This window comes from Papaver somniferum, chromosome 8 (assembly GCF_003573695.1).
Source record: "Papaver somniferum cultivar HN1 chromosome 8, ASM357369v1, whole genome shotgun sequence".
NCBI lineage: Eukaryota > Viridiplantae > Streptophyta > Magnoliopsida > Ranunculales > Papaveraceae > Papaver > Papaver somniferum.
The window spans coordinates 52,205,776-52,277,864 of NC_039365.1; the positions used below are offsets into that span (position 1 = coordinate 52,205,776).

Here is a 72,089-nt window from a genome sequence, read left to right on the forward strand (position 1 = left end):
TCCAAAATTTATGCTGAAATGTTGATGATTCATGTTTGTGATGTATTTTAGACACTCTACTGATTATTTTTTTTGATGAAAATCAGATATTATTTGGATCAATCTTGATTGTTGATACAAAAACTGTGATTTTTTTTTTGGTTTATTTGTGTCAACTGCTGTTGTTGATCCAAATTTTATGCTGAAATGTTGATGATTCATGTTTGTGATGTACTTTAGACACTCTACTGATTATGTATTTTATGATGAAATGTAGCTTTTAGTTTAGGTTTCTCACCTTGTACATTGAATTTAACTTTCACGAGGGGGCGTAGCCCCCGAGTGAGGTGCGACGTAATACAATATGTAGCTTAGGGTAGTTTAGACTTCTTTTCTTATTGGTTTGCATTGAAATTCATGCTTTAACTACCTCTTATTGGATCAACTATTGTATTTTACACAGATTTATTGGATCAACTGTGATTGTTTACTCAAAAACATCACTGAAATGGATAAACTTCTATTGTTTATCCAATTTTCATTTGGATCAAATTCTATTGTTTATCCCCTAAATTGATAAAATTCTACTGTTAATCCAATTTTTATTTGGATCAAGTGTAATTGTTTACACAGATTTATTCTAAACACCACTATATGTTATATTTTTTGTAGGCCAAAGATGGTTGTTGCAGAGTTCAAATTTTGAACAAGGTGGAAGGCCTAAAGGTGCTAGGTATCGGGGTAGTCGTGAAAAGGTACGCAAGAAGAGGAAGTGTGGCCAATGTGGGATGCTCACCTTTCACAACCGGTGCACATGACGCAGAGCTCCTTTGGCTCCTCGTGCACTAACGTTTCGCAAGAAGTCTCATTCCAGGATGATTAAGTTCTTGAAGAGGATGTTGTTATGAAGTTGTTTTGGTGTTTTCATATTCTGAACCACTTGTTTTAGGTTTCTGACTAGTTGGTTGTTTCTTTTTCTTTTTTATGCATTTTTGGTTTGGACTTGTTAATTTTTTTAATGACATAGATTCTTATTTGTTGTTATGAATTTTATTCTTGTGTTTCTTTAGTATATGTCAGTATGCAGGTTCCAGTTTTATTGATTTTTACAGGAAACATACTTGTATAAATTGTATCAACTGCACTTGTTTATCCTTTATTTGTGGATCAACAATGGTTTGTTTATCCAACTGAAATGGATCAACAATGGTTGTTTATCCAACTGAAATGGATCAAAAATGTTTGTTGACACACAAAACCAAAAAAGAATTGGCATGGTTCTATCTGTATTTGCTAGTAAACTCCTCAAGCTTTACATACCTGTAACATTCAATCATAATCAGACCAACTTGCTAGTAATAAATGAATCAACAATGATTATTTATCCAACTGAAATGGATCAAAAATGGTTGTTGACACACAAACCCCAAAAAGAATTGGCATGGTTCTATCTGTATTTGCTAGTAAACTCCTCAAGCTTTACATACCTGTAACATTCATTCATAATCAGAGAAATAATACATTCATAATGTTTCATAATAACATATTCATTCATAATCAGACCTACAATAATGTTTCATGATAACATATTAATTCATAATCAGACCTCCAATTAGATTTACTTACTAATATAGTTATTTAAAAACTACAGTTTCATTTTCTTTACAGACCATGAAAGACTATGAAAGAAAGCTCACTCTAACGGTTCAACTGAGTCTTGCAATTGCAATATTTCTGTAACAGAGTCAGTAGCAGAATCAGGAAGTTAGATAATATCAGCAGCTGAAGCAGGATTCTTCCATGCACCCAATTCTGGAAAGATTCTTGCTGCAACCTTCACTCTCTTCTTTGTTGATCTTCATTTTTACTCTTGTTCTTCCTCTTTCTTGTTGCCTCTTTTTCAATTATCTTCTTGTTCTTCGCATTTCGTTTTAGTTCTTTAGCTTGCTTAATCTCTTGCGAGACATTTTGATCTTCATTCTTCTTACTTATCCTTGGTGGTCTCCTAAACATTGTGTCTTCTCAACCTGAGTTCAACAATTAGTATAGTTAGCATTCATATTTTCATATTAGAAAACCACATACCTAGCAAATATTTCAATTCTATGTATCAACTATTGTTGTTGATCCACTAAAATGGATAAACTTCTATTGTTTATCCTATTTTTATTTGGATCAACTGCTGTTGTTTATCCCCTAAATTGGATAAACTTCTACTGTTGATCCATTTTATTTGTATCAACTACTGCTGTTGATACAAAAATCCTTTAGAAACACATATTCACCCATTAATAATATAACAAATATGCATACAATGGGTCAACTTCTAATGTTTATCCAATTTTTATTTGGATCAACTGCTATTGTTTATCCCCTAAACTGGATCAACTGTTATTGTTTATCCAATTTTTTTTTGGATCAAGTACGGTTGTTGATACAAAAATATCTAAAACTCCTTCAGAAACACATTTTCACCCATCAATACCCATCAACAGTAGATCGAATTTGCATCTGAGCAAAACAATACTAAAAGTTTGAAGAGAAATATCAATTTTCAACATAACTAGTATATATAACCTACACAGATTTGACGAGATATCATTTCCTTCCAAAAATATCCCAAGAACACTAACCAAAACTCAAAAATAACTAAACAAAGACCAAAATCAAACCTAATCAGTAAATTGCAGTGTAAAAATCTACCAAATACAAACATATAAGCATTACATTAACAAAATCAAGACTAAAACATACATGCATAAATTAGATCTGACATCAAAATTAGGTTTTCCCTGTTCGATTTTCGCAATCTTCAAATCGTTCAATTAGGTTTTTGATGATGAAACGAAATCGAAACTCGTTTTTGTGATGAAACTCGATTAGGTTTTGTGATGAAACCTAATTTATATGGTTGATGTTCAGTTTCTTTTTCAGTTTGTGAGATCGTGGTTGTTATCATAGAGAGAAGAAACGAAGTTATATGGTTGATTTTCAGTTTCAACGGCAACGGCTAGTGGATTAAATCTCTGGAACGTCTACTTCAGATTCGGTTTTCTTCATTAAATCTGTCTGATCTTGAAAATTGCAGCGACTTAAACGAGAGAGAGAGAAACTGGGTAGTGAGAGAAACCGTCAACAGAAATGAGATTTAATGTGTCCGATCAGTGTGTGACGTGAAATATATAGTGGGGACAGTTTAGTAATCTAAAAATTCCGAATTTTAATTCCTGAAATTAGTAGGGATATATTTATTTTGGGAAAGGATATATTTGTTGGGTTTGAAAACCAACGACATATATATAATGTACCCTTCTCGGAATCCTCAATTTACTCCAATAGTGTCATGTACGAGTAAATGATCGGGTGAGGACCCTGACAGTGTGATAGAGTGTGATTCCGTCAGCACGGAAAGATGAAGCATCGCTGGTTTGCTCGGTGGAAAGTCCAGTTTTCGTCGAGTTAGGATTTATGGACCCGAGCCCAAAAAAGGAAACCCATGTTTTATTAGGTTTTGGAAATAAAATTGATATAAAAGGGAAGAAACCCTAAAATTATTTTATTTTTGATCAACCAACCACTTCCCTCCCTTCACCATTCTCGCGCGAGTAGCAGCAGGGAAGGAAGATTTTTGTCGAACTTCAGTCGCCACCGACCGTCACCAGCCACCGTCGGCCAAATTCCGGTCGGCGCCGACCAGGTAAGTCCGGATTATTTATTTTTTACGTTTGGTGTTTTCATGAGTTGTTGAAAACAAAATTCCATTGGTGCATGTATCCGTAGGTTTTATGAAATTTTGTTGCTTTTGAAAATACGTATGCACGTTCGTTCAATAGTTTAAGAAACGAGTAAAAATCCCTAATATGAAAGGGACACATATATTATTGAATACACATGGTCTAGTTGCAGTAGAGAAAATTTTGTTTATGAGGGTTCATGAAAACCCAAATTTATTTTGAAAGCATGAACTTTCACAAATACTTTTAGGAACATAGGTTTGCTGGTAGTAGAAGCAGTAAATAACAATCTTTAGAGTTAAAGGAATTTTGAAAAGTCATGTAGTTCATGAAAAAATTTATGTGTGAACTTTCAAAACTTTGTTTGGAACATGTAGACTTTTAAAAAACTAGTAAAGACCCTCGTTTTATAGACGAATGCTCGTTTGAGCAAAAGTTTATATATATATATATATATATATATGATTTACGTGAGTTATTACTCGCGATTTTTTTTTAAATTATGTGACATGTTCACGTTTTTATTTAAAAAGAAAAATCAAACTTTGATTTATGGGAAATTGTTGAAAGCAAAAAATATTTGGGGAGTTCGTTAACTCATAATATATGCATGAGTTTGGTGATTTTATAGTGTACACGGAAAAATCAGCGAATGTTCATATGGAAGGTTATATGGATCATTCATGGTTTCATGTAAAGTCAGGTGTTTGACTTTAAATTTTGCTCGTCCTTGCAGGTTTCAAGAAACGAGAAAGTTTTCAAAGTTTACGTTGTTATAACTAAGTTCGTGAAATCGTAAATAGGTAAGAGTTGAGGATTACCATTTTCGTTATGAAATCAATATTAGGATAACTGTAATCCCGTGCTTCTGATTTGGTTCCAGACGATGGTAACTTCCAGCAGCAGCAGTGATTATGATTATTATTACTCTTCAAGCTCTTCTGAAGAGGATTCCAAAGCTTCTGCAGTCAAATCGCGAGCTAAGACGAACCATGCTGAGAGAACGAAGCCTAGCACGCCTCTTAATGACCGGAGACTCACTTATGTTGAGATCATGAAGAGAAAAACCAAGGATGACAAGTTGGAAGATCATCGACGAAGAAGGGACCGAGTCCGGCGCAGAGTGCTAGCAGCTGAGGAGAAACTTCGATCTCGACACGATGGTGTTCCCTCTGATTCTGATGCTTCGGGAGATGAACCCGTGTGGGTGCCGCAGGATCGCAAGATTAAGCCAGACCGGCATACCAGAGAGATCGAGAGGCTGGCCAAAGCTGACCTTGCAGCTGAGCGTAAAGAAGAAGAATACCATGAATCATTATACAGTGATCCTGATATTCATCCAGACTTCGTCAATGGCCCTGATAGTGATTCCGACGAAGAACTCGAAGAGGATTCCGCGAAAGACGATGACGATAAATCTGATAATTCTGACAAATATAATGACTCCGATGAATCTGATGATTAGTATTACTCATGAACCTCTCTAAGATTATTTGTTTTGGTCGAAGTAGATATTTTCTGGTTATTTGAGAAGTTTTTCCGTAGGGAACGTTTCTTTAGAGATTATTTTTTGAACCATAATCCCTTGTCGTATCGTTTTCCAAATCTTCTTCATATCTCTGGCTGATAGACCAATGTCCACGTAGACAATAATCATCCACGAAGTGCAACTATATGAAATGTCTAGAGAAATACGCGGTCTTCCAAACAATCAATTCATAGTCGTAATATTGACTACACCTGAACGGTCAGTCCCCAGTATTGTTACGCTTCTCCCATTCGTCATGACTCTGATTCGGGATTTAGGGTTTCAGTAGAAACCGCAACAAACTTGTTTGCCCGTTATGGGATAAGTATCCACGTTTCGAGTTGTAATGTCTGGGGTTTCTTATATAAACAGTCCATCATCTCTTTCCTTTGTATACTATCAGAAGAAATTTTGATCACGATCATACCTCTCATCACCATGTCTGGAAGCAGTGTTTCTTCAAGAAGTGAATCTCGCGTAGAACATGTTGCGGCAGTATCCATTTCGGTGAGTTACATATTTTCTCTTATCTCCGTTCAATCAGGGTGATTGGTCAAAAGAAAATAATTTGTCACAGGATAATCAGAAGAATCAGTATCCTTCTTGTAGTTTGAGACCCAAACGGACTGTTAAAGCTCCCGCCCGATACAGGTCTACTCATGCTGAAGCCGGAGCATCCGTAAGTAATTCCATAATTTCTCAACTGGAGTTTTACCATGCTCGATGTTCGATAAAATTAAATACTCCTTCACTTCATCGTAGGTTGATGTTCGTGTTGTTGTCGATGCTAGAAAAAGGAAGAATGGGAAATCCGTGGTCGTGGTCGACGATAGCAGCAACCGTGTTGACGAAGACTTTACTGATTACATGGAGGCTGGGGTTAGAGTTCATGCTCCCGAGTATCCAACAGGTGGATTCCCATTTGAGGTTCCCATGATTAACAATTTCCCGAATAATGAAGTGGTTGGTGGATTCGTCATTCTCAAGTGTCACGCTCCCCCGCCAAAATTTGGAGAAGGTACGGGCATATTGTTACGACCGAAGTATGGAAGGGATTTCTACCAACCCTGCTGACTACAGTTGCAGGTTTGTTACCGATCATTGAAGAGATGAACCGGATGCATCTGCGATATGTCAATAATTATGAACTGCACAAATGGGACGAGATGATTTGAAACTGTGAAACCGTGCAGTTCAATATAGGTTGGCTTCGTCATAGGCTCGAGATGATCAGAATTCACAAGGCGACGGCTGCTGCTGATGCAATTTCTGCGACCACTGCCATATTGGATGAGGAAAAGACACTTGCCTTGGAGTCAGCAAGAGTTCAGAAGGCAGTTCAGGACTTGAAAATGAAAACCAAAAATTTCCGGAAGAAGCTTGACAGGGTTTTCTGGAGAGATTATCCTATGTTGGATGGTTTTCTCTGAGTGAGCATTTGAGAGAGAATTTTTTTTTTATGTAGGTTTAAGATTTTGTTTTGAATAAAGTATATGATTGAAAGATTATTGTGAGATTCATAAAATGCTTGGAATTTTGAATGAATGAGCATACCGTATACTCTTTTTGGAGAAAACGGAAATTACATTTAGAAATTTAACACTTTGTGGATCGTTCAAGCATAATACGCCTTGAGCCACTTGCCATTGATGATGTTTCCTTTGACTCCTCCATTAACAACTAAGATTTTGTAATATCCGCTAGATACTGCCTTAATAACTACATAAGGCCCTTCTCATTTAGGACAGAACTTCGGGGCGGACATGTCTTGCTGGATATGTTTTGCTGTTTTCAGAACCAAATCTCCTACTTGAAATGTTCGAGGTCTTACCATTTTGTTGTTTGCCTTGGAAATTCTCTGTTTGTAGGTTTCCACATATTTTTATACCTTGGTCCTTATCAATTCAAGCATGTCTAACTCAGCAATCCTCGAGTTAGATACTTCGGCTTCATCCCATTGCACTCCACTGGCCCCCGCGATTCTTGCAGAGGGAATCTTGATCTCAGCTGGGAGGATAGCATCAGCGCCATAGACAAGAGAATACGGTGAAGTCCCAATTGAAATCCTTGGTGTGGTACGGTAGGCACATAAAGCCATGGGTAATTCCTCATGCCACGTTCGTGGATTGTCATGAACTGTTCTACTAAGAATCCAGATCAAGGTTTTGTTGGTACTCTCCGCTTGACCGTTTCCTTGGGGATAGTATGGTGTGGAGAAAATCTGTTTGATTCCATATTCCTCGATCAATTCTGCAACATGTTTGTTTGGTAAGGGAGTTCCATTATCTGTGATAATGTGTTTAGGAACACGAATCTGCATATGATATATTCTTTGATGAAAGATGTAATTTTGACTCCAGTGGTGCATCGGAGAAGAATAGCTTCAACCCACTTGGTGAAATACTCAGTTGGTATAATGATATATTCATGTTGCTTCAAAGATGCTGGATTGATTTTCCCGATAATATCCAGTCCCCAGTTGTAGAAGGGCCATGGAATTCTCACAGAATTTAATGGGAGACAAGGAGTGTGAATGAGGTTACCGTGAACTTGGCATTGATGACATCTCCGAACATAGGCAGCTGCATCATTTTCCTTGGTTGGTCAATAATATTTCTCATGAATTTGGAGAAATAATTTCTTCTTTCCTTGGTGTTCACCTTCGTGCATCTTTTTCAAGATTGTAAGAATTTCGTGTTCAGCCAAGCATCTCAGGAGGTTCCCACCAAAGCTTTTGCGATACAAAATCTCTTCCAGGTAGACAAAACGTTTGGCTCTCTGAATGAGTTTGATTGCTCCCTTGTTCTCTGATGGAAGATCGTTGTCGCGAAGATACTTTATGTAAGGTTCTCTCCAGTCCCCAGTATGATGGATTGTTAGAATATCCAAATGATGGAGCAGTGTTTGAAAATTAGGACAGGATCCTTGCAGCATCCTCGACTGAGCTTCCATAGAGGGCCAATAATAACCAAGCCTTTGAAGCCTTCTGTAGAGTGTGACCACTAGGGTTTGCCCACATACTTCCTCATGTATGTGTTTGAGTTGTTCACTGGCTTCTTCATCTCCAAGGCATCGTGACAGGGATCCATCAGGATTGCGATAATATAATGCTCCGTGCAGCAGGAAAAAGTTTTTCAACTCTTTGAAACTAATTTTCCCCACCGTAAGAGAATTGCTCAATTCATGAATGATAGGCGCCCGCTAGTCGTTCGATTGAGCATCTTCGACTTGAGTAAGCCAGGTAGATGATACAGAGCGCCTTTGTACAGTGATGGATTTCTATGACCCATCAAATTGCAGTTTGGATGCTAGAGTTGATAGACAATTAGCATGTCTATTGTTGGTACGGCCGGTATGGACAATTGTTGCATCATAAAAATGAGTTAATAGTCGTTGCGCCTCGGTCCTGAATGGAGCAAGTGTTATTTCTTTGAAAGAGTATACGCCATTCATTTGATTGACCAGTAACTTTGAGTATCCTCTGATTTTTCAGTGCTTTGCTCCGGCCTTCTTGGCTGAAGATAACCCTAGGAAAATAACTTCATATTCTGTTGAATTGTTGGTGCCGTGAAAATCTTGCTTGAATGAATGTGAGAAGACTTCATCGGATGAAGATACTAGCACAATTCCCGCTCCACCAGTATCATTGCTCGGAGTGGCAGATCCATCAAAATATAGTAGCCATGTTTCTTCTTGAATGACTGAAATTTCCGGAAACTCGTCGGGCACTTCTTCATGCAACATTGTGATGTCTTCTCCAGGGAAAGCAGCAAATAAGTCTGCGACTGCTTGTCCTTTGATTGCTTTTGGAGGGACACACGCTATGTCAAATTCTGACATTTGAAGTAGCCATTTTGCTGGTCTCCCGATCAATGCAGGTTCCGACAGTAAGAATTTTATGGGATCAGCTTTGGCCACCAGCACGACCCTGTTTGATAGTAGATAATGTCTGAATCTCTGAATCGCTTGAACCAATGCTAGACACGCCCTTTCATCCTTTGGGTATCGAAGTTGAGCATCCCTCATTGTGCGACTGAAGTAGTAGATTGGACGTTCGATGCCTTTTTCATCCTCTTGGGCGAGGAGTGCTCCAATAACAACATCGCTGGAGGATGTGTAAAGTATTCGCGGTCGTCCTTGCACTGGAGATTTCATGAGAGCAGGTGATAGTAATATTTGCTGTATTTTCTGAAATGCTTCTTGTTGAACAGCTGTCCATGCAAAATTTGCTCCTTTCTTCAACATAGGAGTGAATGAAGCAATGAGTTGAGCAAGTCCAGGAATGAAACGCCGGATATAGTTGACTTTTCCCATGAAACTCTAGAGCCCTTTTACAGTTCGTGGAGGAGGCATGGTAGTAATGGCTTTTGTTTTGTCTGGATCGACCTTGATTCCTTCTGCAGTGACTAAGAATCTAAGAAACTTTCCAGAAGAAACACCAAAAGCACATTTCAGAGGATTCATACTCTCTGCATCTTTCAAAGACTTGTCTTAGAATATCTAGGTGGGACGCCCTAGTCTTCAATTTCACCACCACATCGTCAACATAGTCTTCCACTTGCTTGTGCATCATGTCATGAAATATTGCAGTCATGGCTCGCTGATAAGTGGCTCCTGCATTCTTCAAGCCAAAAGGCATCACTGTGTAGTGGAAGTTTCCAATGGGAGTTCGGAATGCAGTCTTGTTAGCATCAAGTTCTTACATCTTGATTTGGTTATATCCACTGTAACCGTCCATGAACGAGAACATGTCATGACCACTGGTTGTATCGACGAGCATATCGATGTTTGGCAATGGAAAGTCATCCTTCAGGAAGCACTTGTTCAAGTTTCTGAAATCCACACAGCATCGGATCTGGCCATTTTTCTTCTTAAACGGGACAATGTTCGCCAGCCACGTTGGATGTTGAATGGGTCTGATGAATCCTGCAACTAGTAGTTTCTGGATCTCCACCTTGATTTGTTCCTCGACTTCGTATCTGAATTTCCTGGGCGGTTGTTTGACAGGTTTGGAACCAGGAGTGATGTGTAGATGGTAAGTGACTAATTTATCGTCCAGGTCAGGCATCTCTTCGTACGTTCAGGCGAAGATATCTTGGTACTCTTTCAACAGACCTATTAATCCTTCTCATTCCTCAGGTGAGAGAGCAGAACTGATTAAAATTGGCCTTGGTTTCTCGTCTGTTCCGATGTTGATAGTCTCAAGATCGTCAGTTGTGGAATTTGTGCCATCTTGCAGCTGTCGTGGTACATCTTGAATTTCCTCATCGGGTGATTGCTCACTCTGGCAGGATTCTTCAGGGCGGGGAGACTTTTCATCGACCTCCCCTGTTAATTGCTAATCCTTACGACGGAGATAAATGACTCTCTCTTCTGCATCATAATCATTAATAAAGTTGGTCTTTTTATGAGTTGTGCCTTGACTCTGACAATGCTTGAGTGGTGTGGTAGACATCTTGACGAATTTAGCATATGTTGATGATGATTTGTCAGCTTTCTCAATAGACTTACAACTTGGGAGTGGAGTACTGCAGATCTTGCTTGGAGGTTCAGGGATACTCTTTGGAGGTTCCAGGAACTCAGCATCATAAACTGGAGCATAAGGAGACACCGAAGCTGGGATGCGGACAATTTTGTTGTTGAACAAATCTTTCATACACTGGTGAACAACCTTATTGTCATGAATCCATGGTCTTCCGAGTATCATGTGATGGTCAGGGTCTTTATCGATCACATGAAACTTGACAGTAGATTGAATTGGCCCTACTTTCAGATCCGTATACACATACCTGTATGTGTGACTCTGGCTTCCTTCAAAACCCTTCATCAATATGGGATGATGAACGATCTTGCTTTGTGGAACTTTGGCCTCCTTGGGAGTCTTCATAGTGATAAGATTCGTGGAAGCACCTGTGTCGATGAGAACTCTCCTGAATTCGGATTCTTTAATGGAAGCAGTTACGAACAAGGCTCAGTTATGTCCTTCCTCCTCCATTCGGTCTTCCTCAGTGAAGGTGATGTTGTTGATCGAAAGTTCATATACCATGGACACTTTTTCAGCCACAGGAGATGATGAAGCTATTCGCGCGTCAGAGGTTATTTTGTTGAGTGCGAAAAACGTGTCCATGCGCTTATCTCTGGAGAAATGCAGGAGTTCACATAGATTCTCGATCAAATGGGTGACCTCTTGTTCCAACGAATTTTCATATGTGGTGAAGTTGTTAGCTCGAGGATGATCATTGGTCGAGGGATTATCCATCAGCGTCGGAGTTTCTTGAGCAGGAGCTCCACTTAAGTTTGACGTCAGTCTGATGAGGAAATTCAATATGTTGTTCAGCGTCTCTTTCATCAGGTTCATGTTCCTTGTATGAATCTCTTGTACTCGTGCCAGTTCAATCAAGGTCAGGATTTCCGCGTCGGCTGTTCCATTGGAAGGAGTGTCGGAAGGAGGAACATTTCCATTCGAAATATTCTGACTAGAATTCGAAGTAGTCGAGTTAGACCTAAGACCAACCATTTTTGTGAAAATGTGAGATTGCAACCGAGAGATTAATATCCCACTGTGGTCGCCAATCTGTGGATGGGGAAAAACGGTTTGCTGGTTTTTTAGAAAGTGAGGAAATCACAGTGTGAATGGAGATTCCTCGAACCGACCAAACTTCTCTCACTCACACAGATGCACTGCAAAGGAAGTTCTTAGATTCAAGAGATCAATCTGTAGGAATCCGGCCTAAACCAAGTCAATGGCCGTTCCAGAGTCAATTCGGTTGCAAAGAGGGAGACGGGTTGATCTGTATGAGAGAAGCTGAGAATATATCGGGATCAAGGATTGTGGATGTGTTGAAGGTTTCTACAATAATGGTGAACTGCTGAAGTTGAGTTCTGTGAGTAAGTTTTTATCGAGTCACTGACACATGGTGATTGATCGAGTCTGTGTTATCCTCGATTTGGACTTATTTATATTGCAAGAATGATGAACACCCTGATCCCTGTAAGTGCGACGGTTTCTTGAGTGAAAGAGTGGGAAAGTGGGAGATCGTGGTGAAACCAGTTCCAAGTCGTGCGGAGACTTGGTTGATCACTCACCCACTACTTTGCTAACTCCTCCAATCGTTGACACGACTTACTCATATTTATCGTTGTGGATGAATCTACTTGTTGTAGGCCGCCAGACCAAAACCCTAATTGATATCCCCCAATTTGACGTGATTGATGGCTCACGAATGGTGTAGTCTGTATGACAGACGTGTATTTAATTAGTCACGTTGACTGATTTAGACAATGAGTCTAGGTTTTGTTGAATTGAGCATGAATGACGAATTTCTCAGTGGAACATTCGAATAACTGAGCAAGTATTGCTCGACGAATGACTGAATATTGATGGTTGGATCAATATTCGAGCAATTGAGCAAGTATTGCGAATTACTGAATATTGATATTTAGGAAATTGAGCAGCAAGTATTGCTCAATTCGACGAATTACTGAATGTTGATAGTAATATTCGAGCAGTTGAGAAAGTATTGCTCAATTCGACGAATTACTGATAAATTATTGAATATTGATAGTGGATCAAAATTCGAGCAGCTGAGCAAGTATTGCTCATTTTAGCAAATTACTGATAATTTACTGAATTTTGGTGGATTGAGCAGGTATTGCTCAATTCGGAAAATTATTTATGGATGTCGTGACCCAATAAAAATATTAATTAAAATATTGGTAGACTACCAAATATTATATAATTAATCCAGATCATGATTTCTGAATCAACATAAATTCATTGGTGTTTGAATCCTGCTCAGAATGATGATTCGTGGAGCGTTCGTTTGAAACCCTAATTTTTGATCAATTGCTCATTAATTGACGAATTGCTGAAAATAAGTCATGAGCGAAGGAGGGACCGACCACATGGGACTATGGACGTCCATGTGATGCCCAATTGCTCGGGTGAGCGTACACCAGGGTCATGAGTTGACCGGTTGGTTAAGGAATGACGATTAAATGTTGGTTTCATCACTTATTGAAATGGTGCTCGATTGAGCATTAGGTGATAAAACCTAAATATGGAAAGGTAAGGGACCGACCAAGATGGTATGAGACCGTCCCTTGGTGGTCGTGGGACCGCTGGTGATCTCTCGAGAAAACTCCAAGTTTATTAGAAAGAGTTTGGACCCAATATGAGCAATTGCGCAAATTAGGTCAAAACTAGGAAAACTCGTGGGACCGGCTTTGTGCAAGCCCCAGGAATGACCCTGGTCGTTCAAGAGGGGATGCACGTGTTACCATGGTGTCCGTGTTTCCGTACTGAGATTTTCAATATTTTCTGATGTGCGTTCGAGCAACATTGTGAATTTTCAGAAGAGTTTCATCTTGACTGAAATTCTTGATTTTTGCCGGAATGAGCATGTATGCTCAATGGATCAATATTTTATAAATATTAAAATAGAAATACTTTAATATATTTTCGTAAGTATCCTAGTCGGTCATGTGACCATGTTGACTTTTGGCTTTTTCATGGTTTGAGCAATATTTGAGAAAATATGGAGAAACCATGATTTTGCTGAAACAGGGAAGTTTCTCAAGATGAGAGAAATAACAATTTATGAAAGATTAGGGATCGCAAGGTGTGGGATCGGCCATGGCTAGGGCATGGCGGCAGGCTAAGTTTCCCGGTCCCGTGACTCCTTTCCCTATTTTATATTATTATTTCTCATGAAACCACGAAAATACGGAGAAACCATGAGTTCTTCTCAAAAAAGGAAATTTGCTAGAATGGAGGAGTCTTCATGGGTTCATGAAAACAACAAAAATAAGGAAAATAATGGGGGAAGCATGGGACCGGCCACGACTAAGGCATGGACGACCGGCTGGTGGGCCCGGCCCATGGACGCTTCTCCATTATTTTAATGTTATTATTTTCTCTCTCCTATTTTGTGCGGGATTCCTCATTTGTCCATATTTTGGATGCTCGTTCGCGCATTTGGGTGCTCGTCCGTGCATCATGGTTGAGTACACTTGCACCATTTTATGGGACTCACTCAGGAATAGCCCAGATGCCCGATTGCTGAGTATTTATTACTAATTTATTAAATTCAGTGGAGAATGATTCATGAAATTGAGTAATAAAAGTGAGTAATATCTATTACCATTTCATGAGATCAAGTCGTGGATTCGATCATGAAATCGGAGCAATACATTTATCTATTACCATTCCATAAAACCAGTCGTGAGTTTGACCATGGAATATGAGCAATAAGATAAGATAGATTATTTTCTAGGAATCCAGTGGTGAATGTCACGGTATAATTAATCTATTGCAGAAGGTATATTAGCCAGTTAAAACGCCATACTCATTCTGAGGTGGATAGTCAGGAAATAGCGGATGTATGCTGAAGTCCCGAAGACGTTATTGCTCTCAATCTTGCTGAGAACTGTCTGGGTCTATACACGGTCTCTCTACATAGTCAGGGAACAGTGAGTGGCGCCGACGTTCTGAAGGCGTTATTGCTCTCAATATTACTTAGAACTTCCCAATCGTTCTTCTATGTAGATGGGGGTCTCTCTCATGCAGTCATGGAACAGTGAGTGTCAACGACGTCCTGAAGGCGTTATTGCTCTCAATCTTACGGAGAATCGCCCAATTATGTTATTCTACATAGAGGGCATGATGAAATGCGAGGTATCAGACGCTCAGCTAGTGGAGGCCTTCCGAAATGCATAATCATCATGGCTTCGCAAAATATGAATCGTCACATGCCTGAAAGCCGTGTCAGAAACATGTATCATGATTTCACGGACCTTCGTTGAAAATCCACCATCTACATTAAGTCCCCTGATTAGTGAGGAACAGTCATGTTCCGCAGTAAGCATTAAATGGTGATTTTCATCCGCCGAGATCAGTGTTGAGCTCAGTTGCACAAAGATATTCTCAGAATCCTCAATTTACTCCAATGGTGTCATGTACGAGTAAATGCTAGGGTGAGGACCCTGACAGTGTGATAGAGTGTGATTCCGTGAGCACGGAGAGATGAAGCATCGTTGGTTTGTTCGGTAGAAAGTCCAGTTTTGGTCGATTTAGGATTTATGGACCCGAGCCCAAAAAAGGAAACCCATGTTTTATTAGGTTTTGGGAATAAAATTGATATAAAAGGGAAGAAACCCTAAAATTCTTTTATTTTGATCGACCAAACACTTCCCTCTCTTCACCATTCTCACGCGAGTAGCAGCATGGAAGGAAGATTTTGTCGGACTTCAGTCGCCGCCGACCGTCACCAACCACCGTTGGCCAAATTCTGGCCGGCGGCGACCTAGTAAGTCCGTTTTTTTTTTTTGTGTTTGGTGTTTTCATGAGTTGTTGAAAACAAAATTCCATGGGTGCATGTATGCGTGGGTTTTATGAAATTTTGTTGCTTTTGAAAATACGTAGGCACGTTCGTTCAATAGTTTAAGAAACGAGCAAAAATCCCTAATATGAAAGGGACACATATATTATTGAATAGACATGGTATAGTTGCAGTAGAGAAAATTTTGTTTATGAGGGTTCATGAAAACCCAAATTTATTTTGAAAGCATGAACTTTCACAAATACTTTTAGGAACGTAGGTTCGCTCGTAGTAGAAGCAGTAAATAACAATCCTTAGAGTTAAAGGAATTTTGAAAAGACATGTAGTTCATGATAAAATTTATGTGTGAACTTTCAAAAATTTGTTTGGAACATGTATACTTTTACAAAAATAGTAAAGACCCTCGTTTTATAGACGAATGCTCGTTCAACAAAAGTTTTTTTTTTAATATGATTTACGTGAGTTATTACTCGCGATTTTTTTTTTTAAATTACGTGATCTGTTCACGTTTTTATTTAAAAAGAAAATTCAAACTTTGAATTATGGGAAATTGTTGAAAGCAAACAATATTTGGTGAGTTCGTTAACTCATAATGAATGCATGAGTTTGGTGATTTTATAGTGTGTACACGGAAAAATCAGCGAATGTTCATATGGAAGGTTATATGGATCATTCATGGTTTCAGGGAAAGTCAGGTGTTTGACTTTAAATTTTGCTCGTCCTTGCAGGTTTGAAGAAACGAGCAAGTTTTCAAAGTTTTACGTTGTTATCACTAAGTTCGTGAAATCGTAAATAGGTAAGAGTTGAGGATTACCATTTTTGTTATGAAATCAATATTAGTATATTTGTAATCCCGTGCTTCTGATTTGGTTCCAGAAGATGGTGACTTCCAGCAGCAGCAGTGATTGTGATTATTATTATTCTTCAAGCTCTTCTAAAGAGGATTCCATAGCTTCCGCAGTCAAATCGCGAGCTAAGACGAACGAACCATGCTGAGAGAACGAATCCTAGCACGCCTCTTAATGACCGGAGAGTTACTTATGATGAGCTCATGAAGAGAAAAACTGATGATGACAAGTTGGAAGATCATCGACGAAGAAGGTACCGAGTCCGGCGCAGAGTGCTAGCAGCTAAAGAGAAACTTCGATCTCGAGCCGATCGTGTACCCTCTGATTCTGATGTTTCGGGAGATGAACCCGTGTGGGTGCCGCAGGATCGCAAGATTGAGCCAGATCGGCGTACCAGAGAGATCGAGAGGCTGGCCAAAGCTGACCTTGAAGTTGAGCATAAATAAGAAGAATACCAGGACTCATTATACAGCGATCCTGATATTCATCCAGACTTCGTCAATAGTCCTGGTAGTGATTCCGACGAAGAACTCGAAGAGGATTCCTTGAAAGACGATGATGATAAATCTGATAATTCTGACAAATCTGATGACTCCGATGAATATGATGATTAGTCTTACTCATGCACCTCTCTGAGATTATTTGTTTTTTTCGAAGTAGATTTTTTTTGGTTATCGCAGTTTTGTTGTAGGGACGTTTCTTTAGAGATTATTTTTTGAACCATAATCTCTTGTCGTATCGTTTTCCAAATCTTCTTCATATCTCTGGATGATGGACCAATGTCCACGTAGACAGTAATCATCCACGAAATGCAACTATATGAACTGTCTAGAGAAATATCATTCTGCCAGACAATGAATTCATAGTCGTAATATTGAGTATACCTGAACGGTCAGTCCCCGGTATTGTTACGCTTCTCCCATTCGTCATGACTCTGATTCCGGATTTATGGTTTCAGTAGAAACCGCAACAAACTTGTTTTCCCGTTATGGGATAAGTATCCACGTTTCGACTTGTAATGTCTGGGGTTTCTTATATAAACAGTCCATCATCTCTTGCCTTTGTATACTATCAGAAGAAATTTTGATCACGATCATACCTCTTAGCACCTTGTCTGGAAGCAGTGTTTCTTCAAGAAGTGAATCTCGCGTAGAACGTATTGCGGCGATATCCGTTTCGGTGAGCTACATATTTTCTCTTATCTCCGTTCAATCAGGGTGATTGATCAAAAGAAAATAATTTCTCACAGGATAATCAGAAGAATTAGTATTCTTCTTGTATTTTGAGACCCAAACGGACTATTAAATATCCTGCCCGATACAGGTCAGCTCATGCTGAAGCCGGAGCATCCGTAAGTAATTCCATAATTTCTGAACTGGAGTTTTACCATGCTCGATATTCGACAAAATTAAATACTCCTTCACTTCATCGCAGGTTGATGTTCGTGTTGTTGTCGATGCTAGAAAAAGGATGAATGGGAAATATGTGGTCGTGTTCGACGATAGCAGTAACCGTGTCGACGAAGACTCTACTGATTCCATGGAAGCTGGGGTTAGAGTTCATGCTCTTGAGTATCAATTAGCTGGATTCCCATTTGAGGCTCATATGATCAAAAATTGCCCGAATAATGAAGTGGTTGGTGGATTCATCATTCCAAGTGTCACGCGCTCCTGTACACCAAAATTTGGAGAAGGTACGGGCATATTTCTACGATCGAAGTATAGAAGGGATTTCTACCAACCCTGCTGACTACAGTTGCAGGGTTGTTACCGATCATTGAAGAGATGACTGAATGCATCTGTGAGATGTCAAGAATCATGAACTGCACAAATGGGACGAGATGATTTCAAACTGTGAAACCCTGCAGTTCAACATAGGATGGCTTCATCATAGGCTCGAGATTATCAAAATTCACAAGGCGCCGGCTGCTGCTGATGCGATTTCTGCGACCACTACCATATTAGAGGAGGAAAAGACACTTGCCTTGGAGTCAGCAAGAGTTGAGAAGGCAGTTCAGGACTTGAAAATGAAAACCAAAAAATTCCGGAAGAAGATTGACAGGGTTTTCTATAGAGATTATCCTCTATTGGATGGTTTGCTCTGAGTGAGCATTTGAGAGAGAATTTTTTTTTATGTAGGTTTGAGATTTTGTTTTGGATAAAGTCGAAGATTGAAAGATTCTTGTGAGATTCATAAAATACTTGGAATTTTGAATAAATGAGCATACTGCATACTCTTTTTGGAGAAAACGGAAATTACATTTAGAAATTTAACACTTTGAGGATCGTTCAAGCATAATGCGCCTTGAGCCACTTGCCATTGATGATGTTTCCTTCGACTCCTCCATTAACATCTAAGATTTTGTAATATCCGCTAGATACTGCCTTATTAACTACATAAGGCCCTTCTCATTTAGGAGCGAACTTCGGGGCGGACATGTCTTGCTGGATATGTTTTGCTGTTTTCAAAACCAAACTCCTACTTGAAATGTTTGATCTCTTACCATTTTGTTGTATGCCTTGGAAATTCTCTATTTGTAGGTTTCCACATATTTTTATACCTTGGTCCTTCTCGATTCAAGCATGTCTAAATCAGCAATCCTCGGGTTAGATACTTCGGCTTCATCCCATTGCACTCCACTGGCCGCCGCGATTCTTGCAGAGGGAATCTTGATCTCAGCTGGGAGGATAGCATCAGCGCTATAGACAAGATAATACGGTGAAGTCCCAATTTAACTCCTTGGTGCGGTACGGTAGGCCCATAAAGCCATGGGTAATTCCTCATGACACGTTCGTGGATTGTCATGAACTGTTCGACGGAGAATTCGGATCAAGGTTTTGTTGGTACTCTCCGCTTGTCCGTTTCCTTGGGGATAGTACGGTGTGGAGAAAATCTGTTTAATTCTATATTCCTCTAGAAATTCTGCAACATGTTTGTTGGCGAAGGGAGTTCCATTATCTGTGATAATGTGTTTAGGAACACAAATCTGCATATGATATATTCTTTGATGAAAGCTACAATTGTGACTCAAGTGGTGCTTCGGTGAGGAATAGCTTCAACCCACTTGGTGAAATACTCAGTTTCTGTAATGATATATTCATGTTGCTTCGAAGATGCTGGATTGATTTTATCGATAATATCCAGTCCCCATCTGTAGAAGGGCCATGGACTGCTCACAAAATTTAATGGGAGACAAGGTGTGTGAATGAGGTTACCGTGAACTTGGCATTGATGACATCTCCGAACATAGGCGGCTGCATCATCTTCCATGGTTGGCCAATAATATTTCTCATGAATTTGGAGAAATAATTTTTTCTTTCCTTGGTGTTCACCTTCGTTCATCTCGTTCAAGATTGTAGGAATTTCGTGTTCAGCCAAGCATCTCAGGAGGTTCCCACCAAAGCTTTTGCGATACAAAATCCCTTCCAAGTAGACAAAACGTTTGGCTCTCTGAATGATTTTGATTGCTCCCTTCTTCTCTGATGGAAGATCGTTGTCGCGAAGATACTTTATGTAAGGTTCTCTCCAGTCCCATGTTTGATGGATTGTTAGATTCTCCAAATGATGAGGCGGTGTTTGACAATTGTGACAGGATCCTTGCACCATCCTCAACTGAGCTTCCATAGAGTGCCAATAATAACCAAGCCTTTGAAGCCTTATGTAGAGTGTGACCACTAGGGTTTGCCCACATACTTCCTCATGTATGTGTTTGAGTTGTTCACTGGATTCTTCATCTCCAAGGCATCGTGACAGGGATCCATCAGGATTGCGATAATATAATGCTCCGTGCAGCAGGAAAAACTTTTTCAACTCTTTGAGACTAATTTTCCCCTCCGTAAGAGAATTGCTCAATTCATGATGTTGATAGTCTCAAGATCGTCAGTTGTGAAATATGTGCCATCTGGAATTATCAGTAAGTTAACGGTGGATGGGGGAAAACGGTTTGCTGGTTTTTTAGGAAATGAGGAAATCACCGTGTAAATGGAGATTCCTCGAACCGACCAAACTGCTCAACCTCACACAGATGCACTTCAAAGGGAGTGCTTAGATTCGAGAGATCAATCTGTAGGACTCCGGCCTAAACCAAGTCAGTGTCCGTTCCACAGTCAATTCGGTCGCAAAGAGGGAGACGGATTGATCTATAGGAGGGAAGCTGAGAATTATGCGGGATCAAGGATTGTGGATGTGTTGAAGGTTTCTGCAATAATGGTGAACTGCTGAAGTTGAGTTCTGTGAATAAGTTTTTATCGAGTTATTGACAAATGATTATTGATTATGTTTGTGTTGTCCTCGAGTTGGACTTATTTATATTGCAATATCCTTGTAATTGCGACGATTTATTGAGTGAAAGAGTGGGAGATCGTGGTGAAACCAGTTCCAGGTCGTGCGGAGACTTGGTTGATCACTCACCCACTACTTTGCTAACTCCTCAAACCGTTGACATGAGTTACTCACATTTCTCGTTATGGATGAATCCACGTGATGTAGGCCGCCAGACCAAAACCCTAATTGATATCCCCCAATTTGACGTGATTGATGTCTCACGAATCGTGGAGTCTACTTTACAAACGTGTATTTAATTAGTCACGTTGACTGATTTAGACAATGAGTCTAGGTTTTTTTGACGAATAGCTCAGTGGAACATTCGAATAACTGAGCAAGTATTGCTCGACGAATGAATGTATATAGATGGTTGGATCAATATTCGAGCAATTGAGCAAGTATTGCGAATTACTGAATATTGATAGTTGGGAAATTGAGCAAGTATGGCTCAATTCGACGAATTACTGAATGTTGATAGTAATGTTCGAGCAGTTGAGAAAGTATTGCTCAATTCGACGAATTACTGATAAATTACTGAATATTGATAGTGGATCAAAATTCGAGCAGTTGAGAAAGTATTGCTAATTTTAGCAAATTACTGATAATTTACTGAATTTTGGTGGATTGAGTAGGTATTGCTCAATTCGGAAAATTACTTATGGATGTCATGACCCAATAAAAATATTAATTAAAATATTGGTAGACTACCAAATATTATATAATTAATCCAGATCATGATTGCTGAATCAACATAAATTCATTGGTGTTTGAATCCTGCTTAGAATGATGATTCGTGGAGCGTTCGTTCGAAACCCTAATTTTTGATCAATTGCTCATTAATTGAATAATTGCTGAAAATAGGTCATGAGCGAAGGAGGGACCGACCACATGGGACTTTGGACGTCCATGTGATGCCCAATTGCTCGAGTGAGCGTACACCAGGGTCATGAGTTGACCAGTTGGTGAAGGAATGACGATTAAATGTTGGTTTCATCACTTACTGAAATGGTGCTCGATTGAGCATTAGGTGATAAAACCTAAATATGGAAAGGTGAGGGACCGACCAAGATGGTATGAGACCGGCCCTTGGTGGTCGTGGGACCGCTGGTGAGCTCTCGAGCAAACTCCAAGTTGATAGAAAGAGTTTGGACCCAATATGAGCAATTGCGCAAATTAGGTCAAAATTTGGAAAACGCGTGAGACCGGCTTTGTGCAATCCCTAGGGATGACCCTGGTCGTTCAAGAGGGCATGCACGTGTTACCATGGTGTCCGTGTTTCCATACTGAGAGTTTCAATATTTTCTGATGTGCGTTCGAGCAACATTGTGAATTTTCAAAAGAGTTTCATCTTGACTGAAATTCTTGATTTTTGTTGGAATGATCATGTATGCTCAATTGATAAATATTTTGTAAATATTAGAATAGAAATACTTTAATATATTTTCATGAGTAGCCTAGTCGATCATGTGACCATGTTGACTTTTGGCTTTTTCATGGTTTGAGAAATATTTGAGAAAATATGGAGAAACCATGATTTTGCTGAAACAGGAAAGCTTCTCAAGATGAGAGAAATAACAATTTATGAAATATTAGGGATTGCAAGGTGTGGGACCGGCCACGTCTAGGGCATGGCCGGACGGCTAAGTTGCCCGGTCCCGCGACTCCTTTCCCTATTTTATATTATTATTTCTCATGAAACAACGAAAATATGGAGAAACCATGAGTTTTGCTCAAACAAGGAAAATTGCTAGAATGGAGGAGTCTTCATGGGTTCATGAAAACGACAAAAATAAGGAAAATAATGGAGGAAGCAAGGGACCGGCCACGGTTAGGCATGGTCGGCCGGCCGGTGGGCCCAGCCCATGGGCGCTTCTCCATTATTTTAATGTTAGTATTTTCTCTCTCCTATTTTGTGCGGGATTCCTCATTTGTCCATATTTTGGATGCTCGTTCGCGCATTTGGGTGGTCGTTCGTGCATCATGGTTGAGTACACTTGCACCATTTTATGGGACTCACTCAAGAATAGCCCAGATACCCGATTGCTGAGTATTTATTACTAATTTATGAAATTCAGTGGATAATGATTCATGAAATTGAGTAATAAAAGTGAGTAATATCTATTACCATTTCATGAGATCGAGCCGTGGATTCGATCATGAAATCGGAGCAATACATTTATCTATTACTATTCCATAGAACCAGTCGTGAGTTTGACCATGGAATATGAGCAATAAGATAAGATAGATTATTTTCTAGGAATACGGTGGTGAATGTCATGGTAGGATTAATCTATTGCAGAAGTGATATTAGCAGGTGCATGGTCAGGAAACATCGGATTTTTGTTGAAGTCCCGAAGACGTTATTGCTCTCAATCTTACGGAGAACCGTCTGGGTCTATACACGGTCTCTCTACATAGCCAGGGAAGGCGAGAAAGCGCTACTCTGCGGGTTGGAGACGTCATTGGAGAGTCGTGTAGAGTGTCTTCCTGGACAAGATGAAGTAGTTATTTCGCCTCTACTAAATGTCTTGACAGGGATTCATGTGAACTTGTGAAAAAGCGGGGGTCTAACAACACCACCCAATATTTCGCTTAGCAATCTGTATAGACAAACTTGAATATACTTTTAAGAGAATCAACAAGACTCAATCAATTAAAAGTATATCAACGAGTTTATATCTCTCTCTTGTCTTGATTTATTCGAGCAAGAACTGCGAGTTGTAATCAAATATAAGGAATAACTTGGATGGTACCAAACACCAATATCCAAGGATCAATCAACAACCAAAGGTTGGATTACTCTAATTGATTATCTAACGGAAAACTGGACTGTAGTTGAACCCCAATCAATCTCCCACTGATCCAAGGTACAGTTATGCTCCTACGCCTTTGATCCCGGTAAGATACTGCGCACTTGATTCCCTTAGATGATCTCACCCACAACTAAGAGTTGCTACGAACCAAATCGCAGGCTTTGACAATAAAAAAATCTATCTCACACAGACGAGTCTATCAAAGGATCAATCTGTCTCCCACAGATAAACCCTAAAGGTTTTGTTCCGTCTTTTGATAATAATCAATGTGAAAAGGAACCAATTGATAATCCGGTCTTATATTCCCGAAGAACAGCCTAGAGTTATCAATCACCTCACAACAATCTTAATCATATAGTAGCGAAACAAGATGTTGCGGAATCAAAAACAATGAGACGAGGGTGTTTGTGATTACTTTTTATATCTTGCCTATCGGAGATATCAATTTCAAGCCAATCAATCTGATTGTACTCGTACATAGAAGATGCAAGATCGGATCACACAACTACGATAAAAGTAATATCGGTCTGGCTTCACAATCCTAATGAAGTCTTTAAGTCGTTAACCCGGTTTGAGAAAAGAAAACCAGAGGTTAAAGGAGAATCGACTCTAGCACGCAAACTAGGATCACACGTAAGGTTTGGGGATTAGTTTTTCACAATACTAGATGTCTCCTTTATATAGTCTTTCAAATCAGCGTTTGCAATCAATGTTAGCTTAGTAACAAAGCATTCAATATTCACCATTAGATGAAAACCTGATTTAGATTCAAGCTAATATTTCTCAACCGTTAGATCGAAAACTTAGCTTGTTATACACACTTGACAATGCACGCTTCTAGGTTTGTTAATCGTACCCAAACGTATGCACTTGTTGGTTCAACAATAGTTAACCAAATGGTTAGCCATATGAGAATTTCATATCAACCATGTTTTTCTTCACCATAACTAGTTCAAATGACTTCAAATGAACTAGTTAGAGAGTTGTTCATTTGCAAGGAAATCGTATGTACTACACAAGACACAATTGAAGCAAAGATGATTCACTTGAATCAGTTCATGAACTTTATAGCCAAGGTTTGCAAACTTCATTCCTTAGTTTTTATAAGTTTAAGTTCAGAAATCATCTTTAGATATATAACCTTTTTCAAGGTCGCACACAGGGTTCGCGTACTTAAGAAACTGGGAAGAGTTTACAAACTCCAGCAGAAAATCTCCGCAAGATACCTTCCGCCGGTTCGCAGACTGGGTTCGCGGACTGGTACTCACGCTACTAGTTTGTCAACTCCAGCAGAATTTCTCGGGATGAGAAGTTCGGGAGTTCGCGGACTGAGTTCGCGGACTTGGCTCACGTCATCTTCCGGTTTCTTTTGATCAACAAAGTTCGCAAAATTTGGTTCAAGGAATATGACTTATACATAGATGTGCTTCCACAACAATGTTTATGTCCACCATCGGTTATGTAATCTAAACTCTCATTTCAATCATTGAAACATTCTTAGAGGACGTTATATAATTGTTACACTATTTCTAGTCAAATCAATGTTCAAGATGATTGAAACATATCATGACTTTCGTCACATGGTAAAGATAAACTTGATCGAAGCGAAAAGCTTACCAACAAATATTTCGAGATATAGATAGGCGAGGTATACTCGGATCGAAATACCAAATGTGTATAATCCAAGTCTATATATATAGCATACGACTTCTTGTCTCAAAAAGTAGGAGATAGAGTAGATAGACTTTTGAGTGACAGATAAGTTCAAGTCTTCACATACCTTTTTGTCGAGAAGTTCCACCGGTTCCTTGAGTAGTTCTTCTACTTGTATGATGAATCGCCATGAAGTCCTTGAGCTCAACTAGACTTTCTATCCTAGTCCGAGACTTAGCTATAATAGACGAGAAATCAAGACTTATAGTTTTGATCACTAACATTGACAAACATGCTTGAGATAGTAACACATGCAAGTTCGACCGAGCAATGCTCTAACAACTTGTTTATCCAAATCATCTATCGAGATCTATCTTTCTTTTGGGAGAATAATATACGCCTTCTAGGACTAGCAGAACTATGGATGATGCTGAACAATTGATTTGTGGTGACTTTGTTGATGGGATAGTTCTCTGGAAATCTTCTAGACATTCCTTCATGCGGTATAATCGTGTTTTGATCTGAGAAAGTCATAAGTGATCGTCATATCTTTTCCTTAAGTCATTACGTCTGACTTTGACACATGAGGCAGCTTGTTGAGCCGTTTTTTTAGAGAGAATAATCTTTAATTGCGGGAAATGTTACGAGCTTCTGGATGAGTAACTTATAGTGGAGTTGCGGTCTCGGATCCTTCCCCTGTTTACTTCAATGACAGTAGTTGATTGTGATGGCATATCGAGTAATAAAGTTTTATCCTAATTTTTAGCTTCACGGGTATCACTTCATATTTATCTTCCCTTGATAGGTTCGGGTGCGAAGATATTTTACTTCTCCATCTTGGGTGAATTGAGGTCCCATCGGAAAATGATACTGGATAATCGTTGGTGTAGCCTAGATGGAGGCTCATCGATACTTAGTCGTACAATCGCTAGGACTCCTTTTCTTTCTAACGGGTTGGGTGTTGAGGTAGCATATCCACTAGAAACTTTGCGTCTTCGGATAAAGATGAGTTTCGGTTGAGCCTCGTCTTGGGATCTAGTCGCCTCATACTTTGTCGTGTTCTTGTCACGATATTCTGGAGCAGGAAGGGAGACAACATGTATCTTTCTTGGCGATTTATGAACCTACGTGGCTCTACAACACTTTTGACTAGGTTAAAAAATTCTTTGAGCCTTTCCAAGTTTCCGCTAGGTTTATCTTGTAGACGACGAAAAGACAAATCCGACGGAAAAAGAACTAGGTCAATCGGATACAGAATGAAAGAGTTATAAGTAAAATAGTAAAGTAAAGTAAAATTCTCGAGTCCCCTGTGATCAGGTTGAGAGACCTTGACCTAAACGAATTTTGGAACAAATATTCGTCAGAATCTCCAAGTTTAGAGCGTCATTTGTCCCTTGAGAGTGATAAGGTCGGCTGGATGGTTTCTCCTTTGCTCTGTCGCGTTCGTAATGAGTTTTATCTTCTCCGATGAGGTCGATTGCAGGAAAGATCCCGTTAGTGCTATCCTCAGCAGTTTTAGTACTCCTTCTTTAGGAAATGTGTACTCGATCTAGATTTGTTGGATTTATCGCTACTGGTAATTCTAAAGGCGTTTTCAGATAAGTCTGGACGTCGATATGAGATTTTGCAAGATTATGTTGAGTCTCCGGGAGTTCTCCTCGGTTAGTATCCAAGGTTTTCAAGGATTAGCAGTAGATTTTTATGAAAAATAGGTTACTAAGTAGTTTTGTTATGCATGAAGAGATCCATGTGATTCGGGACGCACTAACCTATTCACTAAGGTCAAACAATTCGTCTTAGAGATAAAACTACTGACAGGGATAACTCTCTCGGCTAAATATGTGATGGAACTAGTGAGACTGAATCAATAGAACGTCTTTGTGATCGAATTTATGGAATTGGCTTCCTTCCTAATAGTGACCGTGATTGATATTTGTAACTGAGTGAACAACCTCCCACTATGGTCGCCAAAATATAGTTACTTAAAATCGGTGAGATGATAGATATGGGATTCTAGGGTTTTGAAAGTGAGTTTCGGGAGGTTGAGCACAAACAGTCTTCGCCTAAACCACGCATGTGGTCGTTCAAAGGATGCTTCAGTCACAAGGAAGAAGATTAGGGTTGGTCTTCGGGAGGGAAGCAGATGAAGAGAGAGATCAGAGAACAAGTTATTGCTCTGAGAGGTTATGAGAAAGATGATCGTATCTTGGAAAATAAATGACTTATATATAGCTGGATTCTCTAATCTCAAGTCGGTGAAGATAAGGATTGCTTTCCGTGCCGTGCGGAACAATTCTCCCGTCTCTTTAGGAATAGGGATAAACTTGATTGAGTTTATCTCATTATTCCACCGCCTTTATTCTCTTCTGCAGTGAGAAATAAGCCGGGTATTTCTCATACGTGCCTTAGACCACCCGAACAAAACCCTAATTGATATCCCCCCATTTGTGTGAAGCTGAATCAGCCTTTGTGATGATGTATTTGAGAGAGAAATATTCTCTTTAGCCGAGTTGGCCAAGATAGAGAGATATTCTCTGATTTGTGAGAATGACTAGGATGAGCCACGTGAAAAGGAATGAAATTCCTTAGGAATCGTGTGCAGAGTGTGAGAGGAGCTGATGCTGATCTTCCTCTCTCCGTGGCCGGTCACACATGTCATGTGAAAACCATATTATTGTTTGTAGGTCCCTTTGTTAAGCATGCGGTGCTCAAGAGAGCCTATCCATGTTTTTGGATAGCCATGTATAATTCAGGCTCAATTTACTAGCCGTGAGTGTATTTGAGAGGCAGAGAAATAGGATTTGAGCACTAGGTAAGGCGTGCGTATCTCAAAAAATCTCTCTTTGATTTTTGTAGAGAGATTTCGAATCTCTCAAAGATTTTTGCAGAGAGATTTGAATCTCTTAGAGATTTTTGGGGACAGCTCAAATATCTCTCTATGACCTTTGCAGAGAGATTTTGAATCTCTCAGATATTTTTGCAGAAAGATTTTGAATCTTTCAGAGATTTTTTGCAGACAGCTCAAAAATTTCTCTGAAGATTTTCTTAACGATCTGTATCTCTTTGCATTCAGCTGGGACTCGGCCTGGAGAGAAAGAGAAAAAGGCTTTGTACACCTAATTAACGTCTTGGATCACTTGTCTTTGACCAGCGTATCTTGTAGATATGTGCTAGGAATCAATTGCGTGTCCATATAATGAGCCAACAACACCAGTGTATCTCGAAAGGATGTTCTAGGAGTCTGTCGAAAGGCTCAGAGGTAGAATAACCAGCATATCCCGCGGGGATGTCCTAGGAGTTATCCGGAAGCCTCAGTAAGTCGAGACAGAGCCTAGAGCAGACATGACCATTGTATCTTGCGATGATGTACTAGGAATCAGTCTTTGATCTCAAATAGGGTAAGTCGTGCTTACAAGAGAGATGCAAATCTCCTCTCTGGGTCATAAGTCCATCGGGGACGTATTTACGCATCTACATAGCCTACATGACCAGCAGCATCTCGTTGAGGACGTACACTATGAATCATGGCATCACAATCAGTTGTGTCTCGCGAAAACATGCTGGAATTATGGATGTTCTGGTTCATAAGTCTACCGGGGACTTTTTACGCTCTACGGAACCTACGTGACCAGCAGTATCTCGTTGAGGATGTGCGCTAGGAGTGAAGGAATCACGACCAGCAGTGTCTCGCGTGTACGTATACTAGAAATCGTGTCTAAGAATTCCTTGAGGGCCAAGGGATTAACTCTCTCGTGAGAGTTAAATTTTGTTTACGGTCTTGAGATGACGCTTTTTCCCCTTATCCAAATTTCACCATCTACACTAGAGAATTATATGAGATTGTGTTATGAGCCTTTTGGCTAATCTTTAGAGTGCTTGGTGATTAACATTTAGTCGTTATTAACAACGATCAATCCAAAGGATGAACCATGGAATTGTGGATCTCGAGGTAGGCGAGGCTTGTCATCGAAAGAGGAGGGAATTGATAACGAACTCTCTTGTATTAATTATTGTTTTATAAATCTATTTATATTGTGAAAGGCATGCGTATCTTTGCTTGTATATGATATGTGTACGCATGTATTATATGTATGTAATACAAATTAGTTTCCTTTTACATTTTGGGGTGGGATTGGATCTTTAAAAACAACTAATATCCGTGTTTTGGGAGTATTTACTAATTTTCAAAAAGTGATTCTTTCCATTGATTGGAAAGTGGTTACAATCTTTACTTATTGTTAGCATGTAAGGAAGAAGGTTTCCTTTTGATTGATATGGGATATTTTCCCAAACTTTATAGATATTTTAAGCACATCTATAGGCTCGGGATGGGGCGCACTATTACATAGGCTCGGGATTGAGGGCACACTATTATTCCCTATTTCTATACGGGCAACACATGGCTCATACATGGATGTTTATTGTTCTTTTAAATTACTTTTCAAAACTATTATATTATGTTTTGGTATTTGGAGAAAATGATGTTGAGAATCTTATATATGATTGTTGAATTTGTCTTGCGAGAGGTATAGGGTTCTCATTGATTAAGTTCTTCTGTCGAATATAATATTATCACCATTAGATCTCTTTAGATACTTGCTATGTAGAGTGTGCGTAGAATGGGGTACTGGTAAGATACACATCGTTTTATGACTTCGAGACCGGAAAACCTCACGGTACTTTAATGATCATTGAAGCTTCCGCAACAGTCATGCCTTGTTACTCCGAAGGAATACATCGCTCAACTATTATTTATGTTGTGAATGTGTGCCGGTTTATTGGTTGGTAAAGCTTTATATTTCAGTACAACTTATTATTTTATTTATGCTTTAACTGTTTTCCTACTTTATCGTTTTTAGCAAAACTTGCATTGTCTTTAAATCATTCTAGTGATTACTCGAAAGTTAGTTGTTATTTATACTGGGCACACTTCAGGATGATGTGCTCACTCAATTCCCACTTTCATTTTCAGAGACGGATCAAGTTGTGCACGTGGAGATGAAAGCTTTGAGGAGTTGGTTTCGTTAGTTAGTTAGCTTCCACTATGTTTATTTTTTGTTTATATTCTATTTGTAAACAAACTCATTATTGTATATGTATCATCTGAGAGGAGTACTCATAGTTATTTTCAGAGAGGGTTTAGATTCAGGTTAAACTTTGTTTACAACTTCTAAATTATTTGCTTAAATAGATGTTGTAGATCCTTAGTGCCTCATTTTATAGTTAATCTGTTGGAATAGTCAGCTGTCAGCTTAGGGGGCACTACATTAACACTAACTAATCAAGGATAATTTATCCATTACCAAAATTATTTGGATAAGGGTTCTTCAAATTACTTCATAGTTTTTTTTCTTTTGGTGTATTCACTGATTTGTGAAGGTGTCCCCAGATGTGGATTCATATTTTAGATTCCATTCTAATCTAGTCAAATGACTTGTTGCCTTGATAGGTATGTCTAAGATATTCATATTTGAATCATTACACGGTTAAAAAAACCTTCCGAGTCACGCTCTGCGAATCGGGCGATTGGATCAGTGGTAACTCGGAAAAAAAAATTCTACTTCGATCTCGTTTTCTGTGTTCTACTTCATTAATTTCAGGTGAATTTTCGAGTTACTTCATTGATTATCATGTCTTCTTGGATTAATAATCATTAATTCAAGTGTTTTAATCATGGAAAATAATTCTAAAATACCAGTTCAATCATGATACTGGTTTTGATAAGTCATCTTCAGTTGTAGGGAACAAAATTCCTTTGATTGAACTACTAGATGATTTGTTTGAAAAAAGTTTAGATCCATGGAGATTTTCGTTAATTGGAAGATTGAATTTACAGAAAATTAAATTCGTTGATGCTGTTGTTATTCTTCGAAGTCAATGGAAGTTGGTTGGTGAGTGTAAACGCATTCCTTTAAGAAGGGTTTTTTTCACAATCAAGCTAGATAATGAAATTGATCGAGATTGTATCAAATCAAAAGTATGGGAAGTTACAGATCAAGTTCTCAAAGTCAGGAATTGGGTTTATAATTTTAGACCAACTAATCAGAGAACTTCTAGGGCATTTGTTTGGGTGCGTTTTCCAGGTTTAGGACTTGAATTCTGGAGTGAGCAAATTCTATTTAAGATTTGTAAGGAAATTGGTAATCCAGTTAAAATTGATGCTGCTACAACTAAATGTGATGTGGGATATTATGCTAATGTTTTGGTTGAAGTTGATTTTTCACTTCCAATTCCAAATAAAGTTTGGATTGGCACCAAATATGGTGGTTTCTTTCAAGAAGTATCTATTCCAGATTTTCCTAAATATTGCAGTACTTGCAAAATGGTAGGTCATTTCATCAGAGAATGTAGGGTGGAGAAAAACAAAGTTAATCCAACTACCTCTGCAGGAAATCAGTTTCATCAATATACAAGGGTAACTTCTTCTTCTTCTCCTACTCATCAACATAATATTGAAACACCATCCTCACAAAAACCTGCATCTACACCAAAACTATTTGATTTTTGTGATAGGTCTGAATGTAATAGTGAGGATTCTATAGTTCATACTATTCATGTTACTCCTACTATCAAAAATATTAACACTGAAACTATTACGGAAAAAGGAAGATTCAGTCCTCTTAAATGCGTATAAGAAAATACTACAATGAAATCTGAGATTGTGAAAGTTCCAAAAGTTTTGGAGATTGTGGAGGAAAATTCATTACATAACAACACTATTAGCTTCATAGATGGTAAAACTGGTAGAGTATCAAATGAAGTTGTTAAAGTTACTTCTTGGTCTAAGATTGTTGAAAAGGAGATGGTCAATGCTTCACCCTCTACTTCTCAAAATTCATCTGCATCAGTTAAGGTAACTAATCATGTTCCTACTAATAACAAATATAACTTCAGGAAGAATCCAGGTAAAGGAGGTACCAGAAATCCTCCTCCCAATAAATGAAGATAGTATATTGGAAAATCAGGGGCCTGAGAAGACCTAGGGCTCAAGATAAACTAAGGTCTTTGGTAAATCAATTTAGTCCTTCTCTAATCTGGATTGCAGAACCAAAAGTCTTTTGTACTGCTTCATTTTGCAATAAACTGAATCTCCCTGGAATGCAGAGCATGGTGATTTATAATTCTACATCAACAAATAAAGGTAATCTATGGTTATTTTGGAATAAAAGTTTAGCTAGTCCTCAAGTTATTTCTCTTTCAAGTCAAATGGTCACAGTAAGTATTGGAGATGTTTTAGTATCAGGTGTTCATGCTCATTTTAAAAAGATTCGAAGGAAATTATTATGGCCAGAAATGGAATTAATCAGCAATCTCAAAAAGCCATGGATTGTGTTAAGTGAATTTAATGCAATCATTTCACCAGATGAGAAAATTGGTGGTAAAACACCAAACAGAGCTTCAATGTTGGATTTTGTCAATTGCCTTAATACATGTGAATTAATTCAAGCCCCTAAGTCAGGTTTGCAATTTTCTTGGTCCAACTGTCAACAAGGAAAGAATAGAATATTATGTACTCTTGATAGAGTTGTTTTAATCAATTATGGCTGCAACAGTATGGTGACTGGGGGTATAAAGTTGGTTTGAGAGTTGTCTCAGATCATGCACCTCTACTGGGGTGTGTGTGCAAATATTCCTAAGCCCAAAAATATTCCTTGGAGATTTTAGAAAATGTGGATTGATCATCCATCTTTCATTTTAGTGGTTGATGCAGCATGGTCCATTCCTGTTGTTGGGGATCCTGCTTAGAAGCTCAAAATTTTGAAGAAGGTTCTAAGTGAATGGAATTGGAGCGTATTTGGTAATATTCAAACTAAAATAAAAGAGGATGAAGCAAATGTTAAAACTGCGATGGAGTTATCTAATGCGAATCCTTTTAATGAAGAAATTTTAGCTAAACTAGTAGAAGTTCAAAATGAACATGCCACAAGAGAAGTGCAAGCTAATACTCTTATGAAGCTCAAATCCAGAGAAAAATGGGTCAAAGATGGTGCAGCTAATACTTGATACTTCCATGCAAAAATGAAAATCAGATAGGCCAAGAATTTAATAAGTGAATTAGAAGATGGTAATGGAAATATTATTTCTGATCAAACACAGATTGCTAGCTCATTATTTCAACACTTTCAGCAAAAATTTGAATTTAAATATGTTAATATTGTTGAAGGATTATTGTATGTTATTCCATCAGCTGTTACTGTTGAAGATCAAGCAATGATGGATTTTATTCCTACAATTGAAGAGATTAAAAGAATTATTCTTCATATGGATCCAGATAGTTCTCCAGGAAAAAATGGATTCTCTGGAATTTTTTACAGAGTGTTTTGGGATATCATTCAAAAGGATTTAAATGAAGCAATACAATTTTGTTGGAGAATAAGGTTCATTCCCAGAGGACTTAATTCAAATTTTCTTACTCTATTACCTAAGTGTCCAGGTGCAAAATAAGAAAGTCAATTCAGACCCATTGGATTGAGTAATATCTTATTGAAAATCTTCACCAGAATAATAACTACAAGAATGAATGGACTAATGGTGAAATTTATATCTCCACAGCAAGCAGCTTATATCAAAGGCAGAAGCATTCATGAACAAGTTGTCTTGGCTTCAGAGATGGTTGATGAAATGAAGAAGAAAAGGAGAGGAGGTAATGTAGCATTTAAACTTGACATATTTCAAGCCTATGACACAGTAAGTTGGAATTTCTGCTTAAAGTATTACAACAATATGGTTTTTCATCATCTTGGTGTGATTGGTTAAATCATTACACGATTCGTTTATTAATTTTAGGTATTAAATATATTAAATCATGAGATGATATTAAATTTTTAATTATAAAATTGTGATATAATTAACATAAATTGGTATGTATATATCTATATTCAAGAAATAAATACATAATCCAGTAGCGTTAATCTTTCATAGCATGGTTGCATATTTTTTTTATGTTTTTGTTTTAAGCATGAAATTTGTTATCCAATTGGGAAAAGGTTACACGAGGGTATGTCATTACCATAGAGTCATTTAGTACAATTTGATATATAAAAGACGGGATCGTATAGCCCCGGATTGTTGCAGAGAGATTTTTCAATTGACTACCATCTGTTGCATAATTCGCTAGACCATCCATTAATTTGTTCCTTTCCCAGTAATTGTGGTGGACGGTCCATTGTAGAATTTAAAGCATTCTCTGTTTGGTTTTGATAAGAGTCATTTACAAACATATCTTCTTCTTTTTTAGCATTTTTGAATATAGGCTCGCCTTTTTGAACGTTTCGGACATATGCTTGTTTTGACTTGGTTCTACATTTTTTTTTTGATTGCGTCCAGTTAAGTGCAAGGTGGCAGTTATCGCACCTATTAAAAAGTCATACTTACCTCTGAACCACCTCTCCTTGGTGGGGAGGGTAAGTGATTCAAAGATCCTGAACCGAGCTCGGCGAACCTGAAAGCGGTGCAAAGATCCTTCATTAGAATCGATGAACCTGAAAAATGTTGTAGAAGGTCGATTTCCCACCAACAAAAAACTCTAACGGTGTAACAAACCTGAAATCGATGAAAGAATCCTGAACTGAACTCGGGGAACCTGAAAAATGATGTAGAAGGTCAACATTAACAACAAGCTTGAGATATCAAAGCTTGCGAGTTCGACCAAGTAGTGCTCTAACAATAACAATAATTAATCGAAAGGATAATTACATTGTTTAATGAAATAGCTCAACCGTTAGGAAACAAAATTATAAAATAAGCAGCTGAAATTCTAGTAAATGGAATATCTTTTATGTAAAATAAGTGATAAGCTTATACAGAGCCTGGACTGGATTAGGGTGAGAAGTGCGGTCGCCCAGGCCCAATTCTGTCTAAGCCATTTCCGTTACCAATTAAGGCCCTTTTGCACCTAGGATTCGAAATCTAGATCTCCCACTTATCCAATTGTAGGGGTGTAAATTGGGCCAGCCGGGCAGCTTGGTCCGTCTTTTAATCTAGGCCAGGCCGGATGGGCTTCATATTCAGCTACCCAAAAAATCCGTCAGACCGGGCAGGCCAGATAAAAACACTTATTTTGAGGCCCAGAGGCCACCCAAAGCCCATTTATTAACCAGGTAAGGTTAGACCAAACAGGCTACGGGTTTTTTGTACTTTCAAAGTTTTGTAATAATGATTTAACTCATTTTTGGAATGCGACTGAATGAACTATAGTTTAAAAAAGTCTTATGCAATTAATCTTCTAAATGTAGGATAGAAACGAAAATAAGAGTTTTAAACCAAAACATAACTAAGATGCGTAATAATGTATTTCAACGTAAAACTAAAACTCTTTTGATAATTCAAACGAGTATCAGGACGGACTGTTTGGACATGTATCAGGCCGGGCTATTAAATTTTAGGGAAAGCCCGAACCTGCCCATTTAAACTAACTAGACTAGACCATGCGCCCATAGCAGGTTGCGATAGGCTTTGGACGCTTTCAGGTACAGGCGGGTTCGGGCAGGTACATGCACGTTGAGTAACTTTAGGTATTATTTACAGCCCCATCCAATTGTGCACCAAATCACTAGGCTAGTTACTAATTTATGACACTGGGCGCGTGTATACAAACTATATAACAAATTCATAGATTCTTTATCATATGCAAACTGCTTTTAGTTTTGTCCTGTTAGTTTTACTTTTTTCTTTTAGCATATATTTTCAAAAATTGTCCATGAAAAAATGAGTTGTATGACAATTACAGTATAATATTTGATATATTAACAATTTTTTGTTGTTAATTTGTTATTATGATATTTTGGGCGAAAAAAACTTTTAACCGCATAAAAGGCCATATAAACAAGTCCGCACAGGGTCCTTCTAATCTCAGGATCGGCTCTGGGCTTACAAGGCTTTAAGACGGAAGGGGAAAAAATCAACTTATTTTGACAGGGCAATAATGTCCAGTCCCAAGTCCAAACTGCATAAAAATGGTGAGATGCAAATTGCTAACTTAAACAAATAAACTCATAAAGCTAACTCGACTTGACAGTAAAACATCACCGGGAGTCTTTTTAATTGATGAAATACCAGCTGACTTCTTCTTTATTGGTTCTCACGCACTATGTATCTCTGAAATATGCTACAAGCCTACAATGCTGTTGACTGTTGAAGGTAAATTAAATAGGTTTCTGTCGTTCAGCCTGCACACCCTAAACCCAGCCCAAGATGAATTAACAATTAAGAAGCTATACAACTTGTAGACAAACAATGCAATTTCAAACACATAAAAATACTTATATACTATATAATTCAATATGGTCATTTAAAGAATATTAGACAAGTTAGGAAATCTTTACTGTTACAATAAGATACAACACTGCCAGAAAAATGAACCCCCCTCGAAAACAATAGCAACCCCGTTTTGAATGAGAGTTAGGCAAATTTAGAATACACCACCGATAGATCACAACTGGCCAAACACTAGTAGAACACCAACTGTTAGAATAAGAACCAGTGGAAATGAGAAAGGCCGAGAGACTGAGCCTTCGCTGGAACTGCCCAGGGGACTGTCGGGACATGCCAGTCCTTGCTTGTCTTCCCGACATTCACTTGAGAACAAGCCAGGTGGATATTTACCATAGAGATTTATGTAGCTGAACATAGTTGTTGCACAATCATTAGTTAAGTCATTTATATCTTCTGCAAAGGGGCAAGCAAATTCTTTGAAGGCGCCACAACAGAGTTTAGGCGGGTATTGTGGTCCTTTGCACTGGCTAGTGATAATAGTATAGTTTTGGAATTCAAAGTTCACTGCGCAACCTGCAGTTGATAATGGACAAAAGTTAAATGACACTCTGTATGAGCTACACAAATTACACCCGAGCAATATAAAACATGACCATTTGTTATATAATATATGCCTGCTCAAATGGATTAGGCTTGGAATCTTGGCTCTACACATAATAAATTGATTTCAGATAATTAGTTTAGTTGAAGCTGCTCCTATCATTAGGTTTGTATCAGGAATCCTTAACCATGTAGGTTGCCTGACTACTCTTAAATATATCAAGGTCTCCTCGTGGGATTTCTGATTTTCCAATAATATACGAGCCAAAATGTTTATAGCTGCATCCTTTAGGGCATAAGCTTTATCCTCCTGTTTGGAACAGCACCGCCATGTGTAAAGAGAAGAGAAATGAATTCTTACACTATGTTTTGGACTAAAAGGCAGCAAAATCTAGCCTTACGATTTTTCAGATAACTCAATACTTTCACCATCTCCCACAATCCTCATCCCTTTAATGATAATAGGGTTATTAGTTGGGTTCAGACACAATCAGAGGTTTCTTATCTCCTCTTTAACATAACTACTTGAGCAAATAATAATTATGAGAACTGTAAACTTCTATCTCTTCAATTTTCCTCTATTTATTCTCAGAATCCTGTCCATCAAATCTTCTATATTCTTTAGTTTTCTACCTTTGCTGAGCACTTCTATACAAGAGTTGTACCGCTTCAGTCAATTATTTCTAGTTGACTTACCTAGTTCTCCATGTATCGGAATGTATGTTTACGATCTAACAGATAGCGTATATTTGAGTTTACATATGAGTAACCTACCTTCTTTCATGAGATACAGTACTTTTTAAAACTTCTACAAATGTACACACTGACATGCTTTGACAAGTACTTTGGCTTTTGTTGTCGAAAATACATATATGCATCGTGAATTTCAACACATAATAACACTATACCTTTTGACTTTTAACTCTCTATGAAGTTCATAATTATATGCAACAAGTCAAACAGTCATAGTTGAAACTTACCTGCCATTCAACAACACCAACTAAGCCCGACCGTGCAAACTGAACAAATTGCATTAAACTAGCCAACGAAATGGATTAACCAGGCTTCTAGAGTCTAAAAAATCTTACTAAAATGATATGGTTTTAAAATGATTTAGGTTTGTTCAAGAACTGCAAGTAGTTTGCGTTTTAATTTCATCCACAATCATCATATCTATTCTTAGCACCATCATTCAGTTTCTGTTTGTTACCTATGGCAAATAAATCATGATTCGGTTTCTGCTCAATTTCAAGTCAAACAATCATGGACTCTGTTGAAATCTCTACGAGCCCTAATGTTCCACCGCAGAACCTATTCTCTCTTCTTTAAGAAAAAAATAAAAATGAAGACTGGATCAATTTTAAGCGAACTATCGATATCTCGTTTAATTCTCCACTTCCAAAATTAAGTGCATTTATCAATCTAGTGAATCTATTTAAACCTAAATTTCACATCGACAGCCTTCTTGTTTCCCAAAACTCCACGGAAAAAGATATTGATGAAAGTTCTAACCTTTACAGCTTATTACTTGAAAACAGCAGCAAAAACTAATGAAGAAAGCACTACATCTTCGACCAGCTGAATCAAATTTGCAAAACGAAAACAAATGACCCAATATATCTAACTAATATAAAGGATACCTGATTTTGCTTGGAGGAGTGTTCGTCCATTGGATCCATGCAATTTAAAGATATCATCTACGAAATTCGTCAGATTTAAAGAAAAACAATTAATTACAGACAGATATTTCAGGAATCAAATTCTGTAAAGTCTGGAGTCAAAATCTCACCTGAGATGAAGCTTGAAGTGGCTAATCCCGTAAAAACGAAGATGAATAAAACCAATAAGCAGTGATTCCAAGTCATTTCTTTGAACGAAATAGATCCTTTTCAATCTCCCTTTCAGCTGAGAGAAATTAGAAGAAAAAGGAAAAGAAGACTAGTTTTTCATTCTTTTTTCCAATTTTGCGATTTATGTAAAAGTAAACGCTGGGAGAAAAGGTGGCAACGCGTAAGGCCAAGAAATGACACCGAAAAGGACGCGTTTTCAATGAGTTTCCCGTTATCAGTATTTATTAGTATTTCTTACGGTTAGTGTTAACATCAGCGGTTCCATTAACTTGTATATCAGAACATATATTAAGGTAGGATAAAATAATAATATGTTGTATTGGTTATTGTATTTCTTGTTGGATAACTAAAAAATTTTGGAAATCAAAGTTTAGTGTTTTCAGAAAGGTGAGTTACATTTATACCCCTCAAAATTTAATCATTATTTTATTTACAACTCAATTAAATGCACAATTGTCTCATTCTCTATTAAATAAAAGCACTTAATGTTCTAATGGTGAGGTCATAAAAATAAGTTGTAATTCGGTTAAACTAAGTGCATTAAAATTAAATAAAAAATTATTAATCACCAACTGCATTAAGATTAAACGAAAAATTATTATTAATGTATCTTTTGCAGGTATGTTAGACTCCAACTGGAAGCATTCTTCTCATATGTTTCGCTAAAAGTTGCAAATGGAGTCGGTTCACCTGGACTGCAAGAAGTCGCATTATAAGAGACGGGATATTAGAAACAATCCTGTTAAAGGGGGCGGCGGATTTCATTGGAGGGACGGCAGTGAATAGGACAGAAAGATCATTACATGGTAATTCGAAGTGCCCTTTATAAGAAAAACTGAAAATGACTAATGAACCCTTACATTGTTTAGTATCGATAAACTAGTTTAGTGTTGATAATCAAATTTCACTTATATTAACTCTAAACCAAATCAAAATCATATTTTTAGAGTTTAGAAAAAAAAGTTTAGAGGAGAAGAAAAGAAAAACTTTTGTGATATTTGTGAAACCCTAGATTTTAATTCACTCTACCAAAATGAGTGATTCCAGTGACAAATTTGAGATGGGTGAATCTTTAAATTAGTTCCCATTAGCTTTTTGTCGCTCAAAATTATCTAAAGTATGTAAAAAAAATCGAAACTTTTAAAATTTCAGAAGAACTTACGGTTGGAATTTACCTCGTTACCAACCGTAACTCTCAGTTACGGTTCCAAAAGTATCGAATATCAACCGTAACTGGTTCAATTTGGGGAAAACTCAATCGTAATACCAGTTACGGTTGGTAGAATGACAACATATAGCAACTGTAACAAATTACGGTTAGTAACTAATGAATCGAGATCAACCATAACTAACCTACGGTTGGTAAGGTTATTTGAGTTAAAAATCGTAACTCAAATACGGTTGATAACAGTGATGCAATTACAAACCGTAAAAAGAAAATGAAACATCCATGGCAACTTACGGTTCGTAACTTAAGTAACGAGACCAACCGTAAGTAATTTACGGTTGCAAAAACAATTCGTAACTGAACATTTTATCTCAAAGTCAAGAACTTACGGTTGGTATTTGAGTTAAATGAACCGTAACATCAACCAAATCTATAGTTACGGTTCCAATTGGAGTTATTACCAACCGTAACTCACATGCAACATAGAAATTTCAATTTCAGTTTTGATCTAAAACCATAATTTTTGATACAAAACTAACTTAAATCAAACACAATAAACTAAACCCTAACTGGGTCTTTTCGAAATATAGTTTTCAATCAACGATTATCAATTTTTCAAATCGCTGATTAATCGAGGACGATGAAATTTCAATTTTAATGGAGGAGGAGAAGAGAACAGAAGATGAAAAAATCAAAAAAGTTTTTTTATTTTTCTGATTCCATTAGGTTAAAAATTGAAGAGGGTAATCTAGTCAATTTACACCTCCTATAGGACATCCCCTAACCAATAAAAGGGACATTGTTATCACACTTGTCGCACCTCTAATGGAACATGCCGTCCTATAACAGGGTTGATCAGAAAAGACGGTAAAAATGTCTTTCTTGTTTTTTCCGTTGATAATAATGTCTCTCGTGTTTATGGAACCAATACCTCACGAGACAAATTACTGCCACGTGGTGGTAGCACCTTGGAAAATCTTAGAGGGTACGAGTATGAGTCGAACCAAGCACTCTATGGAAACTTAACATGTAAAAGTGACTATTTTAGTGTCACATAGCCATTCTAAATTTCCAACAAACAAATATGGGTGGTATGGGTTCGACAATAATTTTTGCTAACTTGAGCGCCTAGCTAGAAATGGAGAGAATGAGACAACTGTGCATTTAATTGAGTTGTAAATAAAATAATGATTACATTTTGAGGGGTATAAGTGTAATTCACCCTTTCTAGAAATACTAAAGTTTGATTTCCAAGATTTTTTAGTTATTTAACAAGAAATACAATAACCAATACAACATATTATTATTTTATCTGACCTTAACATGTGTCCTGGTATACAAGTTAATAGAACCCTAACATCAGCTGCACTGCCATTTAATTTATCTATCTAATTAATCCCCTTTTTTTACATTAAATAAATAATAATAATTCAATCATCAGGGGCTATTCCAGTTAGCAAGGAATATGACTTTCAAATAGGAGGTCAGCGGATCGAGTCTCTGCACACGAGTTTGGAGATCTCATAAAATACTCCTCTTATTTAAAATTTAGTTCAAGTTCTTGATATAATGTATCAAAATAATAATAATAATAATCCGGTAAAAACTGATAATTTGCCTCTGGTCAAAATCTTTTTTATTTAGGTTTTTGGTGTGTCATTCGACAGAACAATGAAGCACAAGTAAGTATTTAAGGACAGGGTCAGGGGGAGAAAAGGAACTACTCATCCCAAGATCTGTGCTATTGCATTACCGGTGAAAGGGATATTATGCAGTCGGTGAATAAAGTTTTCCTGAATGCTTAAAATAACAATCTTGTTATAGGGGTGGCAAGTTCCATTAGAGGGGCGGCAAGCTAATAAGACAAAAAAGTTCATTACATGAGTAATTCAAGTGCCCCTTATAAAAAAGAATCTAGAAATGACTAATTAACCCTTATTGTTGATAATCAAGATTAGTGTTTATAATCAAGCTTAGTGTTGATAATCAAGATTAGTGTTGATAATTAATTTTCACTTATAATAACTCTAAAATCAGATTTTTAGAGTTATAAAAAAAAAAGTTTAGAGGAGAAGAAAAAAAAACTTTTGTGATATTTGTGAAACTCTAGATTTTGATTCACTCAACCAAAATGAGTGATTCCAGTGGAAAATTTGAGATGGGTGAATCTCTATACGATAGAGAAATCAAATACTACATACCCCTTGATGGAGATTCTGATATGGAGTATTGGTTAGATGGTAGAGATGTTTTAACCCATAGTGAAGGTCAATCTCAACCAATTGAAGAAATTATCCAACAAAGTGAAGAACCAGCAACGGAAAATGACCAGGTATACTTCTAAATTAGTTCCCATTAGCTTTTTGTCGCTCGAAATTCTCTAAAGTACGTAAAAAAATTGAAACTTTTAAAATTTCAGAAGAACTTATGGTTGGCATTAAGCTAGTTACCAACCGTAACTCACATTTACGGTTCCAAAATATCAAATACCAACCGTAACTGGTTCAATTTTGGGAAAAACCCAATCGTAATACCAGTTACGGTTGACAATTTCATGCAGTGGTTACCAACCGTAACTCATCATGTGGATGGAAGTATTTACTGCACTTATTACGGTTGGTAATATGTGAATAGTTACAAACCGTAACCTCTGTTACGGTGTGTTGTGTATTTTTGTTACCAACCGTAAATTGCTCTGTATGTTTTCAATTTTCTTTTGATGTATTTACGGTTTGTCAGGAGATGACAATTACAAACCGTAGGTATGTTACGGTTCATACATGTTTGTAGTTACAAACTGTAACTCGGTTACGGTTTGTGTATTCTCTGTCGTTACCAACCTACCTTTATATATATTTTCGTTTTGTTGTCTCGCTTAGACTAATGTGGCTATATTTTTGTCTAGATCGGGGATTTACCTCCCATAATAGATGAACAACCTTTAGCAAATGAAGTTCTCACCAAAGATTCTAGCTTTCACTATTTAACCGAGGAGACATGGAAGGAGAAAGACGATGCAAATAAGTGGGCTAGAGAACGAGGCAAGTTGATTATGTGTATCATAGTTTGTAATGGTACCACTAGTGATAGTGTCTTTCAAATGGTTTGCGAGTGTAGTGGAAAACATAGAAGTCACGCAAAAAAAGGTACCATGCAAGTACCAAAGACAAAGAGGAAGAATACTACTTTCACTAAGAAGACCGGATGCCCCTTCAAGCTTCAGTTTAAAAAGAACACGACAAAAATGTGGTTTTTGGAGAAAGTTGTATGTGGTAGTCATAACCACCTTATACCGGAGAGTTTGTTATCACACTCTTATGTTGGACGCCTTACCGAAGAGAAGATCGTAGAGTCACTGATACAAATTCGTATGAAACCCGTTGATATCCTTGCTCACTTAAAGGAAAAAAATCCACAAAATGCTACTACTTTGGCTAACATCTACAATGCAAGAACAAAATTGAAGGATAAGAAATGGGAACAAAGGAACGAAGTGCAACAATTAAGGCATTTAGGGGAGGCGCATAATTACTCGGTTTTCCACGATGAAGATGAGAAAGGACGAATAAGACATCTTTTATTGGCTAATCCTGAATTTGTGAAGTTGGCACGGTGCTCTCATCAAGTGCTTCTAATGGATTGCATATACAAAACCAACAACTTTGAGATTCCGTTATTGAACTTTGTCGGGCAAACTTCTACCAATGCTCCTTTTAGTGTTGGTTTTTGCTTCTTGAAAGATGAGCTCGAAGAGAGCTATGTGTGGGAACTAGAACAAGTGAAGTTATTCTACGTAGAGGGATATACTCCAAAGGTGATTATTACCGACAAGGAACAAGCTTTGTTGAATGCAATAAGGAGGGTTTTCCCGGAAGCTCATAACCTTCTTTGCACGTTACACTTGTGGAAAAGTATTGAAACTAAGTGAATGCGCCTTGTCCGTCCAACCAAAAAAAGCGAAATAGATAGAATAAAGAAACTACCGTTACATAAACAAGAGGAAGCCAAAGAGAAATTTAAGAAGGATGACAAGTTGGCGGAACTAAAATGGGAAAGTTTCAAAACGGAGTGGAGAGCCTTGACCTATTCTATCACCGTGGATGAATATGAGGATATAGCTCGTATGTTAGTGGCTCATTGGAAAAGAGGTTATCCAAGTGTCGTGAAGTATTTGTTGGATAATTGGTTGGATCGGCACAAAGAGAAGTTCGTAGCGGCGTTCACTAACCAATATAGGCACTATGACAACCAAGCTACAAGTACGGCGGAGTTAGCTCACAACTGGTTGAAGAAGAAACTTCATAGTTGTAATGGTGGGTTAGTTACGTTATTTGAAGCCATGGATTCGTATTTCCGCCGTGATCACGATAGAGTTACAGAGTCTTTTGAAAAAAGCCAAAGTAAACAACACACCAAATGATTTGAGAAAAGGATTGAACTATGGAAGGCCATAATGTTGTCTATGCTGAAGCAATTCATAATTATGACCGATGATGAAGAGGATGCTTAAATGTTTTCAAGTCTTGGTGAAATACATTTTATATTTTGTATTTTGGTATTTTGACTAAATGTGATATGATTAAAAGTGACAATATCATATGTAGTTGATTCACGTTATGAATGAAGTATTTTGTTCAATTAATATATATCAAATCCAAGTATGTTGAGATAGTATCCATATGAGGCAAGGTTTCATAGTTATGTACGGTTGGTAACTAGATTCAATAACCAACCGTAACTTGCGTAAGAAACAAATTTTAACTTCCATTGTCATTTACGGTTGGTTTCGATAATACCGTTATTATTTACATTTAAATGCTTGTCACCGCGAGGGGTGGGCGTATGATCAATCGGGGTTAAGTTATTTCCTCTCTTTTTCTTCACCCTATCAGGATTCCTACATAAGAATTATAATTTATTGATTAACTAAGTGTAGAACAAATAATATAGAAAACAAAACACACAAAAACTGGTGAGTAGGTTAACTTACGGTTCGTAATATGACATCAATTACAAACCGTAACAAATTACGGTTGTTAAGTAATGAATTGAGACCAACCGTAGCTTAACTACGGTTGTTAAGTAATGAATCGAGACCAACCGTATCTCAACTACGGTTGGTAAGTCAACTATAGTGTCGAACCGTCCATCACTACTTCAAAAAAAATTAACATACAGGATGATGTACGGTTGGTCACGTTAATTGAGTTACAAACCGTAACAAAATTACGGTTCGTAAGTGAGATGAAAATATACGGTTGGTAAGGTTATTTGAGTTACAAGTCGTAACTCAAATACGGTTGATAACAGTGATGCAATTACAAACTGTAAAAAAAAATGAAAGTTACAGGACAAATTACGGTTCATAACTGAAGTAACGAGACCAACCATAAGCTATTTACGGTTGCAAAAAAAAAACGTAACTAAATATGTTTTCTCAAAATCAAGAACTTACAGTTCGTATTTCAGTTACAACGAACCGTAGCATCAACCAAATCAATAATTACGGTTCCAATTGGAGTTATTACCAACCGTAACTCACATGCAACACACAAATTTCAGTTTCAATTTCGATCCAAAACTCTAAGTTTTGATGCAAAACTAACTTAAATCAAACACAATAGACTAAACCCTAACTGGGTTTTTCGAAACATACCTCAAATAAGTCATTGTGCTTGATTTTGACGGTTGAGGAGTTTCAAATTGATGTTCTTGACCTAATGGACGATTTGGTTCATTAGAACGGCTACAATCTTCGTCCCTTCTTCTTCAGCATCTCTAATATAGTTTTTAATCAACGATTATCAATTTTTCAAATTGCAGATTAATCGAAGAGGACGATGAAAAATTAGTTTTAATGGTGGAGAGGTGGAGAAGAGAAGATGAAGTTGCGGTTGAAAAAAAAAACTGTTTTGATTTTCAGTTTCTATTAGGTTAAAAATAGGGGAGGACAATTTAGTATTTTCAAACAAAAAAACAAGGGTAAATTAGTCCATTCAAGGTGAAAAGGATAATCTAGTCAATTTACAACCCCTATAGGACACCCCTTAACCAATAAAAGGGACATTGCTATCACACTTGCCGCCCCTATAACAGGATTGTGAAATAATGCCGCCCAAACACCCAATAATAACAACCGAGTGAGTCACCTTATAATCAACGAACGACGTTCAAGGAAGTAAACTAAAATAACTCTGACTTCCAAATCACATTTAAGCATGAAATGCAAAATAAATCATGTGCCTTGTCGATGTTGTGGTAAAATTATTCGGTAATCATATCAATAATCTGAGTTCGAACAAGACCACCGGATTCATTATCAATACAAAAAATGAAATCATTTACATTTCCAATAGCGAGATGTCGAGACATAAATTATACTTATTCATGGATGGTAAGAAAAACTAAACCAATAAGAGAGAAGAAATATAACTAAAAGAAAGAAAAAATATCGGAGTATGAATATATATACCTCCTCAAATTAAAAGTTGTGTACATGATTAAGAACGTAAACATTCATACTTACGGATTGCAAAATGGATCTAGGTCATCATCACAACTGGAAAATCTACGACCCGACTGCCCGCCCAATCCATCTTTAAGAATTTTCAGGATAATATTCATATTATTAGAAAAATACTAGTACGAGGGACAAGGCAGCTATGAGAAAGGAAGCTGCAATATTTGTTTTTCTACTAGGTAAGTTGATACTAGATGAAGATTTTCCTGGTGGAGGTGAGTCAGGACAATCAAGACCATCTTTACCTCCATGACATTCATTTGCAAACAAACCAGGTGGGTACTTTCCATACAAATTTATGTAGCTGAAAGCCGTGGTTGCACAATCACTATTCAAGTCGTTAATTTGATCTGCAAATGGACACATAAATTCTAACAAGGCGGCACAACATTGCTTAGCAGGGTATTGAGGTCCTTTGCATTGGCTCGTTATGATTGTGTAGTTCATGTTTTCAAAATCCACTATGCAACCTGTCGTGTATCATAAAAATTAATTATAAGACAAAATATTATCTTTCATTCTTTTTAAAAAGACTATTAAATTGAGAATAGTACATACATGATTGGTTATCAACGCAAGAGATAATGCGACGAAACGATTTTCCTCAGACTTTAAAAAGACAATACAAAGAAAAATTACCTTTTTTCGCCTGGAGGAGTGAACGGCCTGTGGATCCATGCGATGCCTCAAATACATCACCTACAACCAAAATTCAGATAAGAACAAATTATTATTAGGTTATATTTTCCTATTATTTTGATCTATATCCCCATCTATGTTTGCACGAATTTAATCCATATATTGAATGGCATTGGCATAAACAAGTAGAAACTTGACATTTGAAATAAATATAATTAATCACCTGAAACGAAATTTGAGGTGGCCAATTCCGTCAAAGCAAAGAACAGAACTACAAAGAAACAAGTTTTCCAAGCCATGTTGTTATTATTATGTTTAAATAGTTGTGCTTGGTGGTTATTAGGAGATCTCTTTACGATCTCCCTATCATCAACTGACTTAATATGAAGAGACAAAAGAAATCAAAATACAGAGTTAGAAAGGGAGAGAGAGGAACATTTGTTTCTTGCTTTTTTGCTGTTAGAAAAAACAAACTGTAAGAAAGGAGATAAAATCGCCATGACCGTGTAACCTCCAATATCAACGGTCTTTCAATCGATTAATTAATATAGGCTTCCACTGCGTACAACCCTTATCTAACTAAATCCAAACTTTTATGCTAATGTTTTGCTCTCTTTGTTCGTCATGTTAAATACCAACATTATTTTCAAATAAAAAAAAATACTAATCAAAGAAAATTCTACAAGGAACCAAAATCCTTTTTTTTTATTATTATTACTAGTAAGGACACATGTGCATCGCACATGTTTGGATTTTTACTCATCCAAAAATACTGAATTTGAAAGTCATGAATTTTTTTTCCTAAAATGAAGATCTACTATTCTTATTTGTACTCGTTATGTAGATAATTGAAAGAGCTTTTCAAGTATATAAATTTTAAAAAAATCTGGTGTATATTTTGAAAGATATTAAGTTTTTAAAGTTTTTGATCTATTTTTAAATCAATGGTATTTATGTAAATATGTAGAAAATGGGAACAACTAAGTAATTTAGGGGGTCTCCTACCAAAAAGAACTCTTTTCTTTATATTAGTAAGATTTAGGAACGGAAGCGCAGACCTGCACTGGAAAGATGTATAAATTGACAAATAAAAATATATTTATTTATTTTATAATCCAAATTATTTTTCCATCCCGTAATTATATAGTTAAAGTAAAAGAAAAGTAAAAGTAAAATTATAAAGAATGCTGATAGCATATAAAGTTAATACGATGTCATGATAAGACTTTAAATATGACCACATAGCCAAATTACTTAATGCCCTCACAATTATTATACGTTTAATAGAAAATTACATATGGGCAAAATGAAAAAGAAAATGTTGAGAAAAAAATTATAAATTTCCTCCCACAATTGTTTAAGCACACCTTCGTTCGTAAAATAATATGTAAATAACCAAGGTCGATGAAAATTATAATAAGGAAACCTGGGTTGAGGTGCAGACAAAGTTGCTTTGTTTAAGGTTTTTTACGCCTATACGGAAGTCAATCCGTTGCAGTAGATTTTGACAACACAACCCTCAAGATATAGCATATCAAACTCGTTGTATAGTACTTTAGTTCTGTACCAAATAGAGAACAAGAACCCACTGTTGTCTTGCTAAATATACACGGCACATACACACTTTTGAGAAGAGAATTGTGTTTAAATCATTGTAAGACTACGACTTCTATAAATATAAAGACACGCTTGTTCAATAACAATAAGAAGACGCGCATATGTATGGAATGGAAAAGACACAAGACTCCCTTCTCAAAATACCACAAGCAATATCAGTTAGTACAAGAAACAAAAGTCAAGAAAAAGGTTAGTTCAATTTATTTGAAATTAGAGATCAACAGTCAGTTTTAGTTAAAATTTGAAACCATACAAAAGAACCAAGAAAAAAAAAAGAGAAGATAAAACTAGATTAATTGAAACACCTCAAACTTTTTGTTAGAGCACTGCTCGGTCAAACTCGCAAGCGTTTCTATCTCAAGCTTGTTGTCAAGTTTAGTTGCCAAAACTATAAGTCTTGATTTCTAGTCTACTTATAGCTATGTCTCGGACTAGGATAGAATGTTTAGTTGAGCATTAGACTTCACGGCGTTCATCGATTGAAGATGAAGAACTACTAAGGGGATCTTGTGGAACTTCATTAACAAAAGGTATGTGGAGACTTGAACTCATCTATTACTCAGAAGTCTATTTCCATTCTATGTCCTATTTAGACAAAAGTTGTATAGCTATATAGACTTTATAGTATACACATTTGATATTTCGAGCTGAGTTTAACTCGCTTAAATATTTCTCGAAATATGTGTTGGTAAGCTTTCGCTTTAACCAAGTTCATCTTTATTCTTGACGAAAGTCAAAAGATGATCATGTGAAAATCGTATGAGAACATCTTACATGATTTGTGTGAGACAATCATTTGATGTAGAATCGGAATGTTTCGTATTGATCTATTGACCACTTGAAAATTGCTTTGAAGCTAATAGTTTGTGTGAGAAAGCTATTCCCATCTTCCAAGAATGTTTCAATGATTAAAATGGAGTTTAGAATGATTAACCATTGATTGAATATGGCACAGTATGCGTACTTGTATGCTAACTGTTGCAAGTTATTCAAAGTCCGGGAACCATAGTATGCATACACGTATGCGTACTGGTTGGTTAGTTGAAAGTCCGGAAACTTAGTATGCATACCCATATGCGTACTGGCGTAAAGTTTAAGTCAGGGAATTCAACTGAGTTTGGAGGTATGCGTACCTGTTCGCATACTGGCGAACCCAAACTATGTCTGGCCACTTAGGTATGCCTACCCGTTTGCATACTTGAGTGGGTTAAGTTCTAAAATCGGTTTGTTCATGAACTAATACATTTATATATTAAGGAATGCAACCTTTTTCAAACCGTGGCTATAATGTTTATGAACTGATCAAGTGAATCAAAATCGATTTTGCTTCAATTATGTCTTGTATACTTCTATGAGAATACAAACAATTGAACAACTCCATAACTAGTTTCATGTGAGTCATTTGAACTAGTTGTGATTAAGATGAACAAGGTTGATATGAAAGTGTTCATATGGCTAACTTATTGTTGAGCCAACTATGTGCACACGTTTGGGTACGGTTACTCATACCTAAATGTCACATTTCATTTGTGTATAACAAGCTAAGTTCGATCTAACGGTTGAAAGATATTAGCTCGACTCTAATCAGGTTTTCATCTAACGGTGAATATTGAATGCTTTGGTACCATGGTAACATTGATTGCAAACCCTGATTTGAAGATTATATAAGGGAAAACTCTAGCAACTGGGAAACCTAATCCCCACACCTCTTGCGTGATACTAGTTGCGACTAGAGTTGATTCTCCTCTAACCTAGGTTTTTTCCTAAAACCATTATAGGTTAACGACTTGAAGAATTCATTGGGATTTTGAAGCCAGACCCATCTATTTTCTATGTAGTTGCGTGTTCTGATCTTACTTTGTTCTCTAAGATTTGCTCGAGATTTAATCTCCGATAGGTAAGATAAAAAGTAGTCACAAACATCTTCGTCTCATCGTTTGTGATTCTACAATATCTTGTTTCGCTTCCATATGATTAATATTATTGTGAGGTGATTGATATTACTAGGTTGTTCTTCGGAATATAAGTTCGGTTTATCAATTGGTTCATGTTCACCTTGATTTATCAAAAGACGAAACAAAAACTCGTAGGTATTTCTATGGGAGATAGATTTATCTATTAAATAGACTTCTCTGTGTGAGATTAATTTGTTTATCAAGTCTTCGACTTTGGGTCGTAGCAACTCTTAGTTGTGGGTGAGATCAGCTAAGTGAATCAATTTCGCAGTATCCATAGTGGTTCAAGAGGCATAAGGAACGCGGCTGTACCTTAATCAATGTCAGATTGGTTAGGGCTCAACTACATTCCAGTCCAAAGTTAATTGGTAGTAGGCTAGAGTCTGTAGCGGCTTAATACAGTGTGGTGTTCAAACCTGGACTAGGTCCCGGGGTTTTTCTGCATTTGCGGTTTCCTCGTTAACAAAATTTCTGGTGTCTGTGTTATTTCTTTTCCGCATTATATTTTTATATAATTGAAATATCACAGGTTGTGCGCAGTTCAATCAATTAGATAATCCAACCTTTGGTTGTTGATATAAATTGATTGACACTTGGATAATGGTCTTTGGTACCATCCAAGTTATTTCTCATATTAATCTGGCTCAAAGATTTCTATCTGTTCGATCGCAGATTGATTTGATAAATTGAGATATAACTCTTGGATGTATTTTCCTTGATTGAGTCTCACTGTATAGTTGATTCTCTTGGAAATATATTGGAGTTAGTACATACAGATTTCCTAAATGTAATATTGGGTGTGGTTGTTAGACCCTCGGTTTTACAATTGATATCAGAGCAGGCAAACACGTTTAAGACCTCATAAGTCTGTGTTTGTAGCAATCTGGATCTATGGACAGTAATGCTATCTCAATAAACGCATCACCAGTTCACAAACATTTTGACTTGGTTCAAAGCTCTGCTTCTCCTGAGGAATCTTTCCCATCCTCTCCATTGTCAAAAACTGTGTATAACTGGGAAACACGCCTAGATGAATAGTTGGATGATCTTTCAGATGAAAGTGATTCAGACAATGGATACGACGTTGATGAGGAAGTCTCTCAATACATCAATTTCTTTGACCATATCATAAAGAAAAAGAAGTCAACATCTTGCTTGGCTGAGTTTCTGACTCCTCTCTGTCTGGAAAACGAGAAATTGAGAAAGCTCTTTAAAGGTTATGATTGTGGATATAATATCTAACAATCCCTTCTTAAAGATCACGAGGAAGATGTGCGTTCAAATAATTATGAATGTGAAAATCTTCGTCGAAATATCTTTAAGTTGAAAGAAGAACTTGCTGAATCTGAAGTAAGATATGACTCTCAAAAAAATTGTTTTAGTGACAGAGAAATTGTTTTTCTCGCTAAAGAAAAACAATTTGAGACTGACCTAAAAACTGCTCTTGATAAGGTCAAATCACTGGAGGAGAACTTGAAAAAGTTCAACACTAGCTCGATGAAGTTATCCACTATTCTAGGAGCATGTAAGAAACATCGTGATACACGAGGTTTGGGCTAGAAAAGAATAGACACTCCAAGTTGTGGTGTGGTCAATTTTATCTGCGTTAATGACAACCTCTAGCATAAGAGTTCCACTGATGGCAAAAGTGAAACTTTACTTTTGCCAACAGAAGTTTTAACAAACCAAGGTAGTCTCTTAAAACTAGTCATATGAGAAAAGTTAATAACTCTCCTTCCAGATGTTATTACTGCAGAAACAAAGGTCATCTTGAGAGAAGATGTCGTTTTAGTTTGCGGAATAAAAAACTTCATAACATTCTTATCTGGATGTTTTTAAGGAAGTAATCAAACCAATTTCTCATATTACTGGTCTTAATTATCCAACTCTCAGATAAGAAAAGTGATGTGATGAGCCAAGTCTTGCCTGTAAAGATAACACAAAGGTTTTCTACAATTGTAAAAAGAATTGTGTTATATGGACCAATGACTGTCTTGTTGATCCAATGAACAAGAAAACTTCATCGAACTTTTCTTCCGAGACTAGAGGAAATGTTGGATCAAAAGCGTCATTTTTTATCACGCCCCACTTCGAATTCTAGGTCGGCCTCCCTAAAATCCAAAGTGTGCCATACTCATGGACCACTTTACACACTTTAACCGTCAAGCCAACAAATGGAAATCAGGCTATTGTATGGAGCATATTAACAATAACCCGAAAAATAAATGAATTTTATTTATGAAACTGATAAAGAAGTTGTAAAGTTTAATCAAAACTCTATATTTAGAACAATCTTCGACACACAGGCCGATCCAAAAATAAGTATATAGAATCTGCGATTCCCAAAACTCTAGATAGGTTTTTAAGCTGTTTGTCTAGCTTAGAATTTGGAAACATCGTTCATAATATTAACAACAATGATTTTCTATAACGGCCAAGAGTGAATTTGAAATATAAGTGTTATGCCAAACAAGTGGAATGTGATGAAAAGAAGAAAACGAAGGAAGAAAAAGAAGCTGGTGATTGTGGTAGTGAACGTGGTGATAACTGGTGGCAGTCACTGTAATAGAAAGAGAGAGAAAAAAAGCGGCAGAGGCGAGAAGAAAAAGAAGAAGAAGTTAGCGTGAGGGAGTGCTGCATAATATAAGTGAATCAATATCTTTTCTTCTAGGAAAGAAGTTTGTTTGTAGAAGTGGTTTCTCTTTAACACCTCCAATTTTAGATATTCAGTTACTGAACCGCAAATAGATAAAACTTTTCGTGCTTTTAGAAGATCCTTGGTCCTGGCAGTGGTTGGCATATATCAAGTTTTATTGACGGAAGAGATAAGTGAAGGAAAAAACGAAGGCTGTCCTTGCCATGAAAAAAGCTTTGAGTAAAGCCAAATTTGTATCCATCCCGACGAAAGACAGGAGCAGGGTTCTACAGTTCAGCAAAATCTGGTGGTATTGTAGTGAAAGAGCAACATGGAAGCTTTTCGGGCACTAAATATTTCAAAAAGGTAAAGAATGCGTGATGCTATAAAAAGGTTAAAAGTTCAAATTAAACAGTTGGAGAGTATAATAGCGTACGTGAGATGACCAACATACAATTTCAACATTGAGTTGTTAACGACTGAATTAAACTTTTATCACGCAAGAAGGGCATCCTCATCAAGCAAAACCTTGAGTTGGAGACTGCTTTAAAAGAGTTAAAAGAATTTCTGCAACTAGATGAATTTCTCACCATGAAAGATATGTTGATGGGGAAAATGCAGAGGCTATCCCGTTTTCATTGCAACTGAAAAAGTTTAGGCACGTAAAAATCAAAATATTATTGGCATGAATAGTCAAACCATACTTAAGTATGTGAATTTGTGTTGCATCTCTTGCAGCAAATCCTACAAGTAAAGATGTTTTTCGGGACATAAAGCAATATGTACCAATGCAAACCTCTAAATAATTTTAAGTAAAAAGGAAATATGTCTAAATAATGCAACATATATGCGTTTGTATATTGATTATTAGATTTTGAGGAAAAAAAAACGATGAGGCTATGTTTAGGAGATTGCTTAGAACTTAATTCGAATGCTATTGGTTGTGTTAATAAAGCCACTGAACTTATTTATAATGCTAAGGATCAGACTAAAAAAAAGGTAGTCAAGATTTTACTTCTCCATTGTCCAAAATAGATGGTGATGCCATTTGAATTAAAAAGACATGAATACATGCATGCATGCACACATATATATATATATATATATGATGGAAATCAGGATCCAAACATGGACTTTTAATAAAAGGTTGAGCCCCCGCCATAGGCGGGGGTGATACCTAGTATAGTCTAAAAGTCAAGCTGCTCCACGATCTTGATTTCCTGAAGGAAAAAATAGTAAGTTGGGTCAGACCCCAACTAAAGGTAATCTCTCACACGCTTATGATATCGATAGATTATTCCAGTGGGTCAAAAAATAGTAAAAGAATAAAAAGAGAAAGTGACACTAATTGGTCGTGAAAAATTTAAGTAAAATTATCGTACAAAAAATAAAATAAAGATTAGTAAAAGTCATTTCCCCTCTTAACTAAACAAAATACTCAAGATAAAACAAACAATTTAAAACCATGTTTGAAACCCTCCTGAGGACTCCCCCATAAGTAAAATATTTATATCGATTGTCTCTACTAGTTCGGAATACATTTTACTAGCTATGCACCGAAACCCATCTTCAACAAGAATCGCATATGCCTTTGTGGTCCACTTAATTATCCAATCATATGTTAGAAAAATAAGTGTTCGCATCGACTTCCCCAATATTCCAAGAATACCATGGAGTGTTATACGACTCCTCGGTCATCGAGTCGAGCCAACCACGACATCAAACACAGACAACACCATTTATCTTCGCATAGCATTTGTATACACATAATTCATCATCTGTCACGTGTTGGAAGAGTTACACGTGGAAGATGCATAGCCTGAGACATCAAGACACGATGCCACGTCTCTATACCCAAGGGACAGTTATCATCTACACATGTTCATCAGCAAGCGGATCCGACAGCTAAGAACCTAGGACCAGTAAAGTATTGATCCACTGAGAAGTACTGAAGAGCATCCTAGGATCTACTTTATTCCATCTCTAGGAGGACCCGAGATCAACGTTGGAGATTGGATATACTGACACAGATGGGACAGGAGCCGCAGACACCTGTCCGGTGTATGCAGGCAGCCCAACTACCCTCATTAAACACTCTAAACATAAGGTACGTGTTAACTAACCTGTGGAGGCGAAAGAGGTGACCCATCGTTACCATACATGACCACTGGAGGCATCATTTGCGAACGAAGACACCATCGGGATCAGCACAAAGAACAAAAAGATAAGGCTACAGCTGTCCCTAACACTGGACCCCATGTTTTATCCCTATAAATACCCCTCTCCACTGATGGGTCGGCCAGTTTTTAGTAAGAATGAGAGATCTTAAAGAGAGAGAAATAGGAAGAGTAAGTATGAGTTCCATTTCCCCCTTAGCTTCGTTATTCAGAGAGAACCATTTAACTATCTTTGTAACTCTTCAATACATAGTGAAACTCCAACCCCGTGGATGTAGGCCTTAGTGTTGAACCACGTAAATCATTGTCTCATTTACATTCAGCATTTTACTTTTTGTCTTATTGTTATGTTTTGATCGTATGCACGGTTCAATCTAATCCCCTGTGACCAGACGATGACGAGCCCGAAGGCTCATAGTCTGATAGGCTTCGAACTCATATCATCTTATGTGTATTTCATTCCTCTTATTGATTTTATATGAAATGCGAATATTGTTTGTGAGCACGTAGATCCCATCGTAATTTATGTGTTCATACTCTGGCGCTAGAAACAGGGACACTAGTCCCGGTAAAAGATTTATCTTTCCATGTGATTTTGCTCTTTTGGCTCTCAGCACTATTCCCCCGATAACGGTGTTTTGAGCAGTTTACATTTAAGTTTCGAACAACTCACCCGCGTTTTCTTTGGAAAAAAAAAACGTTCTTGGACTATGTTTTCTTTTATATCAGTATGCTTCTGCAAAAAACATTATAGATCCATGTTCTCCTTGAAAAAACCTTTTCGGATCTATATTTTTCCTCATGGTTAATATGATTTTTTTGACAAAACTTTTTTTTAAAAGTTTTCATTATCCTCATATATCTTCTAACAAAACATACGCTGAAATTAGGCGCACATCTATAAAACCTGTGGACTTGTTACTTTCCACAATGTATTGTTGAATCTGTCAGTAGATCTATGTTTACAATGGTCGGATCTACGTTTTCCCCTGGAAACTTTGAAAACTTTTAAATACCCAATGTGATCTCTTCGAGCCGTGTTCTCTTCGAAAACGCTTAAAGGAACCTTTTGGTGTATGCCCTTTTTTTTGAACAAACTTTGCTAACAAAATCAACGTGGCTTCTGTTTTTTCAACTACGACTTATTTTTGCAGAAAAGTTAGAGATGGAGAAAACGAAGGAAGTGGGAAAAACCAAAGCCTCGTCAAAAGAAACACCAAGGACCATCCCAGTGGTAACCCGCAGCAAGCAAAAATGATAAATATCGAAGATAGCCAACCAGAAGGATGTTTGGCCTTGGGACGGAAGTTGCCATGCGTTGGGTGGAGAACTTGGACGGCTGAGATCTGCATCTCAGATGGAAGGGTAGCCGTTGATTGTTGTAACCTCCGTTTGGCGGCCAACGGCATGTGGTAAAGCCGGCATGGCTTTGGCATGTTTTAGGCGCGGACAAAATTAGGGTTTTGGAAAAACCGTGATGTTTGGCCTTGGGCCGGAAGTTTCCATGCGTTGGATGGCGAACTTGGAAGGCTGAGATCTGCATCTCAGATGGAAGGGTAGCCGTTGATTGTTGCAACCTCCGTTTGGCATCCAACGGCATGTGGTAGGGCTGGCATGGCTTTGGCATATTTTAGGCGCGACCAAAATTAGGGTTTTGGAAAAACCGTGATGTTTGGCCTTGGGCCGGAAGTTTCCATGCGTTAGGTGGCGAACTTAGACGGCTGAGATCTGCATCTCAGATGGAAGGGTAGTCGTTGATTGTTGCAACCCTCCGTTTGGCAGCCAGCGGCATGTGGTAGGGCCGGCATGGCTTTGGCATTGTTTTAGGTGTGACCAAAATTAGGGTTTTGGCAAAACCGTGATGTTTGGCCTTGAGCCGGAAGTTGCCATGCGTTAGGTAGCGAACTTGGACGGATGAGATCTGCATCTCAGATGGAAGGGTAGTCGTTGATTGTTGCAACCCTCCATTTGGCAGCCAGCGGCATGTGGTAGGGCCGGCATGGCTTTGGCATATTTTAGGCGTGGACAAAATTAGGGTTTTGGTAAAACCGTGATGTTTGGCCTTGGGCCGGAAGTTTCCATGCGTTGGGCGGCGAACTTGGACGGTTGAGATCTGCATCTCAGATGGAAGGGTAGTCGTTGATTGTTGCAACCCTCCGTTTGGCAGCCAGCTGCATGTGGTAGAGCCGGCATGGCTTTGGCATATTTTAGGCGCAGACAAAATTAGGGTTTTGGCAAAACCGTGATGTTTGGCCTTGGGCCAGAAGTTTCCATGCGTTGGGTGGAGAACTTGGACGGCTGAGATCTACATCTCATATGGAAGGGTAGTTGTTGATTGTTGCAACCCTCCGTTTGGCAGCCAGCGGCATGTGGTAGAGCGGGCATGGCTTTGGCATTTTTTTAGGCGTGGCCAAAATTAGGTTTTTGGCAAAACCGTGATGTTTGGCCTTGGGCCGGAAGTTGTCACGCGTTAGGTGGTGAACTTGGACGGCTGAGATCTGCATCTCAGATGGAAGGGTATCCTTTGATTGTTGCAACCCTTCGTTTGGCAGACAACGGTATTTGGTAGGGCCGGCATGGATTTGGAACATTTTTGGGTGCGGAGACGTGGATGGCATGTTATGCCATTTGCACGGTGGTGCGGTTGGCATGCCTTTGGCGCGGAGACGTGGCTGGCATGGTATGCCATTGGCACGGTGGTGCAGCTGGCATGGTTGGCATGCCTTTGGCGCGGAGACGTGGCTGACATGGTATGCCATTGGAACGGTGGTGCGGCTGGCATGGTTGGCATGCCTTTGGCGCGGAGACGTGGCTGTCATGGTATGCCATTGGCACGGTGGTGCGGCTGGCATAGTTGGCATGCCTTTGGCGTGGAGACGTGGCTGGCATGGTATTCCATTGGCACGGTGGTGCCGCTGGCATGGTTGGCATGCCTTTGGCACGGAGACGTGGCTGGCATGGTATGCCATTGGCACGGTGGTGCGGCTGGCATGGTTCACATGCCTTTGGTGCGGAGACGTAGCTGGCATTGTATTCCATTGGCACGGTGGTGCGGCTGGCGTGGTTGGAATGCCTTTGGCGTGGGGACGTGGCTGGAATGGTATTCCATTGACACGGTGGTGCGGCTGGCATGGTTGGCATGCCTTTGGCGCGACGACGTGGCTAGCATGGTAAGCCATTGGCACGGTGGTGCAGCTGGCATGGTTGGCATTCCTTTGGCGCGGAGCCGTGGCTGGCATGGTATGCCATTGGCACGGTTGGATAGCATGTGCGGCTGGCATGTGCGGAGACAAAGCCAGTCGATACCAGAGGGTTTTTGTCGTGGAACATAGTGTATGGATATATATAAAAGAAAAGGTACCCCTGTAATTTTGCGCAGACATTTTGAATGGTTCAATAAATGTGCTAGTGGCGACATTATTACTCAAGTGTGATGTCACTGTTCGTCTAAGGTTTTACAATTTTAACCCTAAGCTAAATACCACCATCAACGGGTAAGCCCATAAAGCCATCGGTAATTCCTCATGCCACGTTCGTGGATTGTCATGAACTGCTCGACTGAGAATCCGGATCAAGGTTTTGTTGGTACTCTCCGCTTGTACGTTTCCTTGGGGATAGTATGGTGTGGAGAAAATCTGTTTGATTCCATATTCCTCGAGCAATTCTGCAGCATGTTTGTTGGCAAAGAGAGTTTCATTATCTGTGATAATGTGTTTAGGAACACCGAATCTGCATATGATATATTCTTTGATGAAAGCTACAATTGTGACTCCAGCGGTGCTTCGGAGAGGAATAGCTTAAACCCACTTGGTTAAATACTCAGTTGTTGTAATGATATATTCATGTTGCTTCGAAGATGCTGGATTGATTTTTTCGATAATATCCAGTCCCCCAGCTATAGAAGGTCCATGGACTTCTCACATAATTTAATGGGAGACAAGGAGTGTGAATGAGGTTACCGTGAACTTGGCATTGATGACATCTCCGAACATAGGCGGCTGCATCATCTTCCATGGTTGGCCAATAATATTTCTCATGAATTTGGAGAAATAATTTCTTCTTTCCTTGGTGTTCACCTTCGTGCATCTTTTTCAAGATTGTAAGAATTTCGTGTTCATCCAAGCATCTCAGGAGGTTCCCACCAAAGATTTTGCGATACAAAATCTCTTCTAGGTAGACAAAACGTTTGGCTCTCTGAATGAGTTTGATTGCTCCCTTCTTCTCTGATGGAAGATCGTTGTCGCGAAGATACTTTGTGTAAGGTTCTCTACAGTCCCCAGTGTGATGGATTTTTAGAATATCCAAATGATGAGGCGGTGTTTGAAAATTGGGACAGGATCCTTGCAGCATCCTCGACTGAGCTTCCATAGAGGGCCAATAGTAACCAAGCCTTTGAAGCCTTCTGTAGAGTGTGACCACTAGGGTTTGCCCACATACTTCCTCATGTATGCGTTTGAGTTGTTCACTGGCTTCTTCATCTCCAAGGCATCGTGACAGGGAACCATCAGGATTGCGATAATATAATGCTCCGTGCAGCAGGAAAAAGTTTTTCAACTCTTTGAGACTAATTTTCCCCTCCGTAAGAGAATTTCTCAATTCATGAATGATGGGCGACCTCCAGTCGTTCGATTGAGCATCTTCGACTTGAGTAATCCAGGTAGATGATACAGAGCGCTTTTGTACAGTGATGGATTTCTCGGACCCATCAAATTGCAGTTTGGATGCTAGAGTTGCTAGATAATTATCATGTTTATTGTTGGTACGACCAGTATGGACAATTGTTGCATCATAAAAATGAGTTAATAGTCGTTGCGCCTCGGTCCTGAATGGACCAAGTGTTATTTCTTTGAGAGAGTATACGCCATTCATTTGATTGACCAGTAACTTTGAGTCTCCTCTGATTTTTAAGTGCTTTGCTCCGGCTTTCTTGGCTAAATATAACCCTAGGAGAAAAGCTTCATATTCTGCTGAATTGTTGGTGCAGTGAAAATCCATCTTGAATGAATGTGAGAAAACTTCACCGGATGGAGATACTAGCACAATTCCCGCTCCACCAGTATCATTGCTTGGAGTGGCAGATCCATCAAAATATAGTAGCCATGTTTCTTCTTGAATGACTGAAATTTTCGGAAACTCACCGAGCATTTCTTCATGCAACACTGTGATGTCTTCTCCAGGGAAAGTAGAAAGTAAGTATGCGACTGATTTTCCTTTGATTTATTTTGGAGGGACACACGCTTTGTCAAATTCTGACATTTGAAGTAGTTATTTTACTGGTCTCCCGACCAATGCATGTTTCGACAGTAAGAATTTTATGGGATCATCTTTGGCCACCAGCACGACCCTGTTTGATAGTAGATAATGTCTGAATATCTGAATTGCATGAACCAATGCTAGACACGCCCTTTCATCCTTTGGGTATCGGAGTTGAGAATCCCTCATTGTGCGACTGAAGTAGTAGATTGGACGTTCAATGCTTTCTTCATCCTCTTGGGCGAGGAGTGCTCCAATAGCGACATCGCTGGAGGCTGTGTAAAGTATCAGCGGTCTTCCTCGCACTGGAGATTTTATGACATCAGGTGATAGTAATATTTGCTGTATTATCTGAAATGCTTCTTGTTGAACGGCTGTCCATGTAAAATTTGCTCCTTTCTTCAACATAGGAGTGAATGAAGCAATGAGTTGAGCAAGTGCAGGAATGAAACGCCGGATATAGTTGACTTTGCCCATGAAACTCTAGAGATCTTTCACAGTTCGTGGAGGAGGCATGGTAGTAATGGCTTTTGTTTTGTCTGGATCGACCTTGATTTCTTCTGCAGTGACCAAGAATCCAAAAAACTTTCTAGAAGAAACACCAAAAGAACATTTCAGAGGATTCATACTCTCTGCATCTTTCAAAGACTTGTCTTAGAATGTCTAGGTGGGACGCCCTATCCTTCGACTTCACTACCACATCGTCAACATAGTCTTCCACTTGTTTGTGCATCATGTCATGAAATATTGCAGTCATGGCTCGCTGATAAGTGGCTCCTGCATTCTTCAAGCCGAAATGCATCACTGTGTAGTGGAAGTTTCCAATGGGAGTTCGGAATGCAGTCTTGTTAGCATCAAGTTCGTACATCTTGATTTGGTTATATCCACTCTAACCGTCCATGAACGAGAACATGTCATGACCACTGGTTGCATCGACGAGCATATCGATGTTTGGCAATGGAAAGTCATCCTTCAGGAAGCACTTGTTCAAGTTTCTGAAATCCACACAGTATCGGATCTGGCCATTTTTCTTCTTAACCGGGGCAATGTTCGCCAGCCATGTTGGATGTTGAATGGGTCTGATGAATCCTGCAGCTAGTAGTTTCTGGATCTCCACCTTGATTTGTTCCTCGACTTCGTGTCTGAATTACCTGGGAGGTTGTTTGATAGGTTTGGAACCAGGAGTGATGTGCAGATGATAAGTGACTAATTTATTGTCCAAGCCGGGCATCTCTTCGTATGTCCAGGCGAATATATCTTGGTACTCTTTCAACAGACCTATCAATCCTTCTCGTTCCTCAGGTGAGAGAGCAGAACTGATTAAAATTGGCCTTGGTTTCTCGTCTGTTCCGATGTTAATAGTATCAAGATCGTCAGTTGTGGAATTTGTGCCATCTTGCAGCTGTCGTGGTGCATCTTGAATTTCCTCATCGGGTGATTGCTCACTCTGGCATGATTCTTCAGGGCGGGGAGACTTTTCATCGACCTCCCCTGTTAATTGCTAATACTTACGAAGGAGATAAATGACTCTCCCTTCTGCATCATAATCAGTAATAAAGTTGGACTTTTTATGAGTCGTACCTTGACTCTGATGACGCTTGAGTGGTGTGGTAGACATCTTGACGAATTTAGCATATGTTGATGATGTTTGTTAATCTTTCTCAATAGACTTACAACTTGGGAGTGGAATAATGTAGATCTTGCTTGGAGGTTTGGGGATACTATTTGGAGGTTCCAGGAACTTAGCATCATAAACTGGAGCATAATGAGACACCGAAGCTGAGATGCGGACAATTTTGTTGTTGAAAAAATCTTTCATACACTGGTGAACAACCTTATTGTCATGAAGCCATGGTCTTCCGAGTATCATGTGATAGTCAGGGTCTTTCTCAATCACATGAAACTTGACAGTAGATTGAATTGTCCCTACTTTCAGATCCGTATACACATACCTGTATGTGTGACTCTGGCTTCCTTCAAAACCCGTCATCAATATGGGATGATGAACGATCTTGCTTTGTGGAACTTTGTCCTCCTTGATAGTCTTCATAGTGATAAGATTCGTGGAAGTACATGTGTCGATGAGAACTCTCCTGAATTCGGAGTCTTTAGTGGAAGCAGTTACGAACATGGCTCGGTTATGTCCTTCCTCAGTGAAGGTGATGTTGTTGATCGAAAGTTCAGATACCATGGACACTTGTTCAACCACAGGAGATGATGAAACTATTCGCGTGTCAGAGGATATTTTATTGAGTGCGGCAAACATGTCCGTGCGCTGATCTCTGGAGAAATGCAGGAGTTCACATAGATTCTCGATCAAATGGGTGACCTCTTGTTCCAACGGCTTTTCATATGTGGTGAAGTTGTTCGCTCGAGGATGATCATTGGTCGAGGGATTAGCCATCATCGTCGGAGTTTCTTGAGCAGGAGCGCCACTCAAGTTTGACGTCAGTCTGACGAGGAAATTCAATATGTTGTTCAACGTTTCTTTCATCAGGTTCATGTTCCTTGTATGAATCTCATGTACTCGTGCCAGTTCAATCAAGGTCGGGATTTCCATGTCGGTTGTTCCATTGGAAGGAGTGTCGGAAGGAGGAACATTTCCATTCAAAATATTCTGACTGGAATTCGAAGTAGTCGAGTTAGACCTAAGACCAACCATTTTTGTGAAAATGTGAGACTGCAACCGAAAGATTAATATCCCACTGTGGTCGCCAATATGTGGATGGGGAAAACGGTTTGCTGGTTTTTTAGGAAATGAGGGAATCACCGTGTGAATGGAGATTCCTCGAACCGACCAAACTGCTCTCACTCACACAGATGCACTGCAAAGGAAGTTCTTAGATTCGAGAGATCAATCTGTAGGACTCCGGCCTAAACCAAGTCAATGGCCGTTTCAGAGTCAATTCGGTTGCAAAGAGGGATACGGGTTGATCTGTAGGAGGGAAGCTGAGAATTTTTCGGGATCAAGGATTGTGGATGTGTTGAAGGTTTCTACAATAATGGTGAACTGCTGAAGTTGAGTTCTGTGAATAAGTTTTTATCGAGTTGTTGTCAAATGGTGATTGATCAAGTTTGTGTTATCCTCGATTGGGACTTATTTATATTGCAAGAATGATGAACACCCTGATCCCTGTAAGTGTGACGGTTTCTTGAGTGAAAGAGTGGGAAAGTGGGAGATCGTGGTGAAACCAGTTCCAAGTCGTGCGAATACTTGGTTGATCACTCACCCACTACTTTGCTAACTCCTCCAATCGTTGACACGACTTACTCACATTTCTCGTTGTGGATGAATCCACTTGATGTAGGACGCCAGACCAAAACCCTAATTGATATCCCCCAATTTGACGTGATCGATGGCTCACAAATGGTGGAGTCTGCATGACAGACGTGTATTTAATTAGTCACGTTGACTGATTTAGACAATGAGTCTAGGTTTTGTTGAATTGAGCATGAATGACGAATTGCTCAGTGGAACATTCGAATAACTGAGCAAGTATTGCTCGACGAATGACTGGATCTTTATGGTTGGATCAATATTCGAGCAATTGAGCAAGTATTTCGAATTACTGAATATTGATAGTTGGGAAATTGAGCAAGTATTGCTCAATTCGACGAATTACTGAATGTTGATAGTAATATTCGAGCAGTTGAGAAAGTGTTGCTAAATTCGACGAATTACTGAATATTGATAGTGGATCAAAATTCGAGCAGTTGAGCAAGTATTGCTCATTTTAGCAAATTACTGATAATTTACTGAATTTTGGAGGATTGAGCAGGTATTGCACAATTCGGAAAATTATTTATGGATGTCGTGACCCAAAAAAATATTAATTAAAATATTGGTAGACTACCAAATATTATATAATTAATCCAGATCATGATTGCCGAATCAACATAAATTCATTGGTGTTTGAATCCTGCTCAGAATGATGATTCGTGGAGCGTTCGTTCGAAACCCTAATTTTTGATCAATTGCTCATTAATTGACGAATTGCTGAAAATAGGTCATGAGCGAAGGAGGGACCGACCACATGGGACTATGGACGTCCATGTGATTCCCAATTTCTCGAGTGAGCGTACACCAGGGTCATGAGTTGACCGGTTGGTGAAGTAATGACGATTAAATGTTGGTTTCATCACTTATTGAAATGGTGCTCGATTGAGCATTAGGTGATAAAACCTAAATATGGAAATGTGAGGGACCGACCAAGATGGTATGAGACCGTCCCTTGGTGTTCGTGGGACCGCTGGTGAGCTCTCGAGCAAACTCCAAGTTGATTAGAAAGAGTTTGAACCCAATATGAGCAATTGCACAAATTAGGTCAAAATTAGGAAAACGCGTGGGACCGGCTTTTTGCAAGCCCCAGGGATGACCCTGGTCGTTCAAGAGGGCATGCACGTGTTACCATGGTGTCTGTATTTCCGTACTGAGAGTTTCAGTATTTTCTAATGTGCGTTCGAGCAACATTGTGAATTTTCAGAAGAGTTCCATCTTGACTGAAATTCTTGATTTTTGCCGGAATGAGCATGTATGCTCAATTGATCAATATTTTTTAAATATTAAAATAGAAATACTTTAATATATTTTCGTGAATATCCTAGTCGGTCATGTGACCATGTTGACTTTTGGCTTTTTCATGGTTTGAGCAATATTTGAGAAAATATGGAGAAACCATGATTTTGCTGAAACAGGGAAGTTTCTCAAGATGAGAGAAATAAAAATTTATGAAAGATTAGGGATTGCAAGGTGTGGGATCGGCCACGGCTAGGGCATGGCCGGCCGGCTAAGTTTCCCGGTCCCGTGACTCCTTTCCCTATTTTATATTATTATTTCTCATGAAACCACGAAAATACGGAGAAACCATGAGTTCTTCTCAAACAAGGAAATTTGCTAGAAAGGAGGAGTCTTCATGGGTTCATGAAAACAACAAAAATAAGGAAAATAAAGGGGGAAGCATGGGACCGGCCACGACTAAGGCATGGACGGCCGGCCGGTGGGCCCGGCCCATGGGCGCTTCTCCATTATTTTAATGTTATTATTTTCTCTCTCATATTTTGTGCGGGATTCCTCATTTATCCATATTTTGGATGCTCGTTCGCGCATTTGGGTGCTCGTCCGTGCATCATGGTTGAGTACACTTGCACCATTTTATGGGACTCACTCAGGAATAGCCCAGTTGCCCGATTGCTGAGTATTTATTACTAATTTATGAAATTCAGTGGAGAATGATTCATGAAATTGAGCAATAAAAGTGAGTAGTATCTATTACCATTTCATGAGATCAAGTCGTGGATTCGATCATGAAATCGGAGCAATACATTTATCTATTACCATTACATAGAACCAGTCGTGAGTTTGACCATGGAATATGAGCAATAAGATAAGATAGATTATTTTCTAGGAATCCAGTGGTGAATGTCACGGTAGAATTAATCTATTGCAGAAGGGATATTATCCAGTTAAAGCGCCATACTCATTCTGAGGTGCATACTCAGGAAACAGCGGATGTTTGCTGAAGTCCCGAAGACGTTATTGCTCTCAATCTTGCGGAGAACCGTCTGGGTCTATACACGGTCTCTCTACATAGTCAGGGAACAGTGATTGGCACCGACGTTCTGAAGGCGTTATTGCTCTCAATCTTACGTAGAACTGCCCAATCGTTCTTATATGTAGAGCGGGGTCTCTCTCATGCATTCATGGAACATTGAGTTTCAACGACGTCCTGAAGGCGTTATTTCTCTCAATCTTACGGAGAATCGCCCAATTATGTTATTCTACATAGAGGGCATGATGAAATGCGAGGTATCAGACGCTCAGCTACTGGAGGCCTTCCGAAATGCATAATCATCATGGCTTCGCAAAATATGAATCGTCACATGCCTGAAGCCGTGTCAGAAACATGTATCATGATTTCACGGTTTTGACCTTCGTTGAAAATCCACCATCTACATTAAGTCCCCTGCTTAGTGGGGAACAGTCATGTTCCGCAGTAAGAATTAAATAGTGATTTTAATCCGCCGAGATCAGTGTTGAGCTCAGTTGCACAAAGGTATTCTCAGAATCCTCAATTTACTCCAATGGTGTCATGTACGAGTAAATGCTCGGGTGAGGACCCTGACAGTGTGATAGAGTGTGATTCCGTGAGCACGGAGTGATGAAGCATCGTTGGTTTGGTCGGTGGAAAGTCCAGTTTTGGTCGATTTAGGATTTATGGACCCGATCCCAAAAAAGGAAACCCATGTTTTATTAGGTTTTGGAAATAAAATTGATATAAAAGGGAAGAAACCCTAAAATACTTTTATTTTTGATCGACCAAACACTTCCCTCCCTTCACCATTCTCACGCGAGTAGCAGCATGGAAGGAAGATTTTGTCAGACTTCAGTCGCCGCCGACCGTCACCAACCACCGTTGACCAAATTCCGGCCGGCGGCGTCCAGGTAAGTCTGGATTTTTTTTTTGTGTTTGGTGTTTTCATGAGTTGTTGAAAACAAAATTCCATGGGTGCATGTATGCGTGGGTTTTATGAAATTTTGTTGCTTTTGAAAATACGTATGCACGTTCGTTCAATAGTTTAAGAAACGAGCAAAAATCCCTAATATGAACGGGACACATATATTATTGAATAGTTTAAGAAACGAGCAAAAATCCCTAATATGAAAGGGACACATATATTATTGAATAGACATGGTCTAGTTGCAGTAGAGAAAATTTTGTTGCTTTTGAAAATACGTATGCACGTTCGTTCAATAGTTTAAGAAACGAGCAAAAATCCCTAATATGAAAGGGACACATATATTATTGAATAGTTTAAGAAACGAGCAAAAATACCTAATATGAAAGGGACACATATATTATTAAATAGACATGGTCTAGTTGCAGTAGAGAAAATTTTGTTTATGAGGGTTCATGAAAACCCAAATTTTTTCTTGAAAGCATGAACTTTCACAAATACTTTTAGGAACATAGGTTCGCTCGTAGTAGAAGCAGTAAATAACAATCTTTAGAGTTAAAGGAATTTTGAAAAGACATGTAGTTCACGATAAAATTTATGTGTGAACTTTCAAAACTTTGTTTGGGACATGTATACGTTTACAAAAATAATAAAGACCCTCGTTTTATAGACGAATGCTCGTTCGAGCAAAAGTTTTTTTTTTTAATATGATTTACGTGAGTTATTACTCGCGATTTTTTTTTAAAATTACGTGACATGTTCACGTTTTTATTTAAAAAGAAAAATCAAACTTTGATTTATGGGAAATTGTTGAAAGCAAACAATATCTGGTGAGTTCGTTAACTCATAATGTATGCATGAGTTTGGTGATTTTATAGTGTGTACATGGAAAAATCAGCGAATGTTCATATGGAAGGTTATATGGATCATTCATGGTTTCAGGTAAAGTCAGGTGTTTGACTTTAAATTTTGCTCGTCCTTGCAGGTTTGAAGAAACGAGCAAGTTTTCAAAGTTTTACGTTGTTATCACTAAGTTCGTGAAATCATTAATAGGTAAGAGTTGAGGATTACCATTTTCGTTATGAAATCAATATTAGGATAGCTGTAATCCCGTGCTTCTGGTTTGGTTCCAGAAGATGGTGACTTCCAGCAACAACATTGATTGTGATTATTATTATTATTCTTCAACCTCTTCTGAAGAGGATTCCAAAGCTTCCGCAGTCAAATCGCGAGCTAAGACAAACCATGCTGAGAGAATGAAGCCTAGCACGCCTCTTAATGACCGGAGAGTCACTTATGATGAGCTCATGAAGAGAAAAACCGAGGATGACAAGTTGGAAGATCATCGACGAAGAAGGGACCGAGTCTGGCGCAGAGTGCTAGCAGCTGAGGAGAAACTTCGATCTCGAGACGATGGTGTACCCTCTAATTCTGATGCTTCGGGAGATGAACTCGTGTGGGTGCCGCAGGATCACAAGATTAAGCCAGACCGGCGTACCAGAGAGATCGAGAGGCTGGAAAAAGCTGACCTTGAAGCTGAGCATAAAGAAGAAGAATACCAGGACTCATTATACAGCGATCCAGATATTCATCCATACTTCATCAATGGCCCTGATAGTGATTCCGACGAAGAACTCGAAGAGGATTCCGTGAAAGACGATGATGATGAATCTGATAATTCTGACAAATCTGATGACTCCGATGAATATGATGATTAGTCTTACTCATGAACCTCTCTGAGATTATTTGTTTTTTTCGAAGTAGATATTTTTTGGTTATCGTAGATTTGTTGTAGGGCATTTCTTTAGAGATTATTTTTTGGACCATAATCCCTTGTCGTATCGTTTTCCAAATATTCTTCATATCTCTGGATGATAGACTAATGTCCACGTAGACAGTAATCATCCAAGCTGAGCATAAAGAAGAAGAATATGCAGTCTGCCAGACAATCAATTCATAGTCGTAATATTGAGTATACCTAAACGGTCAGTCCCCAGTATTGTTACGCTTCTCCCATTCGTCATGACTCTGATTCCGAATTTAGGGTTTCAGTAGAAACCGCAACAAACTTGTTTGCCCGTTATGGGATAAGTATCCACGTTTTGACTTGTAGTGCCTGGGGTTTCTTATATAAACAGTTCATCATCTCTTTCCTTTGTATACTATCAGAAGAAATTTTGATCACGATCATACCTCTTATCACCATGTCTGGAAGCAGTGTTTCTTCAAGAAGTGAATCTCGCGTAGAACGTGTTGCGGCGGTATCCGTTTCGTTGAGTTACACATTTTCTCTTATCTCCTTTCAATCAGGATGATTGATCAAAAGAAAATAATTTGCCGCAGGATAATCAGAAGAATCGGTATTCTTCTTGTAGTTTGAGACCCAAACGGACTGTTAAATCTCCCGCCCGATACAGGTCGGCTCATGCTGAAGCCAGAGCATCTGTAAGTAATTCCATAATTTCTAAACTGGAGTTTTACCATGCTCGATGTTCGACAAAATTAAATACTCCTTCACTTCATTGCAGGTTGATGTTCGTGTTGTTGTGGATGCTAGAAAAAGGAAGAATGGGAAATCCGTGGTCGTGGTCGACGATAGCAGCAACCGTGTCGACGAAGACTCTACTGATTCCATGGAGGCTGGGGGTTAGAGTTCATGCTCCTGAGTATCAATTAGTTGGATTTCCATTTGAGGCTCATATGAACAAAAATTGCCCGAATAATGAAGTGGTTGGTGGATTCATCATTCCCAAGTGTCACGCACTCCTGTACACCAAAAATTTGGAGAAGGTACGGGCATATTCCTACAACCGAAGTATGGAAGGGCTTTCTACCAACCCTGCTGACTACAGCTGCAGGGTTGTTACCGATCATTGAAGAGATGAAGCGAATGCATCTGCGAGATGTCAAGAATCATAAACTGCACAAATGGGACGAGATGATTTCAAACTGTGAAACCCTGCAGTTCAACATAGCATGGATTCGTCATAGGCTCGAGATTATCAAAATTCACAAGGCGTCGGCTGCTGCTGATGCGATTTCTGCGACCACTGCCATATTAGAGGAGGAAAAGACACTTGCCTTGGAGTCAGCAAGAGTTGAGAAGGCAGTTCGGAACTTGAAAATGAAAACCAAAAATTTCCGGAAGAAGATTGACAGGGTTTTCTATAGAGATTATTCTCTATTGGATGGTTTGCTCTGAGTGAGCATTTGAGAGAGAATTTTTTTTTATGTAGGTTTGAGATTTTGTTTTGGATAAAGTAGACGATTGAAAGATTCTTGTGAGATTCATAAAATACTTGGAATTTTGAATGAATGAGCATACTGCATACTCTTTTTGGAGAAAACGGAAATTACATTTAGAAATTTAACACTTTGAGGATCGTTCAAGCATAATACGCCTTGAGCCACTTGCCATTGATGATGTTTCCTTCGACTCCTCCATTAACAGCTAAGATTTTGTAATATCCGCTATATACTTCCTTAATAACTACATAAGGCCCTTCTCATTTAGGGGAGAACTTCGGGGCGGACATGTCTTGCTGGATATGTTTTGCTGTTTTCAAAACCAAATCTCCTACTTGAAATGTTCGAGGTCTTACCATTTTGTTGTATACCTTGGAAATTCTCTGTTTGGAGGTTTCCACATATTTTTATACCTTGTTCCTTCTCGATTCAAGCATGTCTAAATCAGCAATCCTCGGGTTAGATACTTCGGCTTCATCCACTTGCACTCTACTGGCCGCCGCGATTCTTGCAGAGGGAATCTTGATCTCAGCTGGGAGGATAGCATCAGTGCCATAGACAAGAGAATACGGTGAAGTCCCAATTGAACTCCTTGGTGCGGTACGGTAGGCCCATAAAGCCATGGGTAATTCCTCATGCCACGTTCGTGGATTTTCATGAACTGTTCGACTGAGAATTCAGATTAAGGTTTTGTTGGTACTCTCCTCTTGTCCGTTTCCTTGGGGATAGTACGGTGTGGAGAAAATCTGTTTAATTCTATATTCCTCGAGAAATTCTGCAACATGTTTGTTGGAGAAGGGAGTTCCATTATCTGTGATAATGTGTTTAGGAACTCGAATATGCATATGATATATTCTTTGATGAAAGCTGCAATTGTGACTCCAGTGGTGCTTCGGTGAGGAATAGCTTCAAACCACTTGGTGAAATATTCAGTTTCTGTAATGATATATTCATGTTGCTTCGAAGATGCTGGATTCATTTTCCCGATAATATCCAGTCCCCAGCTGTAGAAGGGCCATGGACTGCTCACAAAATTTAATGGGAGACAAGGAGTGTGAATGAGGTTACCGTGAACTTGGCATTGATGACATCTCCGAACATAGGCGGCTGCATCATCTTCCATGGTTGGCCAATAATATTTCTCATGAATTTGGAGAAATAATTTCTTCTTTCCTTGGTGTTCACCTTCGTGCATCTCTTTCAAGATTGTAGGAATTTCGTGTTCATCCAAGCATCTCAGGAGGTCCCCACCAAAGCTTTTGCGATACAAAATCCCTTCCAGGTAGACAAAACGTTTGGCTCTCTGAATGAGTTTGATTGCTCCCTTCTTCTCTGATGGAAGATCGTTTTCGCGAAGATACTTTATGTAAGGTTCTCTCCAGTCCCCTGTGTGATGGATTGTTAGAATCTCCAAATTATGAGGTGGTGTTTGAAAATGTGACAGGATCCTTGCATCATCCTCGACTGAGCTTCCATAGATGGCCAATAATAACCAAGCCTTTGAAGCCTTATGTAGAGTGTGACCACTAGGGTTTTCCCAC

General features: G+C 38.5%; 3 protein-coding genes across 3 annotated transcripts; 1 reads left to right on the top strand and 2 right to left on the bottom strand.

Moving 5' to 3' along the window:
- The first annotated feature begins 17,899 nt into the window (after positions 1–17,899).
- Positions 17,900–31,852, top strand: LOC113305546. The gene is made up of 3 exons (XM_026554567.1): positions 17,900–18,064; positions 30,917–31,614; positions 31,732–31,852. Exons 1-3 carry the CDS (start codon positions 17,900–17,902, stop codon positions 31,850–31,852), a joined length of 984 nt encoding a protein of 327 aa, XP_026410352.1.
- A 4,602-nt stretch (positions 31,853–36,454) lies between these two features.
- Positions 36,455–39,029, bottom strand: LOC113301122 (GPI-anchored protein LLG1-like). Its single transcript, XM_026549889.1, has 3 exons — positions 38,822–39,029; positions 38,673–38,729; positions 36,455–37,005 (listed from the first exon to the last, which is right to left on the bottom strand). Exons 1-3 carry the CDS (start codon positions 38,895–38,897, stop codon positions 36,650–36,652), a joined length of 489 nt encoding a protein of 162 aa, XP_026405674.1. The 5' UTR covers positions 38,898–39,029; the 3' UTR covers positions 36,455–36,649.
- A 7,342-nt stretch (positions 39,030–46,371) lies between these two features.
- Positions 46,372–47,728, bottom strand: LOC113304694 (GPI-anchored protein LLG1-like). The gene is made up of 3 exons (XM_026553839.1): positions 47,433–47,728; positions 47,210–47,269; positions 46,372–47,040 (listed from the first exon to the last, which is right to left on the bottom strand). Exons 1-3 carry the CDS (start codon positions 47,506–47,508, stop codon positions 46,679–46,681), a joined length of 498 nt encoding a protein of 165 aa, XP_026409624.1. The 5' UTR covers positions 47,509–47,728; the 3' UTR covers positions 46,372–46,678.
- Between the last annotated feature and the right edge of the window lie 24,361 nt (positions 47,729–72,089).

Bases quoted from the DNA above. Each gene is read 5' to 3' on its own strand.
- LOC113305546 (XM_026554567.1), top strand. From the start codon at position 17,900: ATGAATGGGAAATATGTGGTCGTGTTCGACGATAGCAGTAACCGTGTC. The intron at 18,065-30,916 runs GTTGGTGGATTC...CTAAAATACCAG, and splicing joins ATTGCCCGAATAATGAAGTG to TTCAATCATGATACTGGTTT. The intron at 31,615-31,731 runs GTTTCATCAATA...TTTTTGTGATAG, and splicing joins ACTACCTCTGCAGGAAATCA to GTCTGAATGTAATAGTGAGG.
- LOC113304694 (XM_026553839.1), bottom strand. From the start codon at position 47,508: ATGGCTTGGAAAACTTGTTTCTTTGTAGTTCTGTTCTTTGCTTTGACG. The intron at 47,270-47,432 runs GTGATTAATTAT...TTTTGGTTGTAG, and splicing joins CACCTCAAATTTCGTTTCAG to GTGATGTATTTGAGGCATCG. The intron at 47,041-47,209 runs GTAATTTTTCTT...GATACACGACAG, and splicing joins ACTCCTCCAGGCGAAAAAAG to GTTGCATAGTGGATTTTGAA.
- LOC113301122 (XM_026549889.1), bottom strand. From the start codon at position 38,897: ATGACTTGGAATCACTGCTTATTGGTTTTATTCATCTTCGTTTTTACG. The intron at 38,730-38,821 runs GTGAGATTTTGA...CGAATTTCGTAG, and splicing joins CACTTCAAGCTTCATCTCAG to ATGATATCTTTAAATTGCAT. The intron at 37,006-38,672 runs GTATCCTTTATA...TATCAACTGCAG, and splicing joins ACTCCTCCAAGCAAAATCAG to GTTGCGCAGTGAACTTTGAA.